Below are 56,531 nucleotides of genomic sequence, written 5' to 3'. Positions count from 1 at the left end.
ATGAGTATATCCCCCAATTCTCCTCTGACTTCCAAGACAAGGCGAAGAGAGGCTTCTGGGTTCTCCTGTGTTGAATGAAATCTTTAGGGGCCAAATGGGTCAAAGGCCTGGAAACTTAATTTCTTGGGCCCACAATAAAAGGCGGGAACCAGCTCACCACCTCCCCTATGTCGGGTATTCAAAACACGTGTGATACAACTCTTTCCCATAGAAAAACACCTCGGCAGGCAAGCAGCCCTTGGAACAGGGAAATAACACCTTATTTACTCAATCGCTCCACTGAAAATCAACAGCAGCAAGAAGCTTGGAGAAACACTTTGATTCCCGTGCCCAGGATTCAACTTGGGCCTCATCTTCTTCGTCTACTGCAGGAGTCAAGCTCCTCCTCTCCCTCCGACGGGTCTCGCATCTCATCTCTCCTCTGGTCATATGCCCCCAAACACCTTCTGGGCTCCTGCCCAGCACCCCGACCGTGGCCTCCCGGAGCAGCTGCTCAGAGAGAGCCTGCATCAGTCCTCCATCCCTGCTTCCACCTGCCCCAACACACCCACGGGCCTCATCCCGCCAGGGCACACAGGAGGCCCTCAGTAAATGTGAGCTACGTGAACTGACCCATGAGCGGCCTCAGGGGTCCTTCGGCTCCCTCAAGTGGCTGGGTACAGTGGGATTCTACTTCCAGGAACCCCAACAGCACACTTCTATTCTCCCCCTCTTTAAGCACCAAAGCACACTTTCAGGGAGAAAAGAAAAGATTATGAATGTAAAACAATTCTTCCGCGATGGGGGGGGGGACAGGTGTGCAGCTGGAAGTAGTTGAGAAGAGCCCAGTTGTTCTTGGTGCCAGACACTGGCCCAGCCAACCACAGCTGGATGTGGCGTCTGAAGTCGCTGATGGAGGCATCTTAGTCTGGGGCTGGAACACCGGCTGGTGAGTGGAATCAGAGGAGACCACCTTATCCAGACCTACGGAAACTACCCATATCTGCTTGTGGGGAGGTGGGCAGGGCGGACATCCTGGGATGAGAAGCGCAAGGGCCACCTCTTCTGTCCTTCCAGCAGCAGCTCACCCTCGGCCTGACTTGGGAGGCAGCACCTCAGCCGCACGCAGCTGGGGACAACCAGCAGCCAGCAGGCACGGCAGCTTGGGGACTCGAGTCTTATGACCAAGAGGCAGTCCTAGTTCCGTGGACGTGAAACACAAAGCTCGCACGTTATAGCCAAACCCTATCACAGTTCTGGCTGTTTTGCAGGACATTTTACAAAACTGAAAGTTCTATCACTTTTAAGTTATAGGGAAAAAAAGTTAAAGCTGAACCAGTGGTGTTTTGAATGCTGGATTAGAAGGCATCCGGAATGTTCCATATTAACTCGGAGTCGAATACTTCATGCAGTCGCCGAGGTCAGGTTTGTGTCCATATGCGATACACATGCTGCTGCTTTTTGTCTCGAGCAAAAACATAACGAATCATGCTTCTTCTATTTACCCAGAGATTTCCGAAATTCCATCAATGTCAGAAAGTAGCCATTATTTTCAGAACTTTCACCAGCGTCACTTTAGAAAAGGACACGGTCAGAAGTGCCGGCCCCGCATTTATTATCTCGGGAGGTCCTGCCAAAGGTCATAGGTCATGTCATCTGAACTCCCCTCCACTCCGGTGAACATTTAACGAAGAACATGGAGAGAAAGCAAACCTCATCGCATCAGAGAAGCCACTGTCCTCACTCACAGATCTGGAACAGAAGCAAGCCTGGGGGCCTCCGACAGTGACCAGGTCTCGCTTTACGTTGACATGGCACCTGACTTCAGGCAAGTCTGGGGCTTCAGTCTGTTGGAATCTCCCCCAAGGAATCTGTCCCCAGACTTCTGCGCTGGGAGCGCTGATTCTCCAGAGTAAAGCTCGTGGGTTCCGGCAGATGCGACAGCCCCTGGCGTGAACTCGATGGGAACCCGGACACGCGCGCTGATGAGGAGCCACGTGCTCAGGTCCTGATCGTCCCACCGGTGGCCACATCCTGCTCCTTCCCCTGCGCCACACGCAGGACAGGCTAACCGCGCAGCCTCTCCGACTTGGGTTCAAAATGAGGGGAAAGGTTTCCACACAAGGCACAGTACAACACGCTAAAGGACATTGCGAAGGGAGCAAACAACTCCAGAAGGTGGCGAGTTCCACAAGACTCGGAGGGTCCAGTCCAGCCAGGGATGCGGAGGGAAAGGGGAGATGGAGGGGCGGGGGCGGCTTGTTCTCGATTTGAAGAGGGGAGAAATGCAAGCGCCAGATGCGATGGGTGGACGTCACGTGGATCCGGATTAGAACAACATCACTGTCCAAAGACACTCTTGACCTGCAGGACAATTTGGTTTTGCCCAGCTATGAAGTGATTCCAAGGAATCACGATTTATCCTGGTAGCTGTGATCACGGCATTCTGGTTCGCACAAGAAAAGGATGGTATTTTTCTAGAGAGATTTCCTCGAGGATGTGGGGGTAAAACGGCACCTGGGACAGGCTTTCAAATCCTTTAATGAAGAGAAAGGAAATGGGGGATTATATGAAGTAACTGCAGCAAAATCCAGGTAAGTGTTAAATCTGGGTGATCCACACACAAGGGCTGAATGTACTACTCTATTTTTAAAATATGTTTAAATTTTTCATATTAAACATTCATGAAAACTTTGAAGCACTGAACTAAAAATCATAGGTAATAAAATGTAAACCTAGAACATGGGAAAGACCTCATAAAAATACTTAGCTTCGCCTCTTCCTCCTAACAATTTCAAAGAAGTTCAAGTTCCAGGGCCCAGGCTCTGGAACTCCGGGCAGCCACAGGGCCCGAGGGGCTCTCTCCCCACACCCACAGGGCCAGTTAACCAAGCCTGCCTCTCCCAGGCCAAGAGAACCAGCCAAAAACTGGCTTCAGAGAGTTCAGCCTCCTTACCATGTTCCTGTCTGGCTTCTCAGACTGGGGACTGGGGTTGGGTGGGAGGAGGGCTTAGCTCATTGTCACAGAGTGGTTTCTCTGGCCTTTGATGTGAGGGCTTATAAAGCGACTCCTGCTAAATCCTACTTCCCTGGTGCCTGTTCCTTGGATGGGTATATACACACGCTTTTCATCTATATTCTAATCTCATGAATAACTACATTCCTGAGATCCTTCTAAGACCAGCTCTTGCCATTTTTAATTGTATTCCATTTTACTCCTGTCAGTGACACATGGAGTAAACAGAGCTTTTTACTGGATGATACCCAAGTAGCTTCTAGCTCAGTGGCGAAAGACTCTCCGTTCAAAGGTCACAACATGCAAATGCTGGGGGAAAAAAACCGACCCTTGGTTCCTCCTTAGCTCAGGAGATCAAATAATGACCTGGCAGGTGGGTCAGTGTGACAGTGAGTCCTTATGTTGCCTCACCTTGCTGGAAGCCACAGATGAGACACTTGTCCTCTCCCTTGGCCCTGTCTGAAATAGAAGCATAAAACACGAGACAGCTTACCCAATTTCTGTGACCTCTGTAATGCAATTAACTGCTTAAGTAATACCAACAGCTGAAATCCAAATCAACCTTTTTGGGGACTGTACCTGCAGCGTGTGCCAAGTTCCCAGGCCAGGGACTGAACCTGAGCCACAGCAGTGACAAAGCCAAGTCCTTAACCCCTAGACCACCAGGGAACTCCCGCAACAACTGGAGTGTCCTAAGAATCATACCCTACAGTTACACCCTTTACCTACAGAGTTCATCATCCCTTCCTACCTTACAACCGCTCCCCAACACAACGCATCCGTAAAGTCACCGTAATCACTACAAGCTCTGGGTTATGAAGTGTCTGCCTGCTCCCCACCCCAATTTCCGGTCCGTAAGGGTGTCATTCCTCTTTGTGAATATGATTAACGGAGTTACCCAGGTTGATTCACCTGATGTCTGTGACGAGGAATAAGGAAGCATACCTCAGGCTCGAGTTGAAATCATGTTTATTTAAGCACTGATTTTACAAAATGCGACAACTCAAAAGGTGAACCAAATTTAAAACTTCATTTGTTCACGTAAACTGCCTTCAAAACCCACTGGAGCGAAGCTGTGTGTCAGATTTTACATGCGTTTTGGAAGAGGTCACACGGAAGCAGCGGCTTTGTCAATAAACTTGGCCAGCCTCACATCTCTTTTGGTCAGTCCACCACAGTCATGCGACGTGAGAGTTATCTGCACCTACGAGGGAGGGAACCAGCTGTTAAAACCCTGAGAGCAATTCGTGATACTCTGCTTTGGTGGTTCAGAAATCAGTCCATGACTCAATATTTATCTTTGAGAACTGGGGAGATTAAATCATCTAGAAAATACTACAGTGTGAATAAGCAGTGTATTTCCAAAATCCAGCAAGCTCCAGGGGCACGGTCTGCTTCAGGCCGGGCCCAGCAGCCACCCGGGGATAAAAACGTTCACTTGTGAAGGGCAAATGAGCCGCCAGAATCTCAAATCTTGTCTCTTGGGGGAACAAAAGAGAGAGAGAGAGAGAAAGACTGAGGTTCCATTTTAACTCCCATTACTTTAATTACACCAACTATTTCCAGGTCACTAGAAAAACCAAGCTATCAAATGTAATATCTCAGCAACCATGTTAAGAAAGCCCATTTCCAATTTAGGGAAGTGGGGTGGGGGCGGGGTGGAGGACCAGACTGTTGCCTCTTGACAAATGGATTAAAAAGTAAAAGTAAAAGCAGAACCATGGGCAAAGGGAAGCAGCCAGGAAAGAAAAGGGCACACTGGCTCCTGCATGCTCTGAATTCTTCCAATAAATCACAAAAATATGTAATCACAAAAATACTACACAATTTTCTCTTTTCAAAGAGGACTTTCAATGAGACAAAAGAACCCCAGGGAAATCTAGGTAAGACATTCCACATGGCAGGACCATCAAGGCAAGGACACTTTTTGAGCGAGCCTGCTTCTCCTCGCTGTGCCCCCTTAGAGCTACTTGATGACGCCTCTTCACTCTCCTCTTAAGAAGGTCAGCTCCCGCTGAGAATAGAGAATTTAATAAATAGTTATTACCTAAAGCACAGTTGAGCAACTTTATTTCAATGAGATAAATCAGCCCTGTCTGTCTTATTTGCTACCGTTTCTTCCGATACTTGAAGAAGGTTTGAAACTGTATCTATGTGACTGATAACCAGGTTTAATTCAGGAGCCTAATGTGGCCCAACTTTTTCATACGAGTGTCGGTAGAAGACAAGCATGAAAATAAAGAAGTCGGGCCCTGTTCTCTGGAGCGGATCTGAAAATGTGTCACTAATCTGCAGTAACACGCAGCGATTCTGAAAGAAAGAATAAGAGGATATTTTTCTAGGCACAATGACGCTGAGCTGCACAGGAGGACAAGCAAGAAAGGAAGACGGGCGTCTCTTAGGCACCGTAATGAAGGGATCCCCCCATAAGGCAGGTCAGTTACCTTGTTATACACATTGAACCACTCCGGGTGATGATTCATCTTCTCTGCTTGGAGAGCAACTCGGGACATAAAGCCAAATGCCTGCGGGAGATGAAGTCGAAAACGATGACTGCCAGTGCCCTCTGCCCCCGACCTGAGAGAGACACTGCAGCCACCCAACCAGATACAGACAGACACGGCTCCATCCTCAGGGCCGCCTGGAGAAGCGAGTGTGAAAGCGAAGGGTCTTTACGGAGCTGGGGGAGCGGGGCGGCCCGACTCGGACCTGCTGCTCCAGGGAGAAAAGCAATCGGGCTCAAATAAACAAACCAGGAAATTGGTCTCACCCAGTGACCTGTCTGGACTGTTTAATAGTCCTTAGGACGAGACGCTCCAAAAGAGGGAATAATTTCCCTTCAACCCAGGGCCCTGGGTCTCACTACCTGGCCCCGACTCTTAGGAGTCACTTTTGCTGCAGCGCCGCTCTGCTCTCTGTGCTGAGGGACTGGGCACTAACTACAGCGTCCACTGCAGGCACTACGGAGAAATGTCAGCGGGTCTTAAGCAAAAGCTCCGGAAGAAATGAACAACCGGGGGTTCCCTTCGTGGCTCCGTGATCCACGAGGATAAGGGTTCGATCCCTGGCCTCGCTCAGTGGGTTGGGAATCCGGCGTTGCCGTGAGCTCTGGTGTAGGTCGCAAATGCAACTTGGATCCGGCGTGGCCGTGGTATAGGCCAGCAGCTGTAGCTCCGATTGGATCCCAGCCTGGAAACCTCCATATGCCGCAGGTGCGGCCCTAAAAAGCAAAAGGGAAGGAAGGAAGGAAGGAAGGAAGGAAGGACCAACCCATCCCCCAGGCAGGCCAGGAGGAGATGAAAGACTATTTTCATTGCCGTCCAGAGTGGAACAGAAAAGCCAGGCTTGCCCCCTAAGGTCTTCTGGCTGCTGCCCAGCGCTGCCATTTGGAGGAGAAGCCCTCTGCTCAGGCAGGTGGCCGCAGACCCAGCCGCCAGCCGAGAGAGGGACCTTAGGGCACTGTCTTCACACCACAGGGAAAGTGCAAACCGCATTTCCTTTCGCAGAAGGCAAATGCGTCCTGAGAGGAAAACGCAATTTTTCTCGTGGCTTGCTTTCAAATTGTTCTGCGGGTAATTGCAAACAATCGGAGAGTTTGTCTCTCTCATGTCTAGAAAGCAGAAATACTAGGCAAAGCATGTTAATTACAATGTGACAGAGAAATTCACAGGGCAGTCCCCGGTTCAGCCACATAAATAAAATGTAACTTCTTGACCCCCCACCCAGAGAAACCAACCTCATGTTAGTTGGGCTGTGTGTTTTGGGTCACCCAATGACATAAGAGAGCATTTCCAAGCTAACGAAAAAACAAAAGGAAGATGTCATTTTCGAACAATTCTGTCATTCATGATGGTTCCTATCTCAGAAGTGACTTTATGTGGGATAAAGATGACCACTTGGCCACTTAATACCTGAAGGTTTTCCCTGTCAGGAAACAGAAGGAGTGCAAGAAAAATCCATTTAACGAGGAATGGGATTATCACTGGGAAAACAATATTCACTCTCCTACCACTTCTCATTTCATAACTCGATTCTCTAGATCATGTGAGGGGAGGGGACAAGTCAAATGAGAACAGTGTTTTAATTATCCACAAAGTTAACCTGTATTAACTTATGTAACTTAGGAATTTTTACCCTGTTGGCCCATAAAGCCTTGTTCTTGTTTAGCTTTACGAGATTTACAATCTCACCGTCACCCCGAGAGACAGCGATATAGACATTAATGGCATGGGGTTTGGAGCCAGGGAGTCCTGGATTCAAACCGCAACTCTAATATTCAATTACCATGCGATTTAACTTCCAGCCTCGATTTTCTTCCTCCTCCGCCTTTTTTTTTTTTTTTTTTTTTTAATGGCCACACCCACAGCATATGGAAGAGCCTATATGCCAGGCCAGGGACTGAATCTGAGCCACCGCTGTGATCTACAATGTAGCTGCAGCAATGCCAGATCCTTGAACCCACCGTCCCGGGCCAGGGATCAAACCCTGCACCTCTTCAGCGACCTGAGCTGATGCAGTCGGATTCTTAACCCACTGCACCAGAGCAGGAATTCCACGCCTCAATTTTCTTATGTAAACTGGGGATAATAATAAAAAGGTCATGGGATTACTTTAATAAAAAAAAGAGATAGGAGATATAAACTCACTTTGCACAGCACCTGGCACAGAGGAAGAGAAGACTAACGGCGCATACGGCTACCACTGCTGCTGCTGGCCAAGCACACCGTAAACCTTTAAGACAAATGGGAGGTGGTTCTCTCACAGCCCCCAGCCTCTAAGATTCCACCTGTTGTCTCCAAAAGAAGGACCCTCGCCTTTCCCCATGTGCCATGAAGAGAGACAGACACATACATCCCAGACAAACAGACGCTACCCTGTGGGATAACACCCTGCGACACCCCGACTGGGGAAAAGAGCTTTATAACAAGAAATCAGCGGGCATCGCCAGTCACTGCCCAAGTTCTTAAGCCAAGTGGCCTCCATTTCTTTGAGCCGCGCTGTCCTACAAGGTCCAAGTGGTGCTCCGCATCCCTTACCGCTGCCCGAGAGCCAAGCAGACTGAGTGGATGATGCGAACACGGTCCGAAGTGCTCCCTAAGTCTTTGACCACCAGCTGCTGCCACTCGAGCAGCAAAATCCATCCATCACAAATACGACGTAAAAGAGAACACCCGCTGATCAAAGAAAAGCAGCCACCCTAACTACACACAATATAAAAAACAAAAGCACCACCACATCCCCTCTCCAAATGTATATTTTCCTCGGTTTTACATATTTCCCTTCAAGTGTCACCTAATATTCACATTTAATAAAATATCACAAAGCCTGGAGCTCCTGTTGTGGCTCAGCAGGTTAAGAATCCGACGAGTCGGAGTTCCCACTGTGGCTCAGTGGTTAACAAACCCGACTAGGATCCATGAGGATGTGGATTCGATCCCTGGCCTTACTCAGTGGGTTAAGGATCCGGATGCCATGAGCTGTGGTGTAGGTCGCAGATGCAGCTCAGGTCCCACGTTGCTGTGGCTGTGGCAGAGGCCGGCAGCTGTATTCTGATTCAACCCCCAGCCTGGGAACCTCCATATGCCTCCAAAAAGCCAAGAAGCCAAAAAAAGAAGAAGAAAAAGAAAAAAACCCAAGTAGTATCCATGAGGATGTGGGTTCGATCCCTGGCCTCTCTCAGTGGGTTAAGGATCTGGCGGTGCTGCAAGCTGTGGCACAGGTCACAGATGCAGCTGAGATCTGGCTCTGCTGTGACCATGGCATAGGCTGGCAGCCACAGCTCTGATTCAACTCCTAGCCTGGGAATCTCGACATGCCTTGGGTGCAGCCCTAAAAAACAACAACAACAAAAAAAAACAAAACACAAAGCCTGATAAGCCATTTGCAGAGGATTTACTCCTAATTCTTCCTTAGGGAAAGAATACTCAATCTGCTCTGGAAGCAAAAGGTCAATTCCATAATCTTTCTTCCATATAAAAAAATAATAATCCTCCTCCAAATATTTACTTTTAAATCCACAAATTTTAAAAAATCTATAACAATACACATTCAAATTAAAAGAATTTCTGCAAGCAAGTCAGATGAGTAGGTAAGAGAGGAAAAAAGCAAAGCTCAAAGGGGAATTGTGATTATCTGGAATACAATAAAGAAGGAATATGAGTAAATAGCAAACTTGGCAACAGTGAAAAGCATTTGTCCCTTCCTTCAAAAGATTTATTTTTACAGCCCAAGCTATTTGTTACCAGGATGCCAGGTGGAATCTAAAGGCCTTGAGACAGCTAAAAATACAGGTAGTCTAAAACTATTACATGAAAGAAAGCTGCAAACAGCACTATTCACAATAGCCAAGACGTGGAAACAACCCAAATGTCCATCAACAGATGACTGGATTAGGAAGATGTGGTGTATATACACAATGGAATACTACTCAGCCTTAAAAAAGTACAAGATCATGCCATTTTGCAGCAATGTGGAAGGAACTAGAGACTCTCATACTGAGTAAAGTGAGTCAGAAAGAGAAATACAAATACCATATGATATCACTTATATCTGGGATCTAATATATGGCACAAATGAACCTTTTCACAGAAAAGAAAATCATGGACTTGGAGAAAGACTTGTGGTTGCCTGGGGGGAGGGGGAGGGAGTGGGATGGATTGGGAGCTTGTGGTTAATAGATGCAAACTATTGCTTTTGGAATGGATTAGCAATGAGATCCTGCTGTGTAGCACTGAGAACTATGTCTAGTCACTTAAGATGGAGCAGGATAATGGGAGAAAAAAGAATATATACGTGTATGTGTAACTGGGTCACCATACTGTACAGTAGAAAAAAAATCGTATTGGGGAAATAACAATAAAAAATAAAATAAAATATAATAAAAAGAAAGCTGCAAACAGCCCAAGGCAGAATAGGCACCATCAACCTAGTAAAAAGTTTATAGAACGGGACTAAGTGACTGGATAAATGAAGCAGAACTCAACGAGAGTTTCTAAGAATTAGAAAGTAATCAATATAGAAAACAAAGTAGGTCTAACATGTAGATAAATGTTGCCAATAAGAGAACAACTTTAAAAAAACACACAGAGGAGTTCCCGTCATGGCACAGAGGAAACGAATCCGACTAGGAACCATGAGGTTGTGGGTTCAATCCCTGGCCTCACTCAGCAGGTTAGGGATCTAGTGTTGCCATGAGCTGTGCTGTAGGTCGCAGATGAGGCTCAGATCTGGTACTGCTGTGGCTGTGGTGTAGGCCAGCAGTTATAGCTCCGATTTGACCCCTAGCCTGGTAATCTCAAAAAAAAAATCTCTTTTTTAGGTGCAGCCCTAAAAAAGATAAACAAATAAATAAAAATTTAAAAACACCAGAAAAAAAATGGACATGAAATTAAAGAATATTGCCAAAAAGAAAATATTTAAATCTATAGATTATAAAAAGTCAGTCATGGGAGTTCCCATTGTGGCACAGCAGAAATGAATCCAACTAGTATCCATGCAGGTGTGATCTCTGGCCTTGCTCAGTGGGTCGGGGATCTGGCATTGCTATGAGCTGTGGTGTAAGTTGCAGATGTGGCTTGGATACCACATTGCTATGGCTGTGTCAGTGGCATAGGCCAGCAGCTGCAGCTCCAATTCCATCCCTGACAGGGAACTTCCATATGCCACAGGTGTGGCCCTAAAGAGCAAAATAAAATAACGTAAAATAAAAAGTCAGCCATGTCTACATATACAAGTAAAGCTAGTGAACTTTGAAGATTAAAAAATCCATTTGGCATCTAATCAAAAAGATCAATTCATCTATAATGATGACTGCTTTTTCTGTCTTTTTTCAGGGCCGCACCCAATGACATATTGGAAAGTCCTAGTCGATCAGTTGAATCACAGCTGCAGCCACCAGCCCACACCACAGCCACAGCAATGCCAGATCTGAGCCACATCTGCAACCTATGCCACAGCTCACAGCAATGCCAGATTCTTAATCCACTGAGCAAGGCCAGGGATCAAATTCAACCGTAATGATAAAAAGAATCTGGCTAACTTCAAATTTCTACATATCAACATTCAACATACAAGTCAGAGGAACAATGCCTATAAAGATTTTAGGAAATGAAATCGAGAAGAATTTTATACCCAGCTAAACTGTTGCTGAAAATTAATGCAAAAGATGTACATTTCTAAAAATGCAATAACTCGGGAATAATTCCTATGCACTTTTCTTGAAGAAATTTTTATGAAAGGATGAAGTATAAGTAAGAGATGAATGGAGAAACTATATCAAAACTATTGGCAGCAAGTAATGAGTGCACTCAGCTCTAGCTGATATCTAAAACAACTGTGGTGATTATAGTTACAGAATAAAAGGTAAATGCTATCAACCATTAAAAGGGTTGAAGGAAATAGAAATAGGAAAGGTAGATGAAAGTTCAAAAAAAATTTACAATCTCAAAGATCAAGTGTTAAAGATATAAGTATATTTAAAGGTATAAGTCCTAGAACTAAAAAATAATATGAACTAAAATTATATGGTAAAGGAGAAAGGAGAAGTGTAACTTTGATATTGCTTAGTAGAGAGATGCTTAACATCTAAAGACATGCTAGCTAAATGCTATCTAAAGAAATGGAGGATTACATTTGCTATGTAAAATTATAGGTTTAATAGTATCCACAAGAAGAAAAGTAAAAATAGAAATACTCACAATAAAGTAAAGGAAAACACAATTAAAATGCAAGAACAACAACAACAAAAAACCCACAACCCATATAATGATTTAAATTAAGAATGAAAAAAGTACACTGGTTCTATCATGTTTTACAAGACAAAACACTGTTCTAATCAACAAATGTAAAGAGCCTTAATCCAATTAATTAAGATAAAATTTTATAATCAACCACTATAAATAAAAGGGCAAATAGGAGTTCCCGTCATGGCTCACTGGTTATCAAATCCAACTAGGAACCACGAGGTTGCGGGTTTGATCCCTGGCATTGCCGTGAGCTATGGTGTAGGTCGCAGACACGGCTCGGATCCAGCATTGCTGTGGCTGTGGTGTAGACCAGCAGCTACAGCTCCAATTCAATCCCTAGCCTGGGAACCTCCATATGCCACGGGAGCGGCCCTAGAAAAGGCAGAAAGACAAAATGAATAAATAAATAAAAGGGCAAATATAAAATTTTTTAAGAAATCATAGGGTAATTTATAACTATAAAGTATACCAATAATGAAAATGAAGACTGAGTAACTGTGAATATCTACATTACAAATAACATGGCATCAAAATCAATGAGGCAGAAATGACAGGGAACACAGGCCAAACAGAAACATTTATAGTTGGAGACTTCAATTCACATCTCTTAACCCATGGCATATTAAGTGAACAAAAATTCAAACACAAACTACTTAAATACCTAATTTAAAAGGTAGATGTAAATGATAGATTTTAAATCATAAAAATAAGAATATAGCTTTTAAAATATATATATTGAACATTCACAAAAACTGAATATACATTAACCAAAGAAAATCTCAATAACCAAGAAATAGGAGTTCCTGTCATGGCGCAGTGGTTAACGAATCCGACTAGGAACCATGAGGTTGCAGGTTGGATCCCTGGCCTTGCTCAGTGGGTTAAGGATCTGGCGTTGCCATGAGCTGTGTGTAGGTTGCAGACGCAACTTGGATCCTGCGTTGCTGTGGCTCTGGCATAGGCCAGCAGCTACAGCTCCAATTCAACCCCTAGTCTGGGAATCTCCATATGCCGTGGGAGCAGCCCTAGAAAAGGCAAAAAGACCAAAAAAAAAAAAAAAAAAAAAGTAGAAATTGTATTGATAACATTTGCTGATAAAATTAAAAACTAGGACACAAGTGCAGCAAGGAGTACTATGTGAATAATTTTTAAATTCTTTTAAAACTCTTGGGTCAAAGAAGAAATCAACACTGAAAATGAATAAAAATTAATAATAAAGGAGTTCCCATCGTGGCACAGCAGAAATGAATCCAACTACGAACCGTGAAGTTGCAGGTTCAATCATTTAACAAACAAAACACTGAAAGAACAAAACACCATGAGCAAATAGGATTTATTCTAAGAATGCAAGGATGGTTCAATATCAGGGAATTATTAATATAATTTACCATCTTAATAAATCAAGAGAAAAAAATCGTACATGACTTCCATAAATTCTGCAAAGATATTTGATAAAATCAATATATATTATGCATTAAATCTCATAATGAAATATGAATATGTGGGCCCCTCCTTAAATTATAGACCATATTCTCAGCACAAAAGGCAACATCTTGGAGTTTCCCACTGTGGCACAGTGGGTTAAGGATCCGACTGCAAGGACTCAAGTCACTTGAAAGTCTCGGATTCTATCCCTGGCCTGGCTCAGTAGTTTTAAGGACCCAGTGTTGCTGCAGCTACAGTGCAGGTCACAGCTGTGGCTTGGATCCAATCCCTGGCCTGGGATCTTCGAAATGCCAGAGGTGTGGCCATAAAAATAAAAATTATTAGAAAAATTTTAAAAGGCAACATTTTTCTTAATAAGGAAACAGTAGAAGAATTTCCATTAAAGTTAAGAATAAAACAAACCAAAATAAAGACAAAAAAGTCAATAGCTTTTTTATAAAAAACAACAAATTAGAAAATACACTGAAGGGAGTTCCTGTGGCTCAGCAGTAATGAACCTGACTAGTATCCATGAGGATTTGGGTTCAGTCCTTGGCCTTGCTCAGTGGGTTAAGGATCCCACATTGCTGTGGCTGTGGTACAGGCCTGCAGCGGCAGCTCTGATTTGTAGCCTGGGAACTTACATATGCTCCAGGTGCAGCCCTAAAAAAAAAAAAGCAATTTATTAAAAATATATATATGTGTGTGTGTGAGCATACAGGAAGAAAAGTTTCCATCTAAAATGACACAGGAGTGGAAGAATATACAATGGAGAAAAGACAGCCTGTTCAATAAGTGGTGCTGGGAAAACTGGACAGCCACATGTAAAAGAATGAAATTAGAATACTTCCTAATACCATACACAAAAAATAAACTCAAAATGGATTAATGACCTAGATATAAGACAAGACAGGAGCTCCTGTCGTGGCTTGGTGGTTAACGAATCCGACTAGGAACCATGAGTTTGCGGGTTCGATCCCTGGCCTCGCTCAGAGGGTTAAGGATCTGGCATGGCTGTGGCTGTGGCTGGAAGCTACAGCTCCGATTCAACTCCTAGCCTGGGATCCTCCAAATGCCATGAGAGTGGCCAAGAAATGGCAAAAAAAAAAAAAAAAAAAAAACCAAAAAACCAAAAAACCCACAAAAAAACAGACACTATAAACCTCTTAGAGGAAAACACAGGCCAAACACTCTCTGACATAAATGACAGCAACATCTTCTCAGATCCACCTCTTAGAGTAATGACAGTGAAAACAAAAATTTAAAAATGGGACTTCAAAGTTTCTGCACAGCAAAGGAAACCCTAAACAAAATGAAAAGACAACCCAAGAATGGAAGAAAATATCTGCAAATGAAGCGACTGACAACGGATTCATCTCCAACATTTAAACACCTCCTACTGCTCCATACCAAAAAAATAAACAACCCCATCAAAAAAGGGGCAGAAGATCTAAACAGACAATTCTCCAAAGAAGACATACAGATGGCCAAAAAACACATGAAAAGATGTTCAACATCACTCATGATTAGAGAAATGCAAATAATCAAAACCACTCTGAGGTACCACCTTACACCAGCCAGAATGGCCATCATCCAAAAGTCTACAAACAATAAGTGCTGGAGAGGGTGTAGAGAAAAAGGACCCCTACGACACTGTGGGTGGGATTGTAAATCGGTGCAACCACTGTGGAAAACAGTATGGAGATTCCTCAGAAAACTAAACACATAACTCCCATTTGATCCAGCAATCCCACTCCTGGGCATCTATCCAGAGAAAACCATGACTCAAAAAGACATATGTACTCCGGATGTTCATTGCAGAACTATATACAATAGCCAAGACATGGAAACAACCTAAATGTCCATCGACAGAGGAGTGGATCAAGAAGAGGTGGTACATACACACAATGGACTATTACTCAGCCATTAAAAGGAAAGAAATAATGGCGTTTGCGGCAATATGGATGGAATAGAAATTATCATGCTAAAAGAAGTCAGACAATGAGACACCAACATCAAATGCTATCACCGACATGTGGAATCTGAAAAAAGGACACAATGAACTTCTTTGCAGAACAGATACTGACTCACAGACTTTGAAAAGACTTATGGTTTCCAAATGAGACAGATTGTAGGGGGGATGCACGGAGGGTTTGGGATGGACATGCTATAAAATTTGGTTGTGATGACTGTTGTACACCTATATATCAAATAAAATTCATTAAGAAATTTAAAAAAATTTTTTAAATAAACAAAATAAAATGACACCAGGAGTTCCCTGTGGTTCAGTGAGTTAAGGATCCAGTGTCATCATCGCAGCAGCTTGCACCAGCTGTGGCACCAGTTTCAATCCTTGGCCCAGGAAATTCCACAGGCCATGGGCATAGCCAAAAAAATTGGCACCAGGGAGTTCCCATCATGGCGCAGCGGAAACGAATCCAACTAGGAACCATGAGGTTGTGGGCTCAATCCCTGGCCTCCATCAGTGGGTTAAGGATCCAGCATTGCCGTGAGCTGTTGTGTAGGTCACAGACACAGCTCGGATCTGGTGTTGCGGCTGCTGTGATGTGGGGCTGATCCCTGGCCTGGGAACTCCATATGCAGCCAAAAAAAAAAAAAAGAAAGAAAGAAAGAAAAAAAAGAAGAAGAAGAAGAAGAGAAAACTATCCTCTGACATGCAAATACTTTCAAGATACATTACTAGATGGGGGGAAAAATGCCTAACAACAGCCTGTGAATTGTATAAAAAGCAAAGAAAAGAAACTATATGCATTAAAATCTCTAGACTGATACACAAGGATCTAGCAACAGTACATGATGGGGGCGGGGGGAGAACTGGGTGGTTGAGAATCAGGAACAGGAAGAAGCTTACTATCTCCTTGATACCTTCTGACAGTTGTACCAGGATATACATGACCTATGTTCCAAGTTTGTTAGCTTGGGAAACATGAAGGAGCCATGCAAATGAAGGTCTCACGGCAAAGGGAACTGGGACCCTGCAGCGTCTGTAAGCTGGTTCATATTAAAATATTTTGGCTCACGTTAACTTCTTAACATATGCCTACCTGTTTAGGTGGGTGTTTAGTGCCAATTTACAGCATAGTTTGTCCATGAGCCATGTTCTGTTGAGCCACGGCCATTTCAAACAAACATATGTCCACCAAATAGCATATAATGGCTGATAATGGTTTCAGTCTTTCCTCTATTGCAAATTACAAACGTTTTATGAACAAGTCCATGAATGCATGATGAAGTATGACTTTTTAAGTCACTCTGCCATTTTAAGGAATGTAAGCATTACAATCACAGTAAATTGGGCCAATGAAGTTTGTCATTTGGAAATCTCCAAACCATCAGCAATTAAAAGATTTTTCCATGAACCCTAAATCAAGTATTCTTCGGGAACTTTAATTTTTCTAAATGTTCCTTGTGTTTAGTTTATTCCATGAAAATATGAGAGACTATCAGATGCACAAAACCGAAACAAAAATCCTGTATCCATCTGTGAAATGTTTAACAGCACCCTGAATTCAAAACGCAGCTTCAGTCCATATAACATGTATGATTTATTAAAGTTCTAAGACAACGTCTAGCACGTATTTACAATACGAATCTGTCATTACTCAGAGCAATTCTCTTTGATATGTTCTTTAAATCAGCTGCCTTTTACATTCTGATTATAGACTATTCTAATTATGCACTAAAAGAGAACACATCTCCCACTAAGAAAATGAGCACCAGCAACTCCAAGGTAATTTCCCAGTACAATCTCCATTAAGCCCCTAAATACTTCCTTTACTAATGCAATGCATTAGAACTCTATTGTTTATGAATCACCTTTATGTTTGTAGGCCTATAACCCTTCTTTTATAAAATACAATTGCTATGGAAGGAAACGATATTTATGTCTGATTAGAAATGAAAACACTATTACATAAATCAGTTTGGGCATTTCTTCACGTCTTGAAACATGATCGGCAATTTAGTCTAATTGGTGATCAAGGAAACTATCTTGTGATCAATTAAAGTAATTACCAGATTCCGGCAACACAACCTACCTTAATTTCAGCTAGAGTCTGCACTTCTTCAACTTTAATTAAAAATAATGAAAATTATTAAGCAAAATGCACAGCAAGATCATTGCCCAACACACACATGTCACGGGACAGGACCCTCCCTCGGTGTGGGGGACTGATCAATCACACAAACATCGCGGGGTACACCAAGGAAAGGCATTCTTTGCCCCACAATATGACTACGTGTCTCGCCCTAACTTTCTCGCGGAAAACATTGTTCACCGTTCCAGCCACTGCACAGGGAACCTCAGGTCTTCATCTGCAGGCAACACAAGGATATTCTCAGCTAGCGGTACAAGGCATGGGAGGAGCAGACCCAACTAAAGATGTATTTAATCATGCTTTTCTTTTCTCTCCAGAACGTCACCAGTATTTTGACACAACGGTCAACTGCAGAGACCGAAGGGTCACAGACCTCGGTTCAAGACCTCTCTGCTCTTCGCCGGTGAGGGGACCTCAGAGAAATTACTTAACATTGGAAACGAGCCTCGGTTTCCTCCTGTGTACAAAAGGGATGATTTATGTAACAGAGTGCAGGATGCCAGGCCTTCTGCTTGGTGCACAGTGAGTGCCAGTGTTTACAATCACCATCAACACCTTAACGGGAGAGCGTCTACGACCTGGAAGGGAAGCGTGCCTCCCCAAACCCAGTACGAGAACAAGAGGAAGGCCAAAGAAATGCACTTTTGCAAGGCCGAGAAAGCCAGAAACACATTTTAAATTGTTTCTTTCCGTAGCTATCCTCAAAAGGGGATCTCCAGTGAACTGGCTACCTGTCGCTGAGCATCTTATGAGCCGAGCAGGTGACTCACGTCTCCCTGAGAAGCCAGACGAAAGGCCTCCTCTAAGGACCATTCCCCAGGGCGCCTGGCACATGTGCATCTGGGGCAAACAAACCCTCACCCATCGAGGGCCACTAGTCTACCTGCCTTTTACGTGATCCACCGCAGAGCCAAACATCTCCAATAACTCGTGCCCAGCAGACCCAACTCTAAAATGAAAGCTGGCTTCCCAGGGCACTTCAGACAACGTCCTCAAGCCTCCTCTGCTGTGTCCTAGGCTAAATTAGTACCCCTTCAGCTAGTGGTAGTACGTACAGCACCCGTGAGCGAGCACGCTCGCTTCTAAATATTACCTACAAGTCTCCCAGAACCATAACATTTTAGAGCCTTTAAAGTAAGTTAAGTCGCTGTTTCTGGTAATAACCGTAACATCCTAAAGAGCCATTTGGAAAAATAAGGCAGGGAGTTCCCTCTGTGGCTCAGCAGAAACGAATCCAAGTAGCATCTATCAGGATGTGGGTTTGATGCCTGGTCTCACTCAGTGGGTTAAGGATCCGGCGTTGCCGTGAGCTGTGGTTGTAGGTCGCAGACGTGGCTCGGATCTGGCGCTGCTGTGGTCGTGGTGGAGGCCGGCAGCTACATCTCTGATTCAACCCCTGGCCTGGGAACTTTAATATGCTGCAGGTTCGGCCTTAAAAAGAAAAAGAGAGAGAGAGAGAGAAAGGTTAGGCAGCTCTTTCAGCTAATTACAGGGAACCACCTTCAATACATACACTGTTAAATGAGAAGGCAAGGGGCCAAACTGCTTCCTTTGCAGAATTAGGGTTTATAATTAATTAGTATATTCCTCCTGAATTCCCAGGCTAGGGAGACTCCCTGGCAGAGGGCTACCTGGATGACCCCACTCTTCTCCAGGCAGCAGAGTTTGGGCAACAGAAACAACTGTACACACAACTGTGCCTAAGAGGGCTTCGTTTCTGTTCCATTTTCAGGGAATGCTCTCTAAGCAGCCACGTTGCACACGGCTGACGCATGCCCCAAAGGCCTTCCGACCAAGATGATCACAAACCGAGAACACCTTCTCCCTGAACAGGCGCCCCTCTCGTTTCCCATTTGCTCTGCGTGTGCATTTAAACTTCATTTCCCCAGATCATCACACAGCTCCTACCGGGCAGACCAACAGCTCACGCGGATGAGCTCCTTCCAGAATTTCTCACGGTCCTGGGGTCTGGCCCTCTTGGAATCGGGACATCTCGCCCGTGACCTATTCGTCCTTCCCCGCTAAAGCAGGCTGAAACAAGGGCTTCCAAAACAGCCGGAGAGGATCCACCAGAGAAGCCACTTACGGCAAGAGCCCCAGCATCAAAATAACTTCCGACCCCTCGCGGCTCCCTTGCTGCCCATCGGTTGCCTCAGAAAAGTTGTGTGGGAGGTTTTCTTTCCCAACCTGCTGATAATCCATGATTGTCAGCTTTCGGGAATCTTACGAGGGGAGAGGAAGGGTAAAGACTACCAAAGGCTTTTGTTTGTTTTGTTTTAACGCGTCTTGGAGAATGACAATGTAAACTCCTCCATACTGTGATCATAAAACTTTCAAAAATTCGAGTTTACATAGAAAAATATCCCTAGCCTTCAACTTCGTGCATCCAAACCACTATGACATACGGAGTATCTGGCCCAATACATTTTCAGAAAGCAAATAAAATGCAAAACGGCAGTCTCCTCCCTGTCTTTTCTTCTTTACAACCAGCGGGATCCTTTTAAGAGATGCAACTACCACTCACACTACAGAATTCCAGCTTCCATCTGACAGGAACACGTCTTGTTTTATTAAACACATTTTACAAAGAGAAAAGAAAGAGAGAAAAGGCAAGCAAGGTTTCATTCTGCTCAAACTGGGACGCGTGACACTCAAAGTCGAGATCTGGTAACAACAACCAAAAGGGCTGCGGAAGGAAAGGAGAGTCGGGGCAAAAAGAACACCCACGCCCCCGCCACCTGGGGGCGGGGCACTTAAAAAGTATTTTAAAGAAACAAAGCAATACCAAACCTGGCCTGATGGCACAGCAAACACGTTTGCTACAGCAGAACGCATTTTGTAAAACACATCACATCACAAAACATCAGAGGGCGTAAAAAGGCCTGCACGAGCTCCTCATATGATTTCTCTCTCTTATTTTTAAGCAGAATCTATTCTCCTTTTAAAGGTTTTTAAGGATGGTTTCAGTAACATTTGCCAGTATCTTCCGTAGGAAAAACACATCCCCCAAATAAATAGTCAAGCCCCTTCAGACATCCTGATCATTCCACAGAGGACACGCAGCACTGGAGCGACAACCACAGCGCATCACTGGAAGCAAACGAGCTGCCAGACCCACTTCTCAGAAAACGGTGCCAATCCGGAAGCCCAGTGCCGAAAAGAGACCATCTCCTAAGTCATCTGTGTTCATTTATTTGTTTCAAAGGGCACGCGCAGGTTGTGAACTTGGAAAGGTCCCGGAACCTTTCAAGAGTCTTCAGACACTGAACTAAAGCAAACCACAAAGACACTCGGAATCTATCCTTGAGCTGTTCGGATGCGCTCTCTACCCACCCTGATTAACTGAAGCTGGGACTTTTTTGGTGCAGCCTTCTAAACAGTATTAGCAAAGAATTAAAAGAAACCTTCCAGGGCTTGAGGCACAAAGAGAATGATGTTTTTAGCTCTGTACTCACCCTGTATTTGGCATCAGAAAAATCACAAGGTCTGCGGGGCGGGGGGGGGGTTGTCATCACACTCTGAAAAGTTCTGATCCCAGCTCTGTCTCAGTCTGTGGCCTTAAGCAAATCCTAAACCTCTCTCACCTCTCCTAGTCTCTGTAAAGTGGAGGCTCATACTATTTCTTAGCCTCACTGTGAGTGTAAGGAGGTCTCCTAAGAACCTGCAGAGTGCTGTGCACAGAGAATGTGCTGCTGTGCGATACTGCAAAGCTTCTGATTTGCTTGAGTCACACACGAAGTCATTTTATGGCATTTTTTTTAAATCAAGAAGATTTGTTCTGTATAGCCAAATAAATTTAGCTGCATCCTGAATACAAATGAGGAATCGTCTCTGTGTTTAAAATCCACAAATAAGGCTAGTAACTCAGAAAACAGTAACCAATAGAGGCAACACTTAAAAGAATGTTGACTTACATCTTTCTTTACAATATTCCTACACACATTACCTTAATTTCAGCTGTTGATCAAATAGGGTGTAGGGGTTTGTTGGGGGGGGTTGTCTTTGTTTGTTTTTCATTTTAAAAAATAATTCACAAAATCTTGCAAGAAAGAAAAAAAATGGTTTGTTTTCCTGGGCGTAGATAAATGCTCCTTAGAGCAGGCTCCCATTCAGTTCCACCACGGAGGGGCTGCCTTCTCTGTGCAGGTGAGGGCTAATGGGCTGGCGGCACACAGCGGAGCCCAGCTCTGCACCGAGACCTGCACAGCTCATTTACAATCCCGTCAGAGGAGAACACAAACGGCCCAAACCACCAAGACAAAGAAAGCAGATAGATCCTGCTGCACTGCGAGTGCTTTGGCATTTCACGCAATCGCTCAAGAGAAATTCCTGCCTTTTGTTTTCAAATTTTTGTTACTTCGTACCTTATGCAAATCATACTTTATATATTAGGCAATAATATTTGGGAAATACTCAAGTCAAATTAAAGGCTTCAATAGCCTTGCCAAAAGCACTGTGATTTTCCTATAAAAAAATTATTCCAATTTGTTGATCTTACATAGGATGAAACATACTGTAACAATCTTCATAATTTATGTCCTGTTGGGACACAATGATTTAAAGTAACATAATACAGAGCCGCATCACGGCTAATCTAAACCACCTGACCAGATAAACACCAGCTTCCCTTCTCTCTTCAGCAAGGGCATTTCTGTTTATTGTCATATCATTTCCTCATTCTAGGAACATGCAGAATAAATGCAGCCAACCTGCATTTCAGTGGGAGGCTGAGCTGGCCTTTCCCATGTCAGGAGGTTTGCGCGCACACAGGTACCAGCACAATGTCAAGGGCTTACAAGACAGAAAACAATCCAAGAATTCCACCCTCGAAATCACTTACAGTGAAGCAAATATGGACTCATCCAGTACAATCTGGACCAGGTGCGGTCTTAGAAACCACAATCTTCGGGGTTTTTTGTTTTGTTTTTTTTTAATGTCACTGAAGAGGTAATTCTTTAAAACAAATTATGGGGCTTACTATGAGCCAAATTTTTATAAATGCTTCAATCATGTCTCTTGCCACGCTCACAGGCACTCGTGATCTGCTTAAGCAAACCGAAATGCCCAAATTAACAAACATCTTTTGGAGGTGAGGAATCTTGCTAGAAGAGGAAGACAAAGAGCCCATCGGCACTAACCATGGCCATTTCTGGTACGTCACTGCTTGGGCAGATTTCAAATTGTGAGATTTCTCCAGGGTCCAAATCCCTTCGCCCTCCTCCCATATGCGAACCTCACTAGGCAGAGGGAGGTGTTCGGGGGACTGAAGGGACGGGTTTAAAGTTTCAGTCGTGAAAGAAAAAGTGCAGGAACACATGTGCGTTCGGCAGATAACAATTCACTGAAAATATTTTAAATCAAAACAAAACGCCTGTCTGACCAAATTTTTATAAACTTGGTTGGAGAAGAGGAAAACAAACAATTGTTTAAGGATGGTTTCAGATATTGCTTGCTGCTATTACTGAGAATTTTCAAAGCTTTTCACGCTCCATTGGAAACAGCTCTGCTTCATAAGCGGTTCTGGCTGGTCCTGCCAAAGGAATGGTCTGATACACTTTATTACAAGCGGATCGATTTGCTTACCCAGGCGCATATATATACATAACTTCCTTTGCCCATGAAGACCGGTGTAAATGGGTCCCTCCACTGAAAGCAAGGAGATGACTGAAACGCAGCTGGATGTGACAGGACTAGCAGGTACCAAGCATCGGCATCCCAACCTCAGCTGCACTGAGGTCCACACTACAACGCTCCGGCTCAGGTCTACCAGTCCCCACATGCACAGGAGCTAAGCCAACGCGACGAGCACCATTTTTCAACCTCACCAGTATCTGTGCGGGAAACAAGACAGCAAGTAGTTTCATTCCTATCCCAACCTTTTGATTTGGGAAATTAACAGGAAAGTATCATTTTGGAATATCCTTTTTCAGGCAACAGACATTCGATAACTTGGGTTTGAACTTAACAGTTTTGCAGACATTTTAAGTAATACATTACGAATGTGCAGGATCACGGGGGGCATTTCAAGTTAGTGCTATCGACAGCGAATTGTGATAAAAAGTGGGTCTCTTTTGCCCTAAAGGACTCACCCCCTGGACTGAGGACCGACTTGTGCTTGATCTTTTTGCACCTTCTGCACGTCCCCCCAGGTTTCCAGAACCACTTCAAAATCAGCTCACCTGCTCTCAAGTCACAAGGGCTTCGGTCGCCATGGGTCTCGCTGGCCTCATGCATGGATAGGGGTTCTCTAAGGACAAAGAGCCTTGTCACAGGGCTACTATGTGACGGTCCCGAAGCCCTGACCTTCACACAATCCTGCACCTTAGTTTTTTATTAATCTGTATACCAGAGGATTATTTTAGCAATTCCATTTTGTTGTTGTTATTTCTCTTTTTAGGGCCGTACCTGTGGCTTACAGAAGTTCCCAGGCTAAGGGGCCCATCAGAGCTGTAGCCACCGGCCTATGCCAGAGCCACAGCAACTTGGAATCCAAGTCGTGTCTGCAACCTACAGCACGGCTCACAGCAACGCTGGATCCTTAACTGAGCGAGGCCAGGGATTGAACCCGTGTCCTCATGGATGCTAGTCCGGCTCTTTAACAACTGAGCCACAAAGGAAACTCAATTCCACTTTTAGATCTGTACCCTAAGGGCACTCACATCTGTCCACAGGAAATACAAGAACGCATGTTACGGAACTCAAGAGTAACAGTGGAATTTCCCGTCGTGGCGCAGTGGTTAGCGGGTCCTACTAAGGACCATGAGGTTGCAGGTTTGATCCCTGGCCTTGCTCAGTGGGTTAACGATCGGCGTTGCTGTGAGCTATGGTGTAGGTTGCAGACTTGGATCAGATCCCGCGCGTTGCTGTGGCTCTGGCGTAGGCCAGTGGCTGCAGCTCCGATTCGACCCCTAGCCTGGGAACCTCCATATGCCACAGAAGCAGCCCAAGAAATGGCAAAAAGACACACACACACAAAAAAAAAAAAAAAAAAAAAAAAGAGAAAAAAAAAAAGAGTAACAGTGAACATCAGAAAGAATAAATGTCCATCGATAGGGAAACTGATAAACTGTGATTAACTTATTTAATTTTTAAATTGATTTGCAGAGGAATAGACCATTTTAAAAATACATCTACTGTACGAGAACACAATGAGATGGAAAGAGTATCAGTCCGGGAATCTAAAACCTGGGTTCTGCACCCAGACCCTGAGTAAGCTACGTGTCTTGGTCAAGATGAGATTCCGACTGGGCACAGGGCGAGGATGTGTACCAATCACGCAGCACAGCGGCCTCACACACACAGTAAAGTTCAAAAAAAAAAGACTATTAGCTAATAATAACAGCAGCAGCAGTAGCAGTGCCTAGTAAGCACAAGGAACAGTTTATCTCTGATTACTTTTCAATTACATCAGCATTAACCATAAACTGTTTTTATTTTTGTTTTTGCTTTTTAGGCCCACACCCGCAGCATGTGGAGGTTCCCAGGCTGGGGGTCGAATCAGAGCTGTAGCTGCCGGCCTACACCCCCGCCACAGCAACGGCAGGATCTGAGCCGTGACTTCGACCTACACCACAGCTCACAACACGGCAACGCTGGATCCTTAACCCACTGAGTGAGGCCAGGGATCTAACCTGCATCCTCAGGGATACTAGTCACGGTCGTTACCCCTAAGCCACAGCGGGAACTCTGACATAATTAATTCTTACTGACTGTGGACCACTGATTCTCACCATTTCATTGTGGACCAAGAAGACAAGGGGAAAATGCAAAAGACATTTAAAGCCAGGCATTCACAGCCCTGAGAACAGGCTCATCCTTCCTGTTTTAAAGAGAAGAAAACTGAAAGTGTGCGAGGAGTCACCTACCTCATATTGAATTCAAATATGCCCAACTCCAAAGCTTCCCACGTATGTTTAGGACAAATCCCTAATGTCAGTTACACTCTTTCCCTTTCTTTCTTTTACCTAAAAGCTAATCATACCAAAACTAAGTTTTCTGTAGTTTGTTTTGTTTTGTCTTTTTGTCTTTTTAGGGCCACACCCAAGGCATATGGAGGTTCCCAGGATAGGGGTCGAATTGGAGCTGTAGCCTCCGGCCTACACCAGAGCCACAGCAACACAGGATCCAAGCCGCATCTGCGACCTACACCACCACTCACGGCAACGCCGGATCCTCAGCCCAGTGAGCGAGGCCAGGCATCAAACCTGCAACCTCATGGATACTAGTCGGATTCGTTTCCACTGCACCACTACGGGAACTCCTAGGTTTCCTGTAGTTTTTATTTCAAAAATTTAATTACAAGAGAAAAATGAAGCATTATAGACAGTTTAGGAAAAGAAGTAAAAAACTATCACATATTTTGTTTTTATTTCTCTCCCTCTGTCCTTTTTCCTGCAATTGTCATCATATTCTTTTATTGTGGATCCTGAACCCTTAGAACATTAAAACATCCTACCCATTTGTCCATGTGGCTCCATGTCTTACTTTTAGAAGCTGCATAATTTGATAGAGAATGGATATTTTTCTCTTATAGAAACTATTTAATGTAGCTGGTTCAGTCATGGAGAGACATGTATACAAACATAAGCTGAAGCCAAGCCTTCTGAGCACGTTCTCTTTTTTTCGGTTGAAGTCTAGTTGATTTATTTCAGGTATACAGCAAACTGATTCAGTTGTATGGAGATAGAGAGAGAGAGTCTCTTTCAGATTCTTTTCCATTATAGATTATTACAAGATACGGAAAAGACTCTTGGAATTCTCTACCAATATACACTGTGGGGTTTCAGAGGCAAAAGTGAAAAACAACTGTGTAACTGGGGGTGTTCGGAATAAATGAAGTCTTTTTTTTATATCCTTTGAGCACAGTTCAGCGAAAACATTACATTGTATGATAAAGTCTTCTTTAGCTGAGCACCTGTGAGGGCAACCGATTAGTTGAGGTATTAGCCATCTGCTGGGCCAAAATCATGACCACTGAACCTGTGGGAACAAAGACCACGCACCAAAGTGCAGACAGCAGGGGACAGAGATGCTGTCATCAAATCCTCCCGTGTGCAGGCAGTGTGGCCGGTGGACAAAGCCCCAGAGGAGACGTCTCTAGGACCTGAATTCTTATCCTCAAACAGTTCTTCCGGCGACACATGCAACTGCGGGGGCACTGCTCAACTTTCCCACGGGGCTCCCAGTCTGCCTAGGAGAGGACTCCTCACTCAGGGGCTGCCAGAAGGCCCAGGCGTCAGGTTGCGAAAGGGCTCTGCGTGCTTCTACCTTTAGTGCGGAGAGAACAGAGCACTGCTCTCAAAGGAGCTGCACCTTCCGTTTTCGAAAGGATGCTGCTGGGAGAGTTTGGTGAGGAGTCCACGTCTCCGGTACCCTCTTGGCTCGCCTCACCTCCCTCAAGCAGCCGGCGGAAACTTGGGGCCGCGCCTACTCTGCTGCTCTTCACGGCAACGTGGAGACATACCACCAGTTGCGCATCCAGGGTTATAATGAAACAGAAAACAGGCCGCACTGGGGAAACAGGGAGTGGGCATGAGGTCAAAAGCATGTTCGGGGTGGTTCTGAAAGAAAGGCACGATGTCGGGGGCCAAGCTTCCGGAGACCCAGACGGGCGGAACCGTCCGGGAGGGCAGCCGAAATCCCCGAGGCTCGGCCAAGCCCGCCTTGCGGGTTTTAGTGTGCATTTGTTTTCTTTACAAAAGAGGTGTGCTGCCCCGACTTTCGAGCTCTCTGGAGCCACGCGGAATGTTCTGGAAAAGCACCGAAAAGCCCTGTGCTGGAGGAAGCGGGAGAGGCAAAGGGCCCTGGGTCGCTCCTCCCTCAGCTCAGCTCGGGAGGAAGCTGGGGGGCCAGTGACGGCGGCTGGGTTCCTCCCACGGGGGGCCTTGACGGCCAGCCCCGGACACAAGGGCTGGGCTCCCTGGTGATCAAGAAACAAAAACAAAAAAGATCCTTCTCACGGCACAGACGGGGGTTTTCCTGAGCCAGCAGCACCCGCGGCGCTTGGGAAGGGAGAGCTGCTTTCCTGGGGGTGGCTGGGAAGGGAGCCTATCCGGGCCCTCGGAAGGGCTTTTGCAAGCTCCGGGCAAACTTCAAGAGAGTTCGGTGTCCCATTTATCTTTCGGGTTCATAGCCTGCGAGAGCAGACCCCCCGGTCACAAAAGCCTGTCACAGCCCTCCACGGAGAGCCCTTGGGGACGCTCTTCCGTGTTTCTGCAGCCGACCTTGGATGAACCGGAGCTTTCAGGCCTGGAGACTGGGTCTGCACGCGGCAAAGGCGACCCGGGATTTCCGCGGTCTCTGTTCTGGCCCAGACGGGGGCGCTCGGCATCCCTGGCTCCTCGCGGCCTCGGATTTCGTAAAACCCCCTTCACAGATGATGAAGCTTCCTTCCTAGGATGCAGCAGAGGCCCCTCACATATTACACGGGCATTAACGGATTAGGGAGAAAAGACTCGCAAAATTTCAGCATCTCCAAAAAAAAAAAAAAAAAAAAAAAAACCGTCATGGGCGTGCCGCGGGTTAAGAATGCAATGCAGGGGTTGTCTCGGGGGTGGTTAAGGGCTTAATCCCCAGCCCGGCACAGGGGGTTAAGGATCCACCGTTGCCGCAGCTGTGGTGTAGGTCACAGCTCTGGCTCAGATTCGATCCCTGGCCTGGGAATGTCCATTAGGCCACAGGTACAGCCAAAAAATTAAAAAAAAAAAAAAAAAGTAGCAAAAGCCAAAAAAACGAAAACTGAATATAAGAAAATCAATTATTACATTAATATAAGCATGTAATAAAGTTAGAAATTCTTTCTGGCTACCTTCTGTTTGCGTACTACTTTCTAAGATGGCACTATAGGAGTTCCCATTGTGGCTCAGTAGAAACAAATCTGACTAGCAACCATGAGGACGCAGGTTCGATTCCTGGCCGCTCAGAGGATTAAGGATCCAGTGTTGCCACCAGCTGTGGTGTAGGTCTCAGATGCAGCTCGGATCTGGCATCGCTGTGCCTGTGGCATAGGCTGGCGGCTACAGCTCCGATTCAACCCCTAGCCTGGAACCTCCATATGCTGCAGGTTGCAACCCTGAGAAAAAAGACCTGGGGGGGGGGGAAACGGGACTAAGAAGGCACTGAACAATGAAAGCTAAAAGACACTCACATATGCCTTTTTAGAAGGTTCAAGGTTGGTGTTTTCTTTCAAAAATTCAACACTATTCAGTATTTTTTTCCAATATATTTCCTTTAAACAGCAAACATGGTCAAATATATTTCAAATAGGATATTTGTGAAAGACTAAAAACATAATTATAACATATTTAAGAAAAATCTGGAGTTCCCGTCGTGGCTCAGTGGTTAACGAATCCGACTAGGAACCATGAGGTTGAGGGTTCGATCCCTGGCCTCGCTCAGTGGGTTAAGGATCTGGCGTTGCTGTGAGCTGTGGTATAGGCTGGCGGCTGCAGCTCTGATTCGATCCCTAGCCTGGGAACCTCCACATGCCTCGGGAGTGGCCCAAGAAATGGCCAAAAGACAAAAAAAGAAAAAGAAAAAGAAAAAAAAAAAATCTGCTCACAAATCTGGCAATAGAGAAAATGAAGATTAAATTACAGCCAGTACTTATATCATTCCAATTAAATAGTCTTTTGATTTTAGAAGTATGTATAGGCACCACTTTATTTATTTATTTATTTATTTATTTTTGGCTCTATTTTAAAATTTTGAAAAATTCAAACCAAATAAAGAGTTGTGTTTTGGGGGGTTTTTTGGTGCAACAGCTTTCTTTTGGTGCTTGTAATTTTATGAGTTAGTAATAAATGACTTTGGTTACATCAGAACAAATGGGAAACAGTTTGGGTTTTGATGCAATTTTTTTTTTTAATTTTAATTTTTTCTTCATGCTGCTTTCTTTTTTTTTTTTTTTTTTTTTTTTTTTTTTTGTCTTTTTGCTATTTCTTGGGCCGCTCCCGCGGCATATGGAGGTTCCCAGGCTAGGGGTCGAATCGGAGCTGTAGCCACCAGCCTACACCAGAGCCACAGCAACGCGGGATCCGAGCCGCGTCTGCAACCTACACCACAGCTCATGGCAACGCCGGATCGTTAAACCACTGAGCAAGGGCAGCGATCGAACCCGCAACCTCATGGTTCCCAGTCGGATTCGTTAACCACTGCGCCACGACGGGAACTCCATGCAATTTTTTAAAAGCTAGTAATAAGTTCCTTTAACAACACTGTAAATATATTTTTAACTGATCAAAATTCCTAAACATAATGCTTGAATTTCAGACAGCCTTACTTCCCAGCCTCCTCACTGCCTTCCTTGGCCCTTCTCTGGCCCACACGGCCTCAGCTCAGCACCATTTCCCAGCCTCTCCTCACACACAGAAGTTAAGCCAAAGGTTAATTTCCATTTCTAAGGCTAACTCTATTCCCAACTCTAATCCTAGGCACCCAACGTACCCCATCCAACACAGAAAACCACAGGGCAAACAGTCTCTTTTTCAAAGTTGGAGGTTCACGAAAGGGTGACAACGTCCTGCTGTGGTGCAGTGGGTTAAGAATCCAACTGCGAGGGCTTAGGTTGCTGCAGAGGCACGAGTTCGATCCCTGCAGGGGCTTCAAGGGTCCAGCATTGCTGCAGCTGTGGGAGGTCAAGCTGTGGCTTGGATGCAATCCCTGGCTAAGGAACTTCTACATGCCGCAGGGGCAGCCATAAAAAGAAAAATTAAAATTCAAAAAAAAAAAAAAAAAAGCTAGTCTTCGAACCACGAGAGGCAAGGTTAAGAGAGCCACTGCTGGGCTCACTTGTGGCACCCAGGGTCTCTGGCAGTAGGGACGGAGCCCAAGACATGCATTACAATCAACTCTGAAAGGCCTGGGGACTCCAGCAACTGCAGACCAGAATCAAAACCTCGAACGCCACCCTCACAAAGCTAAAACGCTTCTCCTCGCGTGAGACACAGACCCACCACTGACAATTTTTGGAAATAATATTCGAGTCTTGGCTCAACTGGCTCGTGTTGTCCTGCACCAAAAACAATTCCATGCAAATTCCCGAAGTCTAGCGACAGATTGGTACGAATTTCAAGACAGTCTCCTTCCCAAGCCGATGATGAAATGAAAGGCAGAAACAAGCAAACGCAAAAAACATGAAATCATGCATGTAAGATGGTTTTGTCGTTTTATGAAAAACAAATGAAGACCTACACTCACGTGACACTGATCAACTGAGAGGCTGCCAGTGGTTTTCAGGGCAGATGTAACATTTTAACAAATGTGATTGTTTGTGAACGAAATAATTCTGATCAAAAACTTAATTGCGGCCAAAGGGAGCCCTGCACTGTGTCACCCTAATCCATTCTGACAGGGAGCAGGGAGTGGAGAGTCCTACTGTGAACGGAGCACATGTGAAAGGTCAGCTTTGGCCTGGAACTTCAAAACCGTTAACGTGCAAAACAGTGAGCCTCGGAGCCCGGCACGGCTGACCGCGGGATTAGCGGATGTCCGCTGCGTGGGTCTGATGTGCTGCTGGCAGGCAACGGTTAATTTGTAAATAGGCAACGTACTGGAACTTTCTTCTCTGCCTCTTCCCGACCTTGACCAGCAGAACTCATTCTCAATTGTAGCCCCGGAATTTGACAATATTAGATTTATAACATCATCTCATTATAACGAACTCCCTTATTTTATTTTTGGCTACCCCCTACATGTGGACGGACGTTCCCAAACCGGGGATCAAACCAGAGCCACAGCAGTAACAACACCGGATCCAGAACCACTAGATCACCAGGGAACTCCTACAGAGTTCCTTATTTTTTAAATAAAATTTGTTTTTAATCATTTAGTGAAGGGAGTTCCCAATGTGGCACCACAGGTTAAGGACCTGGTGTTGTTTCTATGACCATGGGGGTTCAATCCCCGGCCGGGTGCAGTAGGTTAAGAATCCAGTGTTGCCACAGCTGTGGAGTAGGTCACAGCTGCAGCTCAGATTTGATCCCTGGCCTGGGGACTTCCATATGCCATGGGTGTGGTTAAAAAAAATTAATTTAGTGAAGGAAAAGGTACATGTATTTTAAGTGTTTCGGTTTTTTAATGTATATATTTTTGTCTTTTTAGGTCTGCACCCGTGGCATATGGAAGTTCCCAGGCTAGGGGTTAAATCAGAGCTGCAACTGCCAGACTAGGCCACAGGCGCACCAATGCCAGATCCAAGCCGAGTCTGTGACCCACACCACAGCTCACAACCACTCTGGATCCTTAACCCACTGAGTGGTGCCAGGGATCAAACCTGCACCCTCATGGATACTGGCCGAATTCATTACTGCTGAGCCACTACGGGAATGCCTTAAATGTTTGTTGATATAATGAATGAAAATTTTTTTCACGTAAAATGAATATATTTGTTCATCCAATTACACGTGTATACACTTGTAATATAAGTGTAACATAAAAGCCTAAATTTGCCAAGTGAGGATTTCATTAGAAGAAATGCGTAATTTACTCACATATCATAATCTCAAAAAGCAATTACACAATACTATTTTGCATGGCTTAAAACAAAACTGTAAATAAATATGCAGTTAATACCAGTTTTCACTTCTCAACATGAGCGGTTACTTAGAAAAGTATCAAGCTAGACATTGCCTTATAAGCCAAAAGTACTTTACACATATTTCGTGCCAGAGAACTGGCTCATTTGGCTTTAAGTTAGCCATTTCTCCCACACCGAAACCACTTAAGGTTATATGGCGTTAAGAGTGATAGAGGCTGGCACTGTGCATTTCAGCGATTATTTTAGGATTTAATACATTTCTGAGTTGAGAGGAAATAATATTTCTCTCTGAAAATAAGCACATCTTCTACAGTAACTTTTATTTCTATTCTCAAAACCAGCTTTGTAAGGTTGTATCTGGCAAGTGGACAGATGCAGCTCCTGGGCCCTTTGCATACTCAGTACAGAAACCTTGGAGCTGGCCGCATGGCAGGGACAGCTTCACTGCCAGCAATCTCATGCCTCCTGTCCCCTTCAGAATGGCCACTGACACCTTGAGAGACAAAATCACACATGTGCTACTAGCTGCAATGGAAGACTGAAGAGAAAAAAGAATTACGGTCGGCAGAACAAAAGTTTCTTTTTCTGTTGTTGTTTCTCTTTAGGGCCGCACCTCTGGCATATGGAGGTTCCCAGGCAAGAGGTCCAATGGGAGCTGCAGCTGCTGGCCTGTGCCACAGCCACCGCCACACCAGGTCCAAGCCATATCTGCAACCTACACTGCAGCTCGCAGCAACACTGGATCCTTAACCCACTGAGTGAGGCCAGAATCGAACACACACCCTCGCGAAGACCACACCGAGTTCTTAACCCAGTGAGCCGCAACAGGAACTCCCTGGTTATTGATTTCTTATGTTCTGCTTTCCATACAGGATATAAAACTTTCAACGTATTTGGAAGAGCCAGAATCTCCCTAACAGTCTGCTTCGGAAGGCACGGAATGAACGTATTTATCAACCTGCGACTCTGCACCCAAAGCACCTTCCTGGGCTCTAGGCCCCGGGACACAGGCCCTGCCCTTCACGGAGCTTCAAGTGTGGTGGGGAGAGGGCAAAAAGGTCAACCAGGAAGACCTGGCAGGAAGGAAAGAGGAAGAGGCGAAGCAGCCCAGAAAGGCTGGGCTGGGGTATATTTTTACCCCGCCCTCCAGAGAGGCCACGGCAACCCAGACTCACAAGCAGGGCACCTAAGTTACCAGAGGAGCTAAATTTATCCTAGGTACACAAAGAAGAGACGTATAATTCACCACGCACACCAAAACCCCATACACACACACACACACACACACACACACACACACACACACACACACCACACACATATACATGTATGTATATTTCAGGAGGTTCCAAACTGGCCACTCAGGTATTTTCTTACACCGTGAAGTGACTGACTCTAACCTGGTACCACACGAAACATACATGATTTTAGCCTCACTCCTAATCGGTTCTTCCATCACCACAACCTTTTCAGCATAAGGACTCTTGGCCACCACTCCACTTCCCCGGTGAGGCTCAGGCTCGAAGAAGCTCGTGAGCTCCCCTCCAGAGAGAGGCTCAGCAGAGCGGAAAGCGCGCCCACACTGAGTTCCAACCTAAGACGGGCATGCCCTCTCAGGGTTACGGACCCTGGGCAGAGATGCAGGCGCCCCTGCAACCCCCTCAGAATTCTCTCACTCAGGAGCAAGACTTCTTCTTCTTTTTTGCTTTTTTTTTTGCTTTTTCTTTTTTTTTTGCTTTTTAGGGCCACACCCACAGCATAAGGAAGTTCCCGGGCTAGGGGTCGAATCAGAGCTGCAGCTGCCGGCCACGGCCACGGCCACAGCCACGCAGAATCCCCCACCCACTAAGGGAGGCCAGGGATTGAACACATGTCCTCACGGATGCCAGTTGGATTTGTTTCTGATGTGCCACCACGGGAACTCCAGCAGCAAGATTATTACTAAGGCAATCGAACTACGGGTTACGCACGAGACATTGCTTACTTCTTACTGAGCTTGTATTTGCTTGAACATCTTCAAATCAAACATCCAGAAGGTTGGAACTTATACTTTCCTTCAGTTCTGGACTGTGAGTTTTTACAAACACAGAGAAATATGCTATTACCAGTTTCTTTCTAAGGACCTATATTCGAATGGGAGGATACCAAAGAAATGAATCATTCAATCTTTATTTGTCAGAGCAGAGGCTCCGTAACTTGTAAATTATTGTGATTTATGGCGAATCATTATTGTATTCATAAATGCTAGAAAGTTGGTGAACAACATGATATAATGACACCCCGAAATAATTTTATAACTGCAGGTGTGCAAATCATAACATGTGGGAGATGACTCAAAGGATAATGGGGAATAAAACAGTTTAGGAAGGGTCACATAAAGAAGGGGAAGGAGCGAGGGCATGGTACCCCAACTTCCCAAGATGTCTTGAAAAGCAAACTACTCATTTAGAGGCAGACGCCGTGGAGCAGGCAGGCACGGGCGGCAGAGTCAACAGCTACATTTGAACAAGCAAAGGCAAAACGCTCTGTAATTTACAACGACCCAATCACGTTGCTCATTCTTTTGAGGTTAAATGCTACTGACATAAGCTACACCTGAATCCAATCAGTGCAGAGACGTTGAGAAGATTCACACGAAAGGACTAAATTTGTCACAAATGGGTTGGTTTCCGATCTTAATGTAGCCAAGTTGCTTTACTCTGACCTCCATTGAACAAATCAACTTAATGGGCACTAGGAGTGCTATAAAACTTAACAATGGAGTGATTTTTAACTTTTAAAATATAGTTATGAAGCAAAATGTTGGATAGCTTCTACAATACTGGAAATCAAATTAAATCTAGATGTTTTTTAACAGTCTTGACAGATATAATCCTAGTTACCATGTAAATTTATGGTAAGCTGCTGTGATATTAGCCACAGGTGCTACTTTTAATATATGAGCCGCATCTGGCTGGGAATAGAATTTCTCAGAGGACGGAAAATGACCTCACTATCAGACAATGGAAGGGAAAAAAACAAGACCACTGTGGCATATAAAAAGCTGAAGATGTGGTCCACAACTAAATATTTCACATAAAATTCATTTTAACTCTGCAGTCGTAGGTTAAAGGATATTATGCTTTCAATATTTAAGAGGCATAGATATATTTCAACCAAATAGCCAAAAGATTAAGAATGTAAGACAGTTATGAATACGCTGGCTACGTATATAATACTAGTTTTCCATCCTTTGATCAATGTCAGGAAAAATGATGCACTAAGACTTGAAAAGAAAATTCTTTCATGGTTCCCAAGCACACAACATGATTAGACTCCACCAAGCATACCAAACCAAGACGTAACCATTACTGACCGCCAAGCAGCAACTCTCCAGCGCCTGGCCAGCACCACTGGTTGGGGTTCCAAAGCTCTTTGGAACCATTCATCATCCCAAGAAAACATTCTCATCAGGTGAAATTTTTTTAAAACCACTGTTCTAAGTTTGAGAACCAGCAATAATCACCCACAGACAAATTTACAAAGAGAAAACACAAGTTTCTCTTACCTATCCAATTCAAAAATAAAAAGAGGAACATGTATAAAACATAGAATTGTTTCCTTCTGAGAAACCCTTCCTGAACCACCCAAAAGCCATCATTTGCCAAAGAACTGGCAAGTGCAGAAATGTGATAGAGGATTTACAAAGATTTAATTTCCTATGAAATAACTTCCCGAATTAAACCAGCCTTCTTTATCGGAAAAAAAATCTCTCAAAGAGAAACATTTCTATGAAAATATTCCCTACACCACTGCCCTAAGCTGCGAGAATGGGAGCTACAAAGCCGGATAACATAACATTTTCCTTCTGACCTTCTCAAGTAACTTGAAGGGCTTGACTTTTTTAGCTTCAACGAGTCAATTCAATCTAGATGGTGATTTCTAGTTACTTTAACAAGTAACTGGATCTCTGCCTGATCTCCAAGGACATCTGGAGCCGGAGGATCTTTAGCAAGAAGAACCTGGTATGACTCCCTGATACTTCTGTGATCAACCGACAACATTTACAGGGAGCGTTTAGAAGAGGTGGGCTCACAAACCTCACCTTGAAGACGGTTGGGTACACGGCGAATTAAATGCGGCCTTTCCACTCAATGGAATACTATGTACACATTGCACACATATCCCACCATTAAAAATCATAAAGTAAAATATCTGACTGATATGGGAAGTGAAACAATAGCAATTGAGCAAAAAAAATCGACAGTATGACCCCAAATATATATACATACATATACACATGCATACAAAATACACATTCACACATAATTGTTTTTAAGTGGGCAGAAGGACTGCAGGTGTATTTTTCTCCTTTGTACTCTTCTGTGTTTCCAAAACTATAAAACATATTATGCAATCAGGAAAAAAAAAAGTAATTATGAACAAGCTACACCCCAATCCAAGTGTAACAGGCTGCTATCATCTCTCATGCCCACCAGAGAGAGGGGTCTGGCTGATCGCTGTGGGGTATGACTAATCCATAAACATCAAACCCTTCTCTTTCTCTCTCTCTCTCTTTTTTTTTTTTGGCCACACCCACGGCATATGCTAATTCCCAAGCCAGGGATCCAACCCAAGCCGCAGCTGCGGCCTACACTACAGCTGTGGCAATGGTGGATCCTTAACCCACTGCACTGGGTTTGTGGTGGATCAAATCCAGGCCACCACAGAGACAACACCAGGTCCTTAACCCGCTGCACCACAGCAGGAACTCCAAACCCTTCTCTTTAAAGTGTGCAGTTTTAAACAAATGGGAAGGTGGAAGAGACTCATTCTCAAGCTTATTACTAAGAGAATCACACTCTAAGACATTCAGAAGTACAATGGCCCCCTCTGCTTCAGCTCAGTATCCACAGCTATAGGGTCAGTGCCGCAGAAAGCTGGGGTCTCTCAAGGCAGAACAAGTTTATGGACTCTACGCAGAGTTCCAATTTGCCAGGTCGTTTTTTAGCTGCTCTTTGCAGACCTTCTGTCTGCAGTGACTGCCCCCTCCAGGCAGACATTGATCGCCACTCTGTACCTGACTTAGTTCAAATAATTGATCAGTCAGGTACTGTAAAGTAGTGCTTTCAGGGCAGAGCATCTGGCACGCACGCAGCAATCAACAGGTCAAATTCCTATCAGTAGCTGGCTACACTTTTCTTCAAAATAAGCAATGAACACATTGCCTCTTTTAAGCCCTTCAAAATAAACACTGTGTCCTAAATAGAACAAAGAAACAGACTCATTTTTGAACAGTGGCGGTGCTCATTCAAAGATCTAGGACATTCCTAAATAGAACTGAGATCCATATTCTGAATTATTCCATAATCCTTCAAAAGATGAACCTGGGCTAGAGCAGAGCCTTGGGCTAGGATCGGAAGCCCGGCCTTGGAAGGAGCTCCCCTCGCTGCTTCATCTGTAAGGGTGAGCAAGTTCCGACACATCCACCACTAGGACACCAAGCCCAGCCTTGCAAGGCTGCTGAGAAGCTTCAGTGAAACCACCTCCATTATTTCTCAGGTCACCCAACATCAAGCTGCTAACTCCTGGTAAACACTCATTAGTTCATAAAATACCCTGTGACTCTTCAAACTGTCGGAAAGAAAACGGACGTGGTGGCCTTTCAGGTAAATGGCGCAACATTAAGAGTTACAGCGCTGTGATCTCCGCAGAGGAGTGGGTTGGATCTGCCACACAGCGCAGTGGGTTAAGGATCCGGTATTGCTGCAGGGATGCAATCCCTGGCCCAGGAATTTGCATCTGCCATGGGTATGCACCCCCCCAAAAATCTCTGAACCAGCTCCCAACAAAAGTCAGAAAACTGTATATTAAAAAGTTCCTTATATTAATTTTTTAATTCCTTAAAAACATATCAATTTTTTTAAACTCTTCTATCTGGAATGCCACCAAGCTATGATTTAAAAAAAAAACATTCAGCCAAGAGTGCCAGTGGTCACAGAAAAGGAAAGGGGTCTGAGATGAAAAGAACTGTCTTGAAACAGAAATGAGTGCCTAACTGCTAACAGGTAAAAGGTCTGTGGCAGCGTCATACTGGGTGGCATCTCAGAAGAATGTGCCACGGTCCCTCAGGACACCAAGACCGGGCGTGTGTGGCTGACGCTGTGCGACCCAAATACTGAGTCAGTGCCAACCTCCGTCTCTCCTTCTCGAATAATTGCCAGAGAGGCCACAGGGGCCCGTTTCTTCCTCTGACACTTCAACTCTGCCTGCAGAACAAAGGCACGGGCTTCTGTCCTCCTGAGAAGGGCACCTCGGTGCCAAAGACCATCCCGTGATACACAGACACTTAGCAGCCACGGAACGTGGTCACCGGCGGGCCCTACGTGTGTCGAGGAGTAAGGAAGCGGGCGAGGAGGGGGCCCTGGGGAGGAAACCCGAAGGAGACAAAACGATGAAAAACACCGTGATCTCCGGGGGCTCAGCGCGCTGCTAGAATCACATCCATGAGCCCGAGCAAGGGACGTGGAGCGTTCAAGACACCTGGGAAACACCGGGGGGCTCTGGGGGAGAGGTTCCCGAGCACAACCTACGGCTTAGCCCTCAGGGTACGTAGTATCCGTCCGGTGCACAGACAGAGGGGAGCAGTGGCAGCCCTCCGCTGCACCATCCGAGATGCATCTGCACCCACTGGCTCTGCCGCTGGTTCCTTGTCAGCCTCACCCCAAGGCCTCCGCTGCCTCATCCCTTCGAATGCCCACAGGTTTACCAGCCCAAACAAAAGTGGGGACCCAAGGGCTGAGCTGTAAACGGAAAGAACAGACTCATGTCTGTAGGTGCCAAGGTGTGGATAAGGCACCCGAGCTCCACCTCTTCTCCAGGCAGCCTGCACCCGCACCCCCTCAACCAGCCTTCCCACGGCCCCCGATGACCTCTGGGCTGCCTGAGCCAGGGATCACCTTCTGATCACGTTTCTTGGAGAGGCCGCAAAACTGATTCCTCTCTCCTGGTAAAACTGCCTCTTCTTTTGGGTCTGTGTACAACGCTGGCCTGCCTGTCTTCCGACTCCACTGTCTTTCTCAGTCTTCTGCCAGCATGTCCTCTTCTAGCCAAGCACTAAATGGCCTGAGTTCTGAGCCGCTTCTCTTCTCACACTACAGTTTCTGCCTGGGTGACCTCACCTGTTACCCTGGCTTTGTTCCATAGGCACCCATGTCTCCCCAATTCCTACACCCCAGACACCAAAGTGCCTTCTCGAGGTTGACATTCAGATGTCTCGTAGCAACTCACACTTCATTTATTTATTTATTTATTATTTTTGTCTTTTTGCCTTTTCTAGGGCCGCTCCCGCAGCATATGGAGATTCCCAGACGAGGGGTCTAATTGGAGCTGTAGCCATCGGCCTACGCCAGGGGCACAGCCACGTTGGATCCGAGCTGTGTCTGTGACCTACACCACAGCTCATGGCAACGCTGGATCCTTAACCCACTGAGTGAGGCCAGGGAACAAACCCGCAACCTCAGGGTTGCTAGTTGGATTCATCAACCACTGTGCCACGATGGGAGCTCCCAACTCACACTTCATATCAAAGCAGAAATCTTGATCCCTGCACCCTAAGCCGGTGCCCTTCCAGCACTTCCCCAGTTCGGTCAGGGTCACTTCCCACCACCCAGCTCCTCGGGGGCTAAATCTGAAGGTCATGCTTAACACCCCCTGCTCCTCTTCCGCACCACCCCCCACCGCTCCTCCTTATTTAGACGAACTTGGGTTTTCCCTTGAAATTTTTAGTTCCTCTAAGAGCTCTGTGTGGCACCATTGCTTCCTAAAAACAGCTCCGACCTCTCTACCTGCTTCCCCTCTGCCACTACCCAGCCCAGAGTCTCCTGGTCACATTGGCAAATTGACAATCACCGCTGATCGCAGAGCTGGGAAAGGTGCCGTGAAGCTCATGGGCAGGTTAACCAACTGTGTAGGGATGAGCCCCGGATCTGATGTGCAACTAAAGATGAAAAGAAAAAAAAAGGCAGACCTGCCAGTTTGGTTCCAGTATGCTGACCACCTCAGCTGGCAGCATGGACCAAGAAGAAGCAAAACAAAAACACAGGAGGGACCATCCCGGGACTCTCTACCTAGGGATGTGACACACGCGTGCAAATAAAACGCCTCAGCGGACAAAGGAACAAGAAGGAAAATGCATCAGCTCATCAGTGCCTTAGGGAGGCCTTCCCTGGCGGCCCTCCTCCAAGTGACCTTGGCCTTCCCCCCGGGCCGCCCCACGCTCCTTTCTGCTGCAGAGGCAGCGCTCGGGCTGGCAAATGCAAGGGGCTGCTTGGAGTCCAGTCCCCGCTCCACTGCGCACGAGATGTGGAGCCTCGGGCAAGTCCACTGGCTCTAAACTTTGGTACCGAGTCTGCAAAATGAGGGAAAGAGTCTCTGTCAAGACAGGGCTGTGTGAGGACTACATGAAATAAACACACGCGAAGTCCGCCCCGGGCGGCGCCCGGCCCAGCGTGCACGTTGGTCAGCAGGAGCCCTGAGGACGGTCCCTGACGGCGCTGGCATCATGGGCAGCGTGTGCGCATTATTTTGCTGATGCGCTCCCTCCCCGATGACGCTGGAAGGGCCATGGCAATGGGGATGGTGCCCGCCCGCCCCGCTCACCATCCTGCCCAGGGTCTGGCCAAGTGCCTGGCCTACAGCAAGAGCGCGGTCATTGTGTTTTAGTGTTAAGGGTGGAAGAGTCAAAACAGTATTTTCTCGGGGCGTGTGGCATTCGGACAGACGGGGATGGGACAGGCGGGGGTGGGAGGAGCACAGGAGGGGAGAAGAGCTTGGCAAAGGCAGGAAAGACATGAACCGGAAGACAGCTCCAGGGCGGTCCCCAGTGTGTTTTGCTCCCCGTCCCTCGGTTTCCTACGTCTTCAGGGAAAGGGATGACTGGGCGCCCTGGCAGGCATCTTGCAGTTGGACTCCCCAAGAGACCGAAGAGGCCTCGAGCAGAGACGTCAAGAGAGGTAAGGGTGAGAGCTCGTGGGCACCCCGGAAAGCCTCTGAGAAGATGTGGTCTTACATGAGGGAACAGGAAGGAGCCGGGATGTTCTAAGCAGAGACCAACCGCCGTGGTCACGACAAAGCGGCATGCAGGGGGAGTTCCCATCGTGGTGCAGTGGTTAACGAATCCAACTAGGAACAATGAGGTTGCAGGTTCGATCCCTGGCCTTGCTCAGTGGGTTAAGGATCCAGCCTTGCCGTGAGCTGTGGTGTAGATCGCAGACGTGGCTCGGATCCCGCGTTGCTGTGGCTCTGGCGTAGGCTGGCAGCTACAGCTCCAATTCGACCCCTAGCCTGGGAACCTCCATATGCCGCGGGAGTGGCCCAAGAAATGGCAAAAAGATAAAAACAAAAACAAAAAAAGCAGCATGCAGGCCCCTGAAGGCACGGAGGGCCTGGAAGGAAAGGGCCATCAGGAAGCTCCTCCAGGAACGCCGGCAGGAAGGGAGGCGCCCCAAGCCCAGACGCTCGGTCTTGGTGAGACACCAAAGGAGGACCGAGCAGCACCGGGTGACGGAGCGCCGAGATAATCCTTCCGTTTCAGGTCTGGGTGCTGGAGAGGGTGGGGGTCCTACTGAGACAAGGACCTGTCTTGTAGGAAAGATGGAAAGATGAGTGTGCTTTCAGAGACGCTAAGCCTGAGGTGATGCTGAACGAGGGAGCAAGCGCCACAAGGACCTTTCCTGCCAACCTTTAGCCCAGCTCACATCAAATTTGAAGGCAGAGCAATTTCTGAAATCGGCTATCTTATACAACTCCGAGGGTCCACCTTCCCCAGCAAACCTGGGAACTCTTCTGGGCAGAAACAGAATGAGGCACGTGTTCTGCATCTTCTTCCTTCCAAGCCTTGGGCCGAGAGCGTGCGAGCCCCGAAGAGGCTGCTTCCTGATCTGGACAGAGCCAGGCTCTCTGGCTCTCAGCCCAACCCGGACGGGGTCCGCGCCAGGCCCGTGGTGCACGTGCATGGCCAGGGCCGCAGTGGCGAGGCCAGGGCAGTGGAAGTCAGTTGAACGACTGCTATGGGAGAAGGCCACGATCCTGCCTCACCGGCTGAGAGCACAGGGGCAAAGTGATTCATCAGCAGCGTGTGCTGTTCTGGCAGGACTGATGTGAAGGACACAAGCAAAGGACGTCCGGTCGCTCAGCAGTGATGGCTGGGCTGCTGCGACACAGGCACAGCTGTGTTTGCTCGGAGCTGGTGAACGGCCCTTTCTCAGGGAAGTACTGTCAAACCCATTTAAGGTGGAAAAGTAATCCAACAGGGAGTCCGTGGAAAACAAAGCATCTCGTCGAAAGATGTTAAAATACAGACAAAAACACCTCTCTGTATCACAGTCATCAAAAAATGCTGCTGTGCGAACCAGAGATTCGAGTCCGGCCGCTACTGCGACAGCACCCAGTGCAACCACCAGCAATCCAATCTCAGTCTGGTCTTTCTGTAAAATTCAGCGGATTAATTTTAGTGAATTAGTTAGAATGGCCCATCCTAGCCTGGATCGGAAGGGCAATACAGTAGCAAATTTTCTGCAAAACGGAGGAGCGCACGTCCTGCTTTGTTTTGTTTAGAAGCTGGTAAAGAAAAGAGCAGAACACAGAGAACTGGGGGCCAGCATGAGCTCTGTGCCCGCCGAGCCCCTCCCGAGGGCAGAGATGCCCTGGCCACAGAGACACGGGTGCGGCCCCGCACTGGCCACTCCAAAGAGCTGACCCACGGAGGAGGCCGCTCCGACAGGCACCCAAGGTCCATATCTTGGAACAGCTGAATGCAAGCTGCTATGTCAGAGCCCTAAGGCACCCAAACTCGACTGACAAAACTCGTGCTGTGCAAAGCTCACCAGGCATGATCACGGCTGTACCGAGGCAACGGAGGGGCATGCCAAAGCCAAACAGAAACAGAGCAGAAAAGAGCAAGACCAAAAGACTTTTAAGGTATTACTTGAGGTCTCCTTTAAATTATTTTCCGTCATTATCGAGCCAGCAGTCCATTGTTATTAATTCATATTCAGGCTATTTAAGCGGCACCAGCAATGCGGGCTGCAAACAAATGCCTCAGTAATTTCCTAACTTTTGAGTGTTATTTTCTTGTCAGTTAAATTTAAAGCAGCCCATTTGTGACCACATTACACCAAGCTAATCTCATCTAAAGTGCTTCACCAACCTTAACCGCCACACTAAGGGTTTAGACTAATGAAAGCAATTTACATAAACGAAATTTATGTCAATGCGTTTCATGACAAATTTTTTATTTTATAATAATTATAGTACTTATATGATAACATCTGTTGATATTCACAGTCGAAACCTGGCAAAGATTTAAACCCACAACATTTTCCATGCATCATGTACATTATCTGTGAAAAGCAATAAAAAAAAGCAATGAATGCATTAATCATAGCAATATCATCTGCAAAGCATAAATCTGAAATGCCTTTCACGTCAGCTCAAACTGTTTTTTATTTTTTACACACCTGATTTTACGCCATCTGTACAAGGGCAAGACAAAGACGTTTGAGGAAATTTTATTTCTTGGCTGTTTGACTTTTACGAAACACTCAGGCAACGTTGTGTAAACAGAAGATTTACTATACAACTGAGAAAAAACGATGCAGTTAAAAGTCCCTTTTTATTAAAGGGCGGGGTAAATGACCACAGCATTTTCACAGGCAGCGTGGTGTCAGATGCGCATTTTTTGCACCTGTTTGACATTCTCCCTCGTCTCTCTGTCGCGTGTGATTTTTCGAAATCCATGTCAGGTCTAAACCTATCCTGTGACATAAACAGCAGAAGTAAGACTCAGAAGGCTAACAGCGCAGGGTCTAATTTCCCTACCCTGGGAGACATCACACCATCGGCCCGGCCACCGTCTACAACATCAGCTTGTCCCGCCCCGGGCTCCCTGCGATGCCAAGAATAAGCGCCTCGATACTCGTCGGACTCGTGCCCGCTGTGCCACAGTGGGACACCGAGACTAAACGCAGAGTGCACACCGCATGCATCCCTGACACAGACGGGCTGATGAGCTTCTCAAACTCTAAGGCGAGTTTACTCAAATGTGAATGTCTCTGCTCTCCATTCCAATGACAATGGCGGACACTTCCTCCAGTTTCTAGTTGGCTAACAAAGCCCATCAGCGGGCAGGCGTTTACTGCAAGCGGCAGGTGTGATGACTGTACCTGGCTCCTAGACACACAGACTTGAGCCTCAACTTTAAGACCAAAGTGACACTTTCTAACCCGTATGATGCAGAAGCCTCAGGAATAGCCTCAGGGAAGTGTCTCCCTACCCTCAGCTGGCAGTGGATACCCACGTGCAAGAGCGCTCGGATGTGACATTTACATTATTGCATCGCGGACTTGTAACTTTGATGCGCAGCAACTCTCGGTACACAACACTGAACAATAAAATCCGGACTAATCCGTTCGCAACGAGAGCTCCCGAGACCGCCACCTGTGCCCCGCCAGGACGGTTAAGATGTCCATTAACAGTTGTCTGTCTTCTGGTATCAACAAGCCTTTGACTTCACTAAGTGTTTCGAAACGTTAACCATAAGCCTATTATCAAATTCCTCAATAAAACATCTTTACAAAGTAAGTCAGCGACAGCAACTTTCAACTGCTCTACAGCAGGAGCTGTGGGCACAGGGACAGAAACATCTTACAAACCCCAAACTCACACGTGGTGCTACTGCTGCGAGAGGCACGAGAGGCACGGGGCCCCATCACCACCACCACCACCACCACAATGACCACTGGCCTGGGCCAGTGAGCGGGCCCTGCCCCACTCCGGCTCCAGAAATCTATTCATGGCAGCAGTTACCATAACCAAAATGTGATGAGCAAATGTTTGATAGGGAACAAACAAGCGTGGACCCTGCCTTGAGAGAGAGTCAACTTTGACAAGCTAGTAACTTAAACCATGTAAGAGCCATTTCTGTGAGTCAAATCTGGCGTGTTGAACTAGCCAGTTCCTGAGATTCCACTTAACAAACGCGGACGCCCGGCAGGCAGGCCCACCTAGTGAGGCAGAGACTAGGTGCGGGAGCTCCTCCAGGAACGCAGCGAATTACAAAGCTCAGTCCTTCGCCCGTGAATCAAAAGTGCTCTCCAGGAGTTCCCGTCGTGGCGCAGTGGTTAACGAATCCGACTAGGAACCATGAGGTTGCGGGTTCGGTCCCTGCCCTTGCTCAGTGGGTTAACGATCCGGCGTTGCCGTGAGCTGTGGTGTAGGTTGCAGATGCGGCTGGGATCCTGCGTTGCTGTGCCTCTGGCGTAGGCCGGTGGCTACAGCTCCGATTCAACCCCTAGCCTGGGAACCTCCATATGCCGCGGGAGCGGCCCAAGAAATAGCAACAACAACAACAACAACAACAAAAGACAAAAAAAAAAAGACAAAAAAAAAAAAAAAAAAAAAAAAGTGCTCTCCATTACCAAGTGGCAACTCCCTGCTGCCTCTCCCCGGAATTCTCCACTCAGCTAAAAGGTACCACACTAGGTCGGGGTCCCGCCCCTGCTCTCGTCTATTCCTGATGCTGACTTTTGTTTCCACGCTCAACAAGGGTGGTCCAGCATCCAGGAGGGAGAGAATGGGGTGCGTGTCCCCAGGGGGCCTGTGATGCCACCTGGCCCACCTGGGCTCCTGCCCTGGAGGGCTCCACCTGCTGGCATCTGGAGGAGATGTTGCCTGCGTTCCAAAGCCTCGCCTTCTGCACCTGCTTCCACAGCATCACATTTCCTCGGATGCTGTCCGCTTCCCACTTGTCCCCACAGGACAACGCCTAACGAAATGGATCTTTCTGGAAGGCTCACACCCACATTTCTAACTGACGTTTTCTCCTTTCGGTGCCGTCACCCTGCAGTTGCCAAACACCTAAGAATCCATGTGCCTGTCACTCTGAGACCTCTCCCTCCTTATGTCTACACGACCAGAAAAAAAAGCAAAACTCCTGTGCAAATGCCAGCCCCACCCTGTCTGAGTCCAAGCCCTCCAGGTGTCGAAAAGCCTGCCATGGCCATGAAGCCTCACCGTCACCTTGGCACCGCTACCAAGGAGAGGGAGTGGGCTACGGCCCCCGAAACCACAGCCGCTGCATTCACCTACACCATTAGAATCTCAGGAGCACTTTCACATTTATAAACCCTAAGTATTTACGATTGCTTAAGTATTTGCCGAGCGAGCAAACGCATGTGCAGTCTTTGGAACTAACCCTATCTTGGGATAAAAGCTTGAAGAGGAAAAAAGTTCAAATGTATCTTACTAGCTCTGCTTATAGTAACACCTAGAATCACCCAAACTTTTGCCAAGGTCTTTCAGCCAGGGTCAATGAAAGTGTTTCTAAAACGTATGGTTAAAGAAGCGAATTCTGAAGCCAATTCTTGTGATGCTGTTTTCCACATGCTACTACAGAAGCAAACCATTTAAATTGTAACACCCAACATGTGTAATCTTCCTCCTGAACATTTATTGTGAGTAAAATGACAAGACTGTGCAAAGAACTGAAAAATGTCCATACCCTACTGAGCGAACACAAGAGAACCTATTTTTTACCTGGATGTACAACGAAGACTAAAAAAATATAAATGCTGACACCCAGGGTGGGTGGAACTCTCTTAAGAGACAGGAGGTCTCGGGTGTGAGAAGGCTGCCACCAGCGCCCAGAGCTGAGGCCAGGTCGGTGCTGTCGCCTGGAGCACAGCAGGCCTCCCCGACCTCCTGCTTTGGGCAGGGCTGCGGCGACGGAGATGGAGACGCGGTCGGGACGAGGCGCACACGTGCACGCGGAAATGCCTGCTCACCAGCAGAGACGCCAGGGCCTCGGGGCCACCGCGGCCCTCTTCACACAGGAGTTTTGCCTACATGGAGGAACGACGTCCAGAAGATCAGCTTCCAGATTCAGAGCACGGGGGGTGTGCATTTAACAGCTGATCGCATGGCCGACTCGCCCTCCCAGACCGTGTATCGCAGGCCATAGCCTGGAAACCTCCATATGCTGTGGGAAGCGGCCCTAGAAAAAGCAAAAGGACAAAAAAAGAAAGCTTTGCCCCCAGATCTCCAGTGCCACTGAGAACCACCCAGCAACTGACCACGTCTCACTCGTTTCTTCCCTGCCTTCGCCTCTAGGAGGCCTCGTCCAGGGCTCCTGCCCCTTTCCCAGATCTCCCACACTCCTCCCTCCCACAGCAACTCATTTCCAATGAGGACCTTGCTAAAAACACAGAAGCAATCAGAAGAGAAAACTGCCTCATCTTCCCAGGACAAACAGAGCCACCCACCTACACCTGTGCATGTGACTCAGCCTTCTTTCCTACCACGTGCCCTGCGGGCATCCCATGCCTGCCTCTCCCCCTGCCCATCCCGTCCTCTTGCCTCTTGCCCATCCAGAACCCCGCTTTCATGAGCACCCCCTACGATGGCTCTCCAAGTGTTCTCTCCAAGCTGAACCCTGACCTCACAGCACCAACTCCTGATCTGATATCGCCACCTGGGTGACCAGTAAGTACCTCAAACTGGCATGACCAAAAAGGGATACTTAATTCCCTATCCTGCCAACCCCTCTCTGCCCCAGCCGCGTAAGTGACATTGGTGGCACCACCTTTGACGTGAGAACTTGAACCAAAACCCTGGGATAACCCTAGACCCTCTCCTTCCCCCCACCTCCAATCTCATAGCAAGTCTTGACGGTTCTGGCTTCAAAATAAATGCAGAATCCGGAGTTCCCATTGTGGCACAGCAGAAACGAATCCGACTAGGAACCACGAGGTTGTGGGTTCGATCCCTGGCCTCGCTCAGGGGGTTAAGGATCCCTCGTTGCTGTGGCTGTGGTGTAGGCTGGCAGCTGTAGCTCCAATGTGACCCCTGGCCTGGGAACCTCTGTGCGCCGTGGGTGCGGCCCTCAAAAAACAAAAAAAATAAAAATAAAAAATAAATGAAGACGCCATTCCCTTTCTCCATCCCGCCGCTTCCCCCAGTCTCCCACCACCTCCTGCCTCCGGTCCCACCACAGCAACCTGTGTCGCCGGCCTGCTTGCCTCTCCTGCCCGTCTCCCACCTGTTCACAGCGCATCGGCCAGGCTGGTCTTTTGAGCACAAAAACCACAACACAGCGCGTGTCTGCCTGAAATCTTCCAAGAGCTTTCCTTCGCAGAATAAACCCAAGCTCCCGGCCATGGCGACAAGGCTCCAGGGCTCCGGCCCCACCCTCTCTTCCATCGTCTCCTCTCCCTTCGGCGCCCCTCGCCCCCAGGTCGCTCTTCCTCGGCCATACCAACATCACTCCCCCTCCAGTTTTGTGCTTGCTCGGCTCGCTGCCTGGAATGCACTTGCTTTGGGTCTTCACCTTGAGCGCCCTCACACGACGCAGGCCTCAGGGGTGCCCTCCCAAGAGAGGCCTTTCCAGCCCCCGTCACCTTTTTTTTCTGGCCACCCCTGTGGCAAATGGAAATTACCTGGCCAGGATCGAACCATCACCAAAGGTGTAACCAGAGCCACAGCAGTGACAACCCTGGGTCCTTAAGCCACTGGGCCACAAGGGAACTCCTCCCCCCTTCATCTGAAAGAGTGTGCTCACCCCTCCACAGCCTCCACTCCAACAGCCTACTGTATTCTTATCCAGGACCTATCACCACCCGAAATTATACCACTGGGTTTACTGTCTCTCTCCTCCACTAGAACAGCAGCTACCTGCGCTTACGATAGTGCCCGGCTCAGAGAAGGCGCCTAATAAATATTTGTTGAGTTCATGAATGTTACTTTTACAATAAAAATTAAACAACGTTTTAAAAATTTAACTCCTTGTACAACTGCCACATTGTGAATAAACTACACACATGGAGAAAGACTAGAAGAGAAAAGGAGTTCCCGCTGTGGCGCAGTGGTTAATGAATCCAACTAGGAACCATGAGGTTGCGGTTCGGTCCCTGCCCTTGCTCAGTGGGTTAAGGATCCGGCGTTGCTGTGAGCTGTGGTGTAGGTTGCAGACGTGGCTCGGATCCCGAGTTGCTGTGGCTCTGGTGTAGGCCGGCAGCTGCAGCTCTGATCAGACCCCTAGCCTGGGAACCTCCATATGCCGCAGGAGGGGCCCAAGAAATGGCAAAAAGACAAAAATTTAAAAAAAAAAAAAAAAAAAAAAAACTAGAAGAGAAAAAAAGACGGAAATAGATGCATTTGGAATTTGTTTTTTATTTACACTAACCTATTTTAATGTTTTGTATTATTTTTGCTTTAGAATACAAAAGTCAATACCTCTTCTGTTCTAAATGAAAGCTATGTGAGGATCTAGCGGTACCAGAGGGTCACTGCTCTAAACATTTGTCGTGACAAAGAGAAAAGCAGCTTCTGCCACCTGGCAGCTGGCCTTGACTATCACCCAGGCCCCAGCGTTGCTGGGAGCTTGCCCGACACTCAAACCTGGACCTTGAGGTTGAACATCAGGAGCAGACGAGGCCACTGTGTCACCAGGAAGGATCAGGAGAAAAATCATCCCCCCTCTTGTGCTGATTACCGTGACCATGACACTGATGGGATGTAACACCGAGTGTGACAGACAGCACCCTGCAGCATCTCGGCACAGGCCAAACACAAAAAAGGTCCAAGCCCCGAAACACCAAACACCCCCCTCTCCTGGCGAGTGAGTGGCCACTGCTTCTGCACCAGTCTGGGCTTCAGTCCCTTCTCTCCCCGTAGGTAAGATTTACTCAAAGAGTCAATCGCAGAAGAACCTGTTTTCCGACAACATCCAATCCAGGTCAAAGTCCTGATTCCTTAAAAACCCCACAATCATGAACGCAGGCCCAATCCTGTGCTAGGTCTTTCCAGCACCGTCTTCCGGAGCTGCCCCACGCGGCCTCCCTACGGGTCCTCCCTCACTGCACAAGCACGAGGCCCAACTCGCTCGACTACCGCTGTGTTCCTGGGGGTCTTTGGCCGGAAGACACGGACAGGTGCCATGACATCCGCTGCTATGACAGGCCCTGGGCACGCACAAGTCACAGGAGCCTGGCTGGAAAGCTGACCCCAGGACATCATTGCGGGGCTGCTTCTCTGAACATGTTCCCTGCTATCCGCTGATTTCCTTGTCATCTGCCTCTTTCCCCTAAAAGCTGAGTGAGGAGGGGTGGGGGAGAGTCAAGTTTCTTAAAGGTCCTGGTGAATAACGTCGAAATTAATCAAGGAGAGTTCCCGTTGTGGCGCAGTGGTTAACGAATCCGACTAGGAACCATGAGGTTGCGGGTTCGATCCCTGGCCTTGCTCAGTGGGTTAACGATCCGGCGTTGCCGTGAGCTGTGGTGTAGGTCACAGAAGCGGCTCGGATCCCACATTGCTGTGGCTCTGGCGTAGGCCGGTGGCTACAGCTCCGATTCGACCCCTAGCCTGGGAATCTCCATATGCCATGAGTGCGGCCCTAGAAAAGGCAAAAAGACAAAAAAGAAAAAAAAATTAATCAAGGATGCCCTGCACGGCTTCCCTTCTTCCCATTTCCCAAAGTACCCTGAGCACAAGGTGAGAGTGGGGCTGGACGACTGACTCATGGGCAGAGCCTGAGGCAACACTACCCAAGTACTTTAAGCCACATGTTCGAGCCCAATAAATTAGCCCAGGCTTAAAGAGTCAGGCTGTACACATGTAAGAATTTTAATAAGCTTGGAAAATGCTACCTGGAGCTTATGCACAAGCTTACTGTACCAATGGGATTCCCTGCCACCAGCCACAGGGTGCTAAGCCCCTGACAAGCACCGCCGAGCACATGGGGCGGCAGGACAAGGAGTCGGCTCGGTCCAGGTTTGCTCAGGAGCTGGAGACCCAGCAGAAGGCTGGCAGCCAGATGGATGGAGAGCAGAAGAGGGCAGGCAGCCCAGTGGAGCCAAGGGCATTTACTAGGAAAACATGCGACGGTCTCTTTGGTGGAAATCTGGTCCTCGCACACCCTTCCAGAAACATGCCAACACTGTAATCAATGTCCGCCGTTGTCCAATGCTTGCTTGTACCCAGCACTGCGTCAGGTACAATAGACAGTGATTTAAGCAAACGCGGTCCCTGCCTTCTCGATGCTGACACCTAATATAAATAAAAACAATAAATCTGTCCGGAGGATTACTGAACTAACTGAACAAACACGAAATAGTCTAAAGCACTGACCTTACACAAATGCAGTGGAGTCAGAACCGAAGGGTAAGTCATGGGAGATGACTCTCTAAACAGGGTGGGGCCCTAATGGAACAGGTCCCCTGTTTAAGCTCAATCTCCGGGGGCGGGGGAAGAGCAGCCTTTCAGAAAAGCTTCAAGGGCTGGCTACGGGGCTTAGAGAAAATGAGCCAGTCAGGGACGAGGGCGAAGCTTGGGAGATGTTGTAGACACAGAAACGCAGCCACAGGGAGAAAGACAACTTGACAACCATCCCGCGAAAGCAGGGGAAAGCAGTGTACAGGTGTGCGTTTCTCGTGCATTTTGACTCAGGCCCCCTTCTGATAAATGTGAGAAGCTCACGCTCTCTTTCACGGCATTTAAACTTGACAGGAAATTAAAGATCCCAACCAACAGCAAAGCAAAGCAAGAGCGCTTTCAGAATTGGATTCTCCAAACGACACGAATCGCACCCCCGTCCCCTAGAGGTGAGCATCACCCAGCGGGTGGCAGCGAGTGTCCACAAGGATGGAGGACCTAGCCTGGAAAGCAAAAGGGAGGACTGGGACCCTGGGTCCACAAGGCGCCAGGCAATCAGGAGCGTTAGAAAGAGGTACAGCCTAAGGTGACAAAACAGACCACGGCCCAAGCAAGAATATGTGATCATTACCTGATTGAAATTTTTGAAAGAGAACTCTTTGTAGATGGCATCTCTCTCCCTTAACTCCGACCATCCTGCTGCTTGAAGGTCAGGTATAACCTGGTTCCTCTCCTCGGCTGTCAACCCATGGGCACCTGCCGACTAAGAAAAGATGACGTTTACTCTCTGGAATGTAGAGGTTTGGTTAAGTTCAAATAAACTTAACTGCTCTTTACATAGAGATGTAAAAAAAAAAAAAAGTCTTAAGGGCAACAATTTCTACCCATCTTTGGTTTCTTTGTTCTCAAAAAAAAGAGACAAAAACGAGGCTCACTCTGGACAAAATAAGCTGTCTCCGTGGTACACGGGCTCACCGCACCTTACAAATGCCTCAGACTTCACAGGTCAGCTTCTCTGGTTTATTACAGATACAGCTGACATTGACCATTTGGCCGTCGTACCAAAGACCATCACCCGTGGCCAGCATTCCAGGACTTGGGAAACGGAGACAAAGACATCCACCCAAGGACACCCTGCACGTCCCAGGGTAGAACCAGGATTCGAACTCAAGGCTGTAAACTCCTGGTCTATCGCTCTTTGGATATTCCCACTTCCTAGCTCTCAGTCCTTCCTCACCCAGCTCTCTGGGTTCACCATCTACTGTCAGTGCAAAGGAAGCCCAATCCCCAAAGAGGAAAAAGCAAATGCACACTCACAGGCGATTTTGTATAATAACTTCTGGGCATCCACAGAGCCTCTGGACTACAGGTAAAAAGCCCCTGCCTTAGTGGAATGAGTTTTCTCAGAAACACAGCAAAACGAACACTCTCCAGAGTCTGGCCAGAGCACCGCCCGGTCCAAAGCACTTGTGCACAACTGTCCACCCTGCTCCTACTCACCCTGGCAATGACATTCCCAAACCTGGAGTTACTTGGTTAACGGGCCCAGACTTCCTATGCTATTTGCTTTTTTTTTTTTTTTTTTTTTTTTTGTCTTTTTGCCTTTTCTAGGGCCACTTCCCGAGGCACATGGAGGTTCCCAGGCTAGGGGTCGAATCGGAGCTGTAGCCACCGGCCTATGCCAGAGCCACAGCAACTCGGGATCCAAGCCGCGTCAGCGACCTATACCACAGCTGATGGCAATGCCGGATCGTTAACCCACTGAGCAAGGCCAGGGATTGAACCCAAAACTTCATGGTTCCTAGTCGGATTCGTTAACCACTGCGCCACGACGGGAACCCCTATGCTATTTGTTTTTTAACTGAAAGAACTCTGAAGAGCATGTCAGACAGAAGAAAGGGACACTCTAGGAGAAGCCAGAAGAGCCATGTTCTTATTCTGGCACAAGTACCAACCAGTAATTCCTGCCCTACCTATTTGCAGGGCTACTACAGGCTCAGATAAGGGCAGGACTGGCATCCAGAGAGACTGAACTAATGTGAGGACTCCTTAGCAAAGGGCAACCGGGGAGTTCCCACTGTGGCGAAGTGGAAATGAACCTGACTGGCATCCTTGAGGATGCGGGTTCAATCCCTGGCCTCGTTCAGTGGGTCGGGGACCTGGCCCTGCCGTGAGCTGTGATGTAGGTTGCAGACGTGGCTCGGATCCAGCGTTGCTGTGGCGGTGGTGCAGACTGGCAGCTGTAGCTCCGATTCGACCCCTAGCCCGGGAACTTCCACATGCGGCGGGTGTAGCCCTAAAAAGAAAAGAGAAAAAGAAAAAAAAAGGGCAACCAGGGACTGGATCCTCCACTATGAAACTGCAACTCATCCCCACTTCAGAAATCCTAAAAGCCTTCACCACTGACATCAATGGAATTAAGAAGGCGAAGTAAGTCAACTCACTCTAAGACAACTTATTCTTTAAGAGGAAAAAAAGGACACGAATGACCCAGCTTTCCAGTTTCTTCCTCGCTAGGTCAGCTATCCTTCCCTATAACTAACCAAACAGAAAATGAAAATATGTCTTAATTAAATAAAAATGTTTAAAGCCTTGTTATCAAAAACCATTTAAAGGAGTTCCCTATGGGCCTAGTGCTTAAGGATTCGGCATGGTCACTGATGTGGCGTGGTTTGGATCCCTGGCCTGGGGAACTTCTGCATGTCGCAGGCATGACCAAACCAAACCAAACCAAACCAATAAATAAATAAAGGGAAAAAATAAGAAAAAAATTTTAAAACACTTAAATATTACGCACGTAAAAAAGAATGAAATAACACCATCTGCATCAACATGACTGGACCTAGAGATTAGCATATGAAGTGCAGCTACAGTGAAAGGAAAACATGATATGTCACTGACATATGGCATCTAAAAAATGTATATAAATGAACTTATTTGCAGAACAGAAACAGACTCACAGACTTCGAAAAACGTATGATTATCAAAGGGGGCAGGTGGGGCAGGGGAGGGACAGATGGGGGTTTGGGACTGGCCCATGTACACTGAGGTATATGGGATGACGGACTCACAGGGACCTGCTGTTCAGCACAGGGACCTCTACGCAATAGTTTGCGATCATCGACGTGGGGAAAGAATCTGAGAGAGAATGGACTCGAGTGTGGGTCTGACTGGATCACTGCGCTGTACACCAGGCATGATCCCAACATTGCCAATCAACTAAACGTCCACGAAACTCCAAAAAAAGGGAAAAAATACACTATTCAGAACCAAAGTATTCATTAGTTTCACAGCAATAGCTCTGAAAATTTTCACACGCAGACCCCCTCTAGGAAATAATCTAAAATTGTAACTGAATATTTAAATATTTTAGGTCAATGCAGAGTCGTTTTGGAAAAGAAAGGGAATTATTATTGAATAGCTGCAAAAGAAAACTCTCAACCATGCTGTGGGTAACGCAGCAGTCGCCTGGGGTCTGCGGAGCCCACCCTGAGCCGATTTTTTCTGCTCGCTCCACCACCCACAGCCCAGTGAGGTCGGTGACATGCACTCTGCGCTCACCACAGCCACAGGGATCAGGTCTGGGGCTGAAATGGAGTCATGTCACCTACGTAACACAAACGGTTCTCTTGGGGACATACCCTCTGTAGAACCCTTTGCGGTGGACTTGAATTTTTTTTCCCCCTTTGGGAGGGATGGAGAAAGCACAGGATCTGAAGAGTAATCTTTTTCTTTTCTTTTTTTTTTTTTTTAAGGGCCGCACCCAAGGCATATGGAGGTTCCCAGGCTAGGGGTCAAATGGGAGCTATAGCCGCCAGCCTACACCACAGCCACAGCAATGCCAGATCCGAGCCACGTCTTTGACCTACACCACAGTTCACAGCAAAGCCAGATCCTTACCCACTGAGGAGGTGAGGGATCCCACCTGCCTCCTCGTGGATACTAGTCAGATTCGTTTCCTTTGAGCCAAACTGGAACTCCTGGAGAGTCATCTTGATTCGAAATCTAGCTTTGTTACTTCCAGCTGTGGGTGCTGAATAAATCACTTCGCCTCTCTGATGAGCAGCGCTCTACAGTGGGGATATTACCACAGCCACCTGCCAAAATTCCTGAAAGGCTTAAAAGAGCTCTTGAGTGTGAAGGCACCCAACAGAGAGCCCGGCACGTGGCAACCACTCCAATCCCGTCCGTTTATTCATTCCTCTCCAAACCCCACAGTTTTACTGGATCACCAAGCACCCTAGGTAGAGGCATGCCTTGGGACACGCCTAGGTGACAGTGAGCACTCCACCTGCGTCCTCGCCTTAGTGGCCAAGAAGCAGAGTGCCCATCTTTCCCATCATCGAGTTATTTTTAATTTCTTCTATTAAAGGATTTCAAACTGCCAAATGGGCCCCCACAAGCAATTAAAGAAAATGAAAAGGTGAGTTTCACGCAACTTTTTCCCACTAGGTGGTGCTGCAAGTTAAAACTTTCCCTCCAGTTAATTTACCCCCCAATCTGTTAATTTCCAAAGCAGGGAAACTGACAGGATGCCCCTCAGAAAAGGAATTAAGAGGCAATGTGCCACCAAAAAGGTAATTCAATAGTAATTCCTTTAAAAAAAATTAACACCAAGAGAAATGAATTCGTTCCACATTCAGTCCCGCTGTTTACAGCGAGCGAGCCGAGAGCGAGACGGCGCCCGCTCTCTCCGAGCGCACAGTCTAGAGGACCGAACGGCAACTGGAGTCTCATCAAGAAACCCTAATGGTGAAATACTTTCGCAACTGCTTTTCATGTTTACTTTTTTCTTTTCTAATGAAAGTCGGCCTCGGTTGTTTTCCGGTTGGCAATTTGGTAGACGACGACGGGATTTTTAAGCCAAAGGAAAACTAAGATGCTGCGGCCACCCATGTCTCGGACCAGCGCTTCCGACCGTGCCGGGTACCCGAATGTGACTCCCCAAAGTCCGAGCCCGAAGGCCGGGCCCGCTTCGGGGTCGGCTCGGGTCCCTCCGCCCCTCGGCCGGCACGGCGGCGCCTCGCCCTCCCGCGACCCCGCGGGCTCTCCGCACTCACCATAGCTGCGAGGCTCTGGCGTCGACCCCGCAGCGCCGCGAACCAGCCCCGCGTCGCCCCGCGCACCCCCAGCGCAGCCGCCATAGCCTCCGGCCCAGGGCTGCCCGGCGCGCTGCCTGCCCGCCGCCCCGGCCGCCGCTCCGCGGGCCGGCCCGGAGCCAGGAGCCGCGGGGGCAGCTCCCGCCCAGCCCGGCCCCGCCGCGCAGGCCCAGGCGCGGTCCGGCCCCGGAAGGCCCCCGGAAGCTTCGATGGCCGGCAGCTCTGCCGGCAGCCGGGAGGGCGCGGGGCCGCAGGCCCCCGCAGGCCCCCGCAGCCCCGGGCGCTGTCAGACCCCGCTCCGCTGGCCTTTCGAGTCGTGCCCAGGTGCCGCGTTTCCTGCCTGTGCCGGGGAGGCAGGCGGGCTGGCGCTGAGCGTGCACTGCACGTTCTCTGTCTTCGGCGTCTGGGGCTGGGGGTGTCGCAGCCTCG

At 47.2% G+C, this 56,531-nt stretch overlaps 1 protein-coding gene across 1 annotated transcript; it reads right to left on the bottom strand.

Moving 5' to 3' along the window:
* On the bottom strand, positions 3,948-56,203 carry PCBD2 (pterin-4 alpha-carbinolamine dehydratase 2). Its single transcript, XM_021084778.1, has 4 exons — positions 56,064-56,203; positions 51,635-51,766; positions 5,440-5,520; positions 3,948-4,199 (listed from the first exon to the last, which is right to left on the bottom strand). Exons 1-4 carry the CDS (start codon positions 56,145-56,147, stop codon positions 4,104-4,106), a joined length of 393 nt encoding a protein of 130 aa, XP_020940437.1. The 5' UTR covers positions 56,148-56,203; the 3' UTR covers positions 3,948-4,103.

Source organism: Sus scrofa, chromosome 2, assembly GCF_000003025.6.
Source record: "Sus scrofa isolate TJ Tabasco breed Duroc chromosome 2, Sscrofa11.1, whole genome shotgun sequence".
NCBI classification, from domain to species: Eukaryota; Metazoa; Chordata; class Mammalia; order Artiodactyla; family Suidae; genus Sus; species Sus scrofa.
Note: the sequence above shows the minus strand (reverse complement) of the source record. Positions and strands in the feature narration are given on the sequence as shown.

Excerpts from the sequence above, each read along its gene's own strand:
- PCBD2 (XM_021084778.1), bottom strand. The coding sequence starts at position 56,147 with ATGGCGGCTGCGCTGGGGGTGCGCGGGGCGACGCGGGGCTGGTTCGCG. Across the intron at positions 5,521-51,634 it reads CTTTCAAAAATTTCAATCAG|GCATTTGGCTTTATGTCCCG; the intron begins GTAATGATCACA and ends CATCTCCCGCAG. Across the intron at positions 4,200-5,439 it reads GGTTCAATGTGTATAACAAG|GTGCAGATAACTCTCACGTC; the intron begins GTAACTGACCTG and ends CCTCCCTCGTAG.